This window comes from Apodemus sylvaticus, chromosome 1 (genome assembly GCF_947179515.1).
Source record: "Apodemus sylvaticus chromosome 1, mApoSyl1.1, whole genome shotgun sequence".
In the NCBI taxonomy this organism is placed as follows: Eukaryota; Metazoa; Chordata; class Mammalia; order Rodentia; family Muridae; genus Apodemus; species Apodemus sylvaticus.
Genome location: NC_067472.1, coordinates 166,917,050 through 166,989,138, shown reverse-complemented (window position 1 = coordinate 166,989,138; position 72,089 = coordinate 166,917,050). Strand labels below are relative to the sequence as shown.

The 72,089-nt window shown below is 38.5% G+C and overlaps 1 protein-coding gene and 1 pseudogene across 1 annotated transcript; both read right to left on the bottom strand.

Moving 5' to 3' along the window:
• Positions 1-38,655: 38,655 nt before the first annotated feature.
• LOC127691470 (mRNA turnover protein 4 homolog) lies at positions 38,656-39,372 on the bottom strand (annotated as a pseudogene).
• Positions 39,373-66,403: 27,031 nt separating this feature from the next.
• On the bottom strand, positions 66,404-67,432 carry LOC127691410 (mas-related G-protein coupled receptor member B4-like). The gene has a single exon (XM_052191247.1). It carries the CDS (start codon positions 67,379-67,381, stop codon positions 66,404-66,406), a length of 978 nt encoding a protein of 325 aa, XP_052047207.1. The 5' UTR covers positions 67,382-67,432.
• Between the last annotated feature and the right edge of the window lie 4,657 nt (positions 67,433-72,089).

Below are 72,089 nucleotides of genomic sequence, written 5' to 3'. Positions count from 1 at the left end.
AATACTCAACTCAATGATACCTTGGTCAAGGAAGAAATAAAGAAAGAAATTAAAGACTTTTTAGAACACAATGAAAATGAAAACACAACATACCCAAATCTATGGGACACAAGGAAAGCAGTGCTAAGAGAAAAACTCATAGCCCTGAGTGCCTCCAAAAAGAAAATGGAGAGAGCATACATTACCAGCTTAATGACACACCTGAAAGCCCTAGAACAAAAAGAAGCTATTTCGCCCAGGAGGAGTAGAAGGCAGGAAATCATCAAACTCAGGGCCGAAATCAATCAAGTAGAAACAAAGAGAACCATACAAAAAATCAACAAAACCAGGAGCTGATTCTTTGAGAAAATCAACAAGATAGATGAACCCTTAGCCATACTGACCAAAGGGCACAGAGAAAGTATCCAAATTAACAAACTTAGAAATGAAAAGGGAGATATAACAACGGAAACTGAGGAAATCCAAAAAATCATCAGAGCCTACTACAGGAGCCTGTACTCAACACAACTGGAGAATCTGGAGGAAATGGACAATTTCCTTGACAGATACCAAATACCAAAATTAAATCAGGACCAACTAGACCATCTAAACAGTCCCATAATGCCTAAAGAAATAGAAGGAGTCATAGAAAGTCTTCCAACCAAAAAAAGCACAGGACCAGATGGCTTCAGTGCAGAATTCTACCAGACCTTCAAAGAAGAGTTAACACCAATACTCTTCAAACTATTCCACAAAATAGAAACAGAAGGGACACTACCCAATTCCTTCTACTAAGCCACAATTACGCTGATACCAAAGCCACAAAAAGATCCAACAAAGAAAGAGAACTTCAGACCAATTTCCCTTATGAACATCGATGCAAAAATACTCAATAAAATTCTTGCCAACCGAATCCAAGAACACATCAAAACGATCATCCACCGTGATCAAGTAGGCTTTATCCCGGGAATGCAGGGTTGGTTCAATATACAGAAATCCATCAATACAATCCACTACATAAACAAACTCAAAGAACAAAACCACATGGTCATTTCATTGGATGCTGAAAAAGCATTTGACAAAATTCAGCATCCCTTCATGCTTAAAGTCTTGGAGAGAACAGGAATTCAAGGCCCATACCTAAACATAGTAAAAGCAATATACAGCAAACCGGTAGCCAGCATCAAACTAAATGGAGAGAAACTTGAAGCAATCCCACTGAAATCAGGGACCAGACAAGGCTGCCCCCTTTCTCCTTATCTTTTCAATATTGTACTTGAGGTACTAGCTCGGGCAATTCGACAACATAAGGAGGCCAAAGGGATACAAATTGGAAAGGAAGAAGTCAAACTATCATTATTTGCAGACGACATGATCGTCTACCTAAGTAACCCAAAGAACTCCACTAGGAGCTCCTACAGCTGATAAACAACTTCAGCAAAGTGGCAGGTTATAAAATCAACTCCAGCAAATCAGTGGCCTTCCTATACTCAAAGGATAAGCAGGCTGAGAAAGAAATTAGGGAAATGACCCCCTTCACAATAGCCACAAACAGTATAAAGTATCTTGGGGTGACTCTTACCAAACATGTGAAAGATCTGTATGACAAGAACTACAAGACTCTAAAGAAAGAAATGGAAGAAGACCTCAAAAAATGGGAAAACCTCCCATGCTCATGGATCGGTAGAATCAATATAGTTAAAATGGCCATTTTGCCTAAAGCACTATACAGATTCAATGCAATACCCATCAAAATCCCAACTCAATTCTTCACAGAGTTAGAAAGAGCAATTATCAAATTCATCTGGAACAACAAAAAACCCAGGATAGCTAAAACTATTCTCAGCAACAAAAGAAAATCTGGGGGAATCAGTATCCCTGACCTCAAGCAATACTACAGAGCAATAGTGTTAAAAACTGCGTGGTATTGGTACAGTGACAGGCAGGAGGATCAATGGAACAGGATTGAAGATCCAGAAATGAACCCACACACCTATGGGCACTTGATCCTCGACAAAGAGGCAGAAAACATCCAATGGAAAAAAGATAGCCTTTTCAACAAATGGTGCTGGTTCAACTGGAGGTCAGCATGCAGAAGAATGCGAATTGATCAATCCTTGTCTCCTTGTACTAAGCTCAAATCCAAATGGATCAAGGACCTCCACATAAAGCCAGACACGCTGAAGCTAATAGAAAAGAAACTGGGGAAGACCCTTGAGGACATCGGTACAGGGAGAAAGTTTCTGAACAGAACACCAATAGCATATGCTCTAAGAGCAAGAATTGACAAATGGGACCTCATAAAATTACAAAGTTTCTGTAAGGCAAAGGACACCATCAAGAGGACAAATCGGCAACCAACAAATTGGGAAAAGATCTTCACCAATCCTACATCAGATAGAGGGCTAATATCCAATATATATAAAGAACTCAAGAAGTTAGACTCCAGAAAACCAATCAACCCTATTAAAAAATGGGGTACAGAGTTAAACAAAGAATTCTCACCTGAAGAACTTCGGATGGCAGAGAAGCATCTTAAAAAATGCTCAACTTCATTTGTCATTAGGGAAATGCAAATCAAAACAACCCTAAGATTTCATCTTACACCAGTCAGAATGGCTAAGATTAAAAATTCAGGAGACAGCAGGTGTTGGAGAGGGTGTGGAGAAAGAGGAACACTCCTCCACTGCTGGTGGGGTTGCAAATTGGTACAACCACTCTGGAAATCAGTCTGGCGGTTCCTCCGAAAACTGGGCACCTCACTTCCAGAAGATCCTGCTATACCACTCCTGGGCATATACCCAGAAGACTCCCCACCATGTAATAAGGATACATGTTCTACTATGTTCATAGCAGCCCTATTTATAATTGCCAGATGATGGAAAGAACCCAGGTATCCCTCAACAGAAGAGTGGATGCAAAAAATGTGGTATATGTACACAATGGAGTACTATTCAGCCATTAGAAACAATGAATTCATGAAATTCTTAGGCAAATGGATGGAGCCAGAGAATATCATACTAAGTGAGGTAACGCAGACTCAAAAGGTGAATCATGGTATGCACTCACTAATAAGTGGATATTAACCTAGAAATCTGGAATACCCAAAACATAATCCACACATCAAATGAGGTACAAGAAGAAAGGAGGAGTGGCCCCTGGTTCTGGAAAGACTCAGTGAAACAGTATTCAGCAAAACCAGAACGGGGAAGTGGGAAGGGGTGGGTGGGAGGACAGAGAAAGAGAAGGGGGCTTACAGGACTTTCGGGGAGTGGGGGGGCTAGAAAAGGGGAAATCATTTGAAATGTAAATAAATTATATCGAATAAAAAAATAAATAAAAAAATGTCAATATGTGGAGACAGACTACATGTATGATATGATATGTTGATGTTTACTAAATCTTTGAGGTAAGAGAAAATGGGAAAATATTAAAAATGTGAAATGTATGTAAGATGAGATAATAGCAATTTACAACACAAGCTCTCTATGTGGTAATAGCACATTATATTCATAAATTTTCCACTTGATTATAACAACAGTGTGATAGAGGTTTGAACAAAAGACCATGTGAGGAAGATGGACGAGTTTCCTTACTTTACAACCAGATAAAATGTTCTGTTTGAACTTTCTGATCCATGTTCACATTTTTCACATCTCTCTAGAATAAAGGCACCACAAAAAGCGGTAGTCTCAGTTTATATAAGAGAAAATGCAATCTTTTATAGAGAAGAGGAAGAAAAACATCCAAAGTCATGAGACCTTAGGAAACAAGTAAATGTTGCAAGAGGACTAGAGAAATGGTAGTATAAATGAATCCAGCATTTTAAAATTCAATAAAAGAAAATCCCCTAAAATGAATAAAGAATAAAGTGCAGAGTCAATCTTCAATTCAACCAAAACCTGCCCAATTCACAGGAATTAACACATCTATATCAATAGTAACCTTAAATGTAAATGGTCTCCACTCATCATTGTAAAGACAAGAATTCTTGATGGGGTGACAAAAGAATATCCAACTTTATTTATCTGTAAGAAATCTACTTCACTAGCAAAGACACATAACAACAACAACACAAAAAAAATAGAAAGAGACAATGCAAATTATGGAATATGAAAGATAGGGTATCTATGCTCATATTTAATACAATGGATTTCAAGAGAAACTTAGAACCAAATAGGATACCTAAATGGAACTGTTCTTCAAAAGGTAACGTGTGTTTCTGTATGTAGGTAATGTATCTGCACCTATTTCATAGAATAAACACTACAAATACTAGGAACCAATAAATGTAGAGACATGATGGTGATTTAATACCTATATCCCATTAATTTATGTTATTTAGATAATAATTTGACACAAAAACTTCAAAGAAAAATTGTACTACAGTTCAAGGGGTTTTAGCATATTACTCTATAATAGTTCATACAAGACCAATAGAACATATATCCTTGTCATCAACCCATAGAAAAATTTCTACATATTTCTTTATGTCATATTTCATGCCATAAAACATTCTTCACTTCACAAATGAGAAATTGAATTGTTTTGTATAATATCAGTTCACAATAGGACAACAATAGAAGGGATAGATAAATGAATCAATAGGAAACATACAATGACATAAAGATGAAATAATCAGTGGATCATGGAAAGATGGCATTAAAGTAGAAAACAGACTCATTGGGAGCAAGAAGGTCAACAAAATTAAGTTAGGGAGAGAGAGAGAAAGAGAGAGAGAGAGAGAGAGAGAGAGAGAGAGAGAGAGAGAGAGAGAGAGAGAGAGAGAGAGAGAGACAGAGACAGAGACAGAGAGAGACAGAGAAATAGTGGGTGAATATGATCACAATGAATTGTGCACATGCATGAAGCTGAAAAAGTGAGGATAACATAGATAAATTGTTTTCACAATGTTCTAGTCAATACTATTCCAAGATGCATGGATAGATCATCTTGGAAAAAGAAATAAACAAATGTAATAAAGAACATAAATATCAATGAAAAACTAGATCATTTCAAAAGATGTAGCAAGTAAAGTCACAAGATTGAATGGCACCTGGGATGATAATCTGTGAAGAAACTTGAAAAAGAGATAGGGTAGTCTAACATGGTAAAAGCAATATCACAAAAAGATACACAACAATTCTCTGAAGCAGGACAACAGAAAATTGTTTAACAAATATGTAAGAAGTATGCCCTTTTGTCTTGTAATATCCAAAATTGTGCTTAAAATGTTCATGAAAGCAATAAATCAAGAGAAAGAAAAATGATCCAAACCTTAAATTTTAAGGATAAAAATTTACCTTATCCTTTACTTAAAAAATTATATAGCCTCAGTGTGACAGACAGTGAAGGTGAAATATTTTTATAACCACATGCTCAGTTTTTGTGAGACCCTGACATTGTTTATTTATGAATGGCTGCATATATGTAAATCTTGATGGCAGTTGGTGGTGGGCCATATATAAATTACCAAGTTAAGTGAATCAAAAGTCATTGACCAGAACTGATAATTCTACCTTACACCAATCAGAATGGCTGAGATCAAAACCTCACATGTTGGAGAAGATGTGGAGAAAGAGGAACACGCTTCCGTTGCAAATTGGTACAACCACACAGGAAATCAATCTGGAGGTTCCTCAGAAAATTGGAAATATATTTACCTGAACACCTAGCAATAATCTTTGGGAATATACCCAAAAGGTGCCCCACCATGCCACAGAAGCTTGTGTTCCACTATATATATATATAATAGACTTATTTGTGATAACCAGAAGCCAGAAATAACCCAACTGTTCCCTGACAGAAGAATGGATCCAGAAAATGTGGTTCATTTAATGATGGAATACTACTCAGCTATTAAGAATGAGGACATCCTGAGATTTGCAGGCAAATGGATGGAATTAAAAAATATCACTGAGTGAGGTTTCTCACACCCAAAATGTCATGCATGGTATGTACTCACTAATAAGTAGATATTGGCGTAAAGAAAGTATAGAATACTTAAGACACAGTTCACATAACCCAAAAAGATGAAGAAACTTAATGGCCCAAGTGAGGATACCTCAATCCAACTTGGGATGAAGAAGAAAGCAGCTACAAGGGGTGTGAGGGGCCAGGGAGAGAAAGGGGACAGTGTGGGGTGAGAGAGGACAATGATATGGTACTGGTTGGGGACAGGACTGACATCCTGATAGCCAGCAGAAAGAATGGAAACAGGAAACCTCCGGAGGTAGGAGGTTGGGTGGTACCCTCTAGATTGTACTAGAGACCTAGGAGGAGAGAGACTCCAAGGACTTAAAGGAAAGGATCCTAAAAGAAATTCCCTACAGTGGGGAGAGGATATTGTGGAGCCCACCTCCTGCAAAAAGACAGGGCATCAATGAGGGATGCGGTTGCTATCCCATGGTCAAAACTCTGACCAGGAATTATTCCTGTCTGAAACAACTGCAGGGATGGAAATGGAGAAGAACCTGAGGAAAAGAAGGTCCAGTGACAGGACCAAAGTGCCACCCAGCTCAAGAGGAGGCCCCAAGGCCTGAGACAATTACTGTGGCTATGGAGCACTTACAAAATGGGCCCTATCATGTCTGCCCTCCAAAAAACTCAATGAGCAGTGGAGAGAGTCAGATGCAGATATTTGCACTCAATCAATGGACCTAAGCTGATGGGCCATGTGGCTGAATTAGTTAAGGCTGAAAGAAGCTGAGGAGGAAGACCACCATGGGGGGAGGATCAGTTGTCTCAATTAACCTGGACCCCCAAGTTCTCTCAGATTCTGGATAAAAAACTAGGCAGTATACACCAGCTGATTTGAGGCTCCCAACATATATTCAGCAGAGGATTGCTGGGGCTTTGCTCAGAGAAGATGCACCTAAACCTCAAGAGACTGGAGGCCCAAGGGCATTTAGGGGTCTGGTGTGGTCGGGTGGCATGGAGGTAGGGCTGGGGTAGAGTTGGGATGTCCTTGTAGAGACAGGGGGTCAGGAAGGCAGTATGAAATGTGGAAAAGCTGGAGGGTGGGCCAGGAGGGGAATAAAAAGAAAAAGAAAATGCCTACCTACCTACCTGCCTGCCTACCTACCTACCTACCTACCTACCTAACTAACTAACTAACTAACTAAACTAACTTCTCAATATTCTTTAAATTTTGTTGATGGACCTGAGCATTTTCAGAATTATACATATAGGGACAAATCACTGATGCTGATCCTGGGCAGGACAATGAGTTAAGGACCCAGTTCAACTTTGTTGAGTAGCAGGATGTACTTAGGTTTATAGCCTGAGGCTGTATATGGCTCTGAGAATTATTGCTCAGCAGAGGAAGAGAGGGAAGTTGAGGTCTGAGTGCTGCAGCAGAGAAGGACCTGAAAGATGGGCGTGTCTAAGGAAGGATAGTTAAGTGGAGAGCAGAGAAAAGACAGACAAACCAAACATATGAGCCTTCTTCATAGTCTAGTCTAGAGGATGGGACATTTTCTTCTGATGGTGAGCTTTGTGTGAAGAGTGAAAAGAGGCAAGAATGTGCAGCATTTGAAATATGAATAGTGATTTATAGACTAGTCAGGGTTGCTGACAAGACTACACTAGTATACTAGACTATACTAGAGCCTAGTCACTAAAGGAATAGGACAAAGTCCCATGTGGCTTAAATGACTTCATTCTTTAAATGCTTACATATATTGTCATTTGGAATCCTCCCTAGAGCCTATGGTGTACAGAATGTCTGCTTTTGCCAATTTTCTGATGATAGAATTATTGCACAAAAGGATGAGTAATTGTGTTTGGTGTTAATTTCAGGGTATGAATAACAATGTAGAAAACCTGCCTCAATACCAGTGCAATGTGTGTGCATGTGCATGTGTGCATTGGTGAATGGGTGTGTGCATGCATGTGTGAGTGTATGTATATATCTGTGTGTACAGTATCCACACAGCCATTTGTAGGAGCTGCAGGGTAATATAAAATTTTCTTCAATAGATGACTACCTTATTGTTTGACTTAGGGCTTTTTGCTGAACATTGAGCTCAAAGACTCAACAGGAGACCATCACAGAGAAGGATCCTGTTGTCTCTGTATTCTCAGCACTGAAGTGATGGGCATGCCTTTTCAGGCCTGGATTATTCTGGAAGCTGGAATACATGTACTCCTGCTTGTACTGCAATTATTTATACATTAAGCCACCTAACCTGGAAAGTATTAATCCATTTACAAATTCTTCATATGCTACAACACTGTGTGGATTGGACAGTATTGAAGAAAAAGCACAGGACACTTACCCACACTATAAAAAGAAGGCAATCACAATTGTGGATGAATGAAAACCTGTGAAGCAGCAGTGAAAAGCATAAAATGGGGCTAAGAATGGAGGCAATGGACATCAGCTGCAGCCAGCAGAAATGTGGTTAAGGTAGTGTTCACCTGTAACCCTAGTACTTGGTAGGTGAGTCAGGAAGATCAGAAATTTATGGTTTGTCTCCATTGCCTAGGGAATCTGAGGCCAACATGGAATCAGAGTAACCTCTCTCCCATTTCTCACGAACCTGTCCTCCAAAGTTAATCTTCTTCTTCTTTATATATATATATATATTTTCTATATTATTTGTTTACATTCCAAATGATTTCCCCTTTCCCAGTTCCCCCTCCCCATATGTCCCATAAACCTTCTTCTCTCCACCCATTCTCCAATCACCTCTCTCCTTATTCTCTGTCCTGATACTCCCATCCAATGTTAGATAAAGATTTCCAGGATCAGGACCCTCTCCTTAACTTCTTCATGAGAGTCATTTTTTATGCTAATTGTGCCTTGGGTATTCAGAGCTTCTGGGCTAATTAATATCCACTTATCAGAGATTGCATTCCATGTGTATTCTTTTGTGATTGGGTTACCTCACTTAGGATGATATTTTCCAGATCCAACCATTTGCCTAAAAATTTCATGACTTCATTGTTTTTAATTGCTGAGTAGTATTCCATTGTGTAAATATACCACGTTTTCTGTATCCTTTCCTCCATTGAGGGACATCTGGGTTCTTTCCAGCTTCTGGCTATAATAAATAAGGCTGCTATGAACATAGTGGAACATGTGTCCTTATCAGATGGAGGGGAATCCTCTGGGCATATGCCCAGGAGTGGTATAGCAGGGTCCTCTGGAATTGTCATGTTCAGTTTTCTGAGGAACTGCTACCTGATTTCCATAGTGGTTGTACCGTCTTACAACCCCACCAGCAGTGGAGGAGTGTTCCTCTTTCTTCACATCCTCTCCAACACCTGCTGTCTCCTGAGTTTTTAACCTTAGCCATTCTGACTGGTGTGAGGTGAAATCTCAGGGTTGTTTGGATTTGCATTTTCCTTATGACTAATGATGTTGAACATTTCTTAAGGTGCTTCTCAGCCATTCAAATTTCCTCAGGTGAAAATTCTATGTTTAGATCTGTACCCCATTTTTAATAGAGTTATTTGATTCCCTGGGGTCTAACTTCCTGAGTTCTTTGTATATATTGCATATAAGCCCTCTATCAGATGTAGCATTGGTGAAGATCTTTTCCCAATTTGTTGGTTGCCATTTTGTCCTTTTGTCAGTGTCCTTTGCCTTACAGAAACTTTGTACTTTTATGAGGTCCCAATTGTCAATTCTTGATCTTAGAGCATAAGCTATTGGTGTTCTGTTCAGGAACTTTTCTCCTGTGCCCATGTCCTCAAGGGACTTCCCCAGTTTTTTTTTAATTTATTGATATGTTTATTTACATTTCAAATGATTTCCCCTTTTCTGGACCTTGACTCCCCGAAAGTCCCATCAGTCCCCTTCCCTCCCCCTGTTTTCCCACACAACCCTTCCCACTTCACTATTCTGATTTTGCTAAATACTGCTTCACTGAGTATTTCCAGAACAAGGGGCCACTCCTCCGTTCTTTGTGTACCTAATTTGATGTGTGGATTATTTTTTGGGTATTCCAGTTTTCTAGGTTAATATCCACATATTAGTGAGTGCATACCATGATTCATTTTTTGAGTCTGGGTTACCTCACTTAGTATGATGTTCTCCAACTCCATCCAATTGCCTAAGAATTTCATGAATTCATTGTTTCTAATGGCTGAATAGTACTCCATTGGGTACATATACCACATTTTTTGCATCCACTCTTCTGTTGAGGGATACCTGGGTTCTTTCCAACTTCTGGCAATTATAAATAGGGCTGCTATGAACATAGTGGAACATGTATCCTTATTACATGCTGGGGAATCTTTTGGGTATATGCCCAGAAGTGGTATAGCAGGATCTTCTGGAAGTGAGGCACCCAGTTTTCAGAGGAACCGCCAGACTGATTTCCAGAGTGGTTGTACCAATTTGCAACCCCACCAGCAGTGGAGGAGTGTTCCTCTTTCTCCACACCCTCTCCAACACCTGCTGTCTCCTGAATTTTTAATCTTAGCCATTCTGACTGGTGTAAGGTGAAATCTCAGGGTTGTTTTGATTTGCATTTCTCTAATGACTAATGAAGTTGAGCATTTTTTAAGATGTTTCTCCACCATCCGAAGTTCTTCAGGTCAGAATTCTTTGTTTAACTCTGTACCCCATTTTTTAATAGGGTTGTTTGGTTTTCTGGAGTCTAACTTCTTCTTCTTCTTTTTTTTGATGCTTCTTTTTTTTTATTCGATATAATTTATTTACATTTCAAATGATTTCCCCTTTTCTATCCCCCCACTCCCCGATAGTCCCGTAAGCCCCCTTCTCTTCCCCTGTCCTCCCACCCACCCCTTCCCACTTCCCCGTTCTGGTTTTGCCGAATACTGCTTCACTGAGTCTTTCCAGAACCAGGGGCCACTCCTCCTTTCTTCTTGTACCTCATTTGATGTGTGGATTATGTTTTGGGTATTCCAGTTTTCTAGGTTAATATCCACTTATTAGTGAGTGCATACCATGATTCACCTTTTGAGTCTGGGTTACCTCACTTAGTATGATGTTCTCTAGCTCCATCCATTTGCCTAAGAATTTCATGAATTCATTGTTTCTAATGGCTGAATAGTACTCCATTGTGTAGATATACCACATTTTTTGCATCTGCTCTTCTGTTGAGGGATACCTGGGTTCTTTCCAGCATCTGGCAATTATAAATAGGGTTGCTATGAACATAGTAGAGCATGTATCCTTATTACAGAGTGGGGAATCCTCTGGGTATATGCCCAGGAGTGGTATAGCAAGATCTTCTGGAAGTGAGGTGCCCAGTTTTCGGAGGAACCGCCAGACTGATTTCCAGAGTGGTTGTACCAATTTGCAACCCCACCAGCAGTGGAGGAGTGTTCCTCTTTCTCCACACCCTCTCCAACACCTGCTGTCTCCTGAATTTTTAATCTTAGCCATTCTGACTGGTGTAAGATGAAATCTCAGGATTGTTTTGATTTGCATTTCCCTAATGACTAATGAAGTTGAGCATTTTTTAAGATGCTTCTCCACCTTCCGAAGTTCTTCAGGTGAGAATTCTTTGTTTAACTCTGTACCCCATTTTTTAATAGGGTTGTTCGGTTTTCTGGAGTCTAACTTCTTGAGTTCTTTATATATATTGGATATTAGCCCTCTATCTGATGTAGGGTTGGTGAAGATCTTTTCCAATTTGTTGGTTGCCGATTTGTCCTTTTGATGGTGTTTTGCCTTTCAGAAACTTTGTAATTTTATGAGATCCCATTTGTCAATTCTTGATCTTAGAGCATACGCTATTGGTGTTCTGTTAAGAAACTTTCTCCCTATACCGATGTCCTCAAGGATCTTCCCCAGTTTCTTTTCTATTAGCTTCAGAGTGTCTGGCTTTATGTGGAGGTCCTTGATTCATTTGGATTTGAGCTTAGTACAAGGAGACAAGGATGGATCAATTTGCATTCTTCTGCATGCTGACCTCCAGTTGAACCAGCACCATTTGTTGAAAAGGCTATCTTTTTTCCATTGGATGTTTTCAGCCCCTTTGTCGAGGATCAAGTGCCCATAGGTGTGTGGGTTCATTTCGGGATCTTCAACCCTGTTCCATTGATCTGCCTGCCTGTCACTGTACCAATACCATGCAGTTTTTCACACTACTGCTCTGTAGTATTGCTTGAGGTCAGAGATACTGATTCTCCCAGAATTTCTTTTCTTGCTGAGAATAGTTTTAGCTATCCTGGGTTTTTTATTATTCCAGATGAATTTGAGAATTGCTCTTTCTAACTCTGTGAAGAATTGAGTTGGGATTTTGATGGGTATTGCACTGAATCTGTATATTGCTTTTGGCAAAATGGCCATTTTAACTATATTGATCCTGCTGATCCATGAGCATGGGAGGTTTTCCCATTTTTTGAGGTCTTCTTCAATTTCCTTCTTCAGAGTCTTGAAGTTCTTGTCATACAGATCTTTCACATGTTTGGTAAGAGTCACCCCAAGGTACTTTATACTGTTTGTGGCTATTGTGAAGGGGGTCATTTCCTTAATTTCTTTCTCAGCCTGCTTATCCTTTGAGTATAGGAAGGCCACTGATTTGCTTGAGTTGATTTTATAACCTGCCACTTTGCTAAAGTTGTTTATAAGTTGTAGGAGTTTTCTAGTGGAATTTATGTAGTGGATTGCATTGATGGACTTCCATATATTGAACCAACTCTGCATCCCTGGGATAAAGCCTACTTGATCATGGTGGATGATCATTTTGATGTGTTCTTGGATTCGGTTGGCAAGAATTTTATTGAGTATTTTTACATCGATGTTCATAAGGGAGTTTGGTCTGAAGCTTTCTTTCTTTGTTGGATCTTTGTGTAGTTTTGGTATCAGCGTAGTTGTGGCTTCATAGAAGGAATTGGGTAGGGTTCCTTCTGTTTCTATTTTGTGGAATAGTTTGAAGAGTATTGGTGTTAGGTCTTCTTTGAAGGTCTGATAGAATTCTGCACTGAAGCCATCTGGTCCTGTGCTTTTTTTGGTTGGAAGACTTTCTATGACCCCTTCTCTTTCTTTAGGGGTTATGGGACTGCTTAGATGATCTATTTGGTCCTGATTTAATTTTGGTGTTTGGTATCTGTCTAGGAAATTGTCCATTTCCTCCAGATTCTCCAGTTGTGTTGAGTATAGGCTTTTGAAGTAGGATCTGATTATTTTTTGGATTTCCTCAGTTTCTGTTGTAATATCTCCCTTTTCATTTCTAATTTTGTTAATTTGGATACTTTCTCTGTGCCCTTTGGTCAGTCTGGCTAAGGGTTTATCTATCTTGATTTTCTCAAAGATCCAGCGCCTGGACTCGTTGATTCTTTGTATGGTTCTCTTTGTTTCCACTTGGTTGATTTCAGCCCTGAGTTTGATGATTTCCTGTCTTCTACTCCTCCTGGGTGAAATAGCTTCTTTTTGTTCCAGGGCATTCAGGTGTGTCATTAAGCTGCTAGTATATGCTCTCTCCATTTTCTTTTTGGAGGCACTCAGGGCTATGAGTTTTCCTCTTAGCACTGCTTGCATTGTGTCCCAAAGATTTGGGTATGTTGTGCCTTCATTTTCATTAAATTCTAAAAAGTCTCTGATTTCTTTCTTTATTTCTTCTTTGGCCAAGGTGTCATTGAGTAGAGTATTCTTCAGCCTCCATGTGTATGTGGGCTTTCTGTTGTTTTTATTGCTATTGAAAACCACTCTTACACCATAGTGATCTGATAGGAGGCATGGGATTATTTCGATCTTCTTGTATTTGTTGAGGTCTGTCTTGTGACCAATTATATGGTCAATTTTGGAGAAGGTACCATGGGGTGCTGAGAAAAAGGTATATTCTTTTGCTTTAGGGTGAAATGTTCTATAAATATCAGTCAAATCCAATTGGTCCAAAGCATCAATTACTTTCACTGTGTCCCTGTTTAGTTTCTGTTTTCCTGATCGGTCCATTGAGGAGAGTGGAGTGTTGAAGTCCCCCACAATTATTGTGTTAAGTGCAATGTGTGCTTTGAGCTTTAGTAAAGTTTCTTTTACGAATGAGGGTTCCCTTGCATTTGGCCCATAGATGTTCAGAATTGAAAGTTCTTCTTGGTCGATTTTTCCTTTGACCAGCAAGAAGTGTCCCTCAGTGTCTCTTTTGATGACTTTCGGTTGAAAGTCAGTTTTATCTGATATTAGAATAGCTACTCCGGCTCATTTCCCAAGACCATTGGCTTGTAAAATTGTCTTCCAGCCTTTTACTCTAAGGTAATTTTTGTCTTTGACATTTAGGTGTGTTTCCTGCATGCAGCAAAATGTAGGGTCCTGTTTCCTTATCCAGTCTGTTAGTCTATGTCTTTTTATTGGGGAATTGAGTCCATTGATGTTAATAGATATTAAACAATAGAGATTATTAATTCCTGACATTTTTGATGTTATTTTTATATTTGAGTGATTATCTTCTTTTGGGTTTGATGAAGGAAGGTTACTATCTTACTTTTTCCAGGGTGTAGTTTCCCTCCTTGTACTGGAGTTTTCCTGCTATTATTCTTTTTAGAGCTGGGTTTGTTGAAAGATATTGTTTAAATTTGGTTTTGTCGTGGAATGTCTTGGTTTCTCCATCTATTGTGATTGAGAGTTTTGCTGGGTATAGTAGTCTTGGCTGACATTTGTGTTCTCTTAGAGTCTTCATGAGATCTGCCCAGGATCTTCTAGCTTTCATGGTCTCTGATGAGAAGTCTGGTGTGATTTTGATAGGTCTTCATTTATATGTTACTTGGCCTTTTTCTCTTACTGCCTTTAATATTCTTTCTTTGTTTAGTGCATTTGGGGTTTCAATTATTATGTGGAGAGAGGTATTTCTGCTCAGATCCAGTCTGTTTGGAGTTCTGTAGGCTTCTTGTATATTCATACGCATCTCTCTCTCTTTAAGTTGGGAAAGTTTTCTTCCATAATTTTGTTGAAGATATTTGCTGGCCCTTTCAGTTGTAAATCTTCACTCTCATCTATACCTATAATCCTTAGGTTTGGTCTTCTCATTGTATCCTGGATTTCCTGGATGTTCTGGGATACAAGTTTTTGCATTTTGCATTTTCTTTGACTGTTGAGTCAATGGTTTCTATGGTATCTTCGGCATCTGAAATTCTTTCTTCCATCTCTTGTATTCTGTTGTTTATATTTGCATCTATGGCCCCTGATTTCTTCTCAAGGTTTTCTATCTCCAAAGTTGTCTCCCTTTGTGAATTCTTAGTTGTTTCTACTTCTGTTTTTAGATCCAGGATGGTTTTGCTCAGTTCTATCATTTGTTTGTTTGTGTTTTCCTGTAATTCTTTAAGAGATTTTTGTGTTTCCTCTTTCATGACTTCTGCCTCTTGACTCAAGTTCTCCTGCATTTCTTTAAGTTTTTTTTTTTTGTTGTTGTTGTTGTTGCGTTTCTTCTTTATTGGCTTCTATCTCTTGAGCCTTATTCTCCTGCATTTCTTTAAGTGATTTTTGTGTTTCCATTATTCGGGTTTCTGGCTTATTCATGTTCTCCTGTATTTCTTTAAGAGATTCATTTATGTCCTTTTTGTGTTCTTCTAGCAGCATCATGATTAGTGATTTTAAATCCAAATCTTGTTTCTCTGGTGTGTTAGCATAACCAGGACTTGCTGATGTTGGAGACTTTGGTTCAGATGCTGCCATATTGCCTAGATTTCTGTTAGTAGCGTTCTTGCATTTGCCCTTTGCCATCTTGTTCTCTGGAGCTAGTTGGTCTTGTCCCTGGCTGGTGTTTGGGCCTCCTGAGGGGCTCTGGGGCTATTACTGAAACACTTTTTGGCTGGGTTTCCCCTGTAGCAGATTGCTGATGTGCTGTCCTCATCTTGGGTGCCCTTGTGGCTCTAGTGTGCTTTGCCCCAGATTGTGTCTATGAACCAGATGGAGCCTGCTTGCACCTTCAGGGAGTGCTGAGGGTATTTGCTGCTGGGACCTTTTCAGCGTGCTGATCTCTTTGCTGGGCAGCTGATCTCCCAACCGGGTTGGTTCACACAAGGCTAGCCTGGCTGCTCAGGCCCTGGGTCCAGGTAAAAGCCTGGGAGGCCAAGGTCTGAGCAAAGTTCCCCTCGGGCTATGACAGTTAATTGGGTCTATCAGGTGGCCAGGATGGCGGGCGTGTGCACTCGTGCTCCCTGAAAGTGCCAGGAGAGTCTGCTGGGTTAACAACCTCCTGCGTTGGTTGACACACAGATGGCCCACCAAACTGCCCAGTTCTTGGGATCAGTCTAGGTCCTGTTGGGGCCTAGACCCCCACTTTGTTAGCCTCAGGATATGCCTGTTAGCCGGCTTTGCCTGCTAGAGCTCTCTGGCATCCTGTGGGTAAAATGGTGGCACGCGCGTGCGGCCCGGGCAAAGAAACCTCCTGGCTGGGTTGGCACCCCGATGTCCTCCCTTGGTGCAGGCCAACGCCCGTCGTGCTTAGACCCCCATGATGTTGGCCTCAGTTTATGTTTGTGTAGCTCAGTCTGTCCGAAATCAAGATGGAGGTGAGTCTCTCCTGACTGGCAGGAGGCAGAGTTTTGAAGTGGCTTCTGTGCAGTGAAAGGCACAGTAAATCCACAGCTGCTTGCAGCCTGGCTGGCCAGCGAAGGTCAGTAGTCATGGGCGCAGGGCCTAACTGGACCCTGTTTCACCTTGGTTCCACTGCTGATGGCCCTTCAGCTGGACCAGCAACTGCTGCACTGCTGCCACCGCCGCAGCTGCCTCGTTTTTTTTTTTTTTTTTTTCTATTAGTTTCAGTGTGATTGGTTTTACATGGAGGTCCTTGATCCACTTGGAGTTGAGTTTAGTACAAGGAGATAAGAATGGATCAATTAGCGTTCTTACACATGCTGACCTCCAGTTGAATCAGCACCCTTTGTTGAAAAGGCTATCTTTTTTCCACTGGATGTTTTCTGCTCCTTGGTTGAAGATCAATTGACCACAAGTGTGTGGATTCATTTCTGGGTCTTCAATTCTATTGCATTGGTCCACTTGCCTGTCACTGTGCCAATACCATGCAGCTTTTAACACTATTGCTCTGTAGTATTGCATGAGGTCTGGAATACTGATTCCCCTAGATGTTCTTTTTAATGTTGAGTATAGTTTTAGATATCCTGGGTTTTTTGTTATTCCAGATGAATTTGAGAATTTCTTTTTCTAACTCTGTGAAGAACTAAGTTGGGATTTTGATGGGGATTGCATTGAATCTGTGGATCACTTTTGCCAAGATATTAATTTTAACTATATTAATCTTGCCAATCCATGAACACGGGTGGTTTTTCCATTTTCTGAGGTCTTCGATTTCCTTCTTCAGAGACCTGAAGTTCTTGTCATACAGATCTTTGACTTGTTTGGTTAGAGTCACACCAAGATACTTTATATTATTTGTGTCTATTGTTAAGGGTTTCATTTCCCCAACTTCTTTCACAGCCTGCTTATCCTTTGAGTATATGAAGGCAACTGATTTGCTTGAGTTGATTTTATAACCAGCCAATTTGCTGAAGTTGTTTATCAGCTGTAGGAGTTCTCTGGTGGATGGTTTTGTGTCACTTAAGTAGACTATCATGTCATCTGCAAATAGTGATAGTTTGACTTCTTCCTTTCCAATTTGTGTCCCTTTGACCTCCTTATGTTGTCTAATTGCTCTAGCTAGAACTTCAAGTACTATATTGAAAAAATATGGGGAGAGAGGACAGCCTTGTCTAGTCCCTGATTTTAGTGGGATTGCTTCAAGTTTCTCTCCATTTAGTTTCATGTTGGCTATCGGTTTGTTGTATATTGCTTTAACTATGCTTAATTATAGGCCTTGAATTCCTGTTCTTTCCAATACTTTTAGCATGAAGGGATGCTGATTTTGTCAAATGCTTTTTCAGCATCCATGAAATGATCATATGGTTTTTTTCATTGAGTTTGTTTATGTAGTGAATTGCATTGATGGAATTTCTTATATTGAATCATCCCTGCATTCCTGGGATGAAGCCTACTTGATTATGGTGGATGATCATTTTGATGTGTTCTTGGGTTAGGTTGGCAAGAATTTTATTAAGTATTTTTGCATCCATATTCATAAGGGAAATTGGCCTGAAGTACTGGTATATGTAGACTATGTAGTTGAGGTCAATGAAGGGATCATTGATGGCAGTAATATCCACTTTGGTTGACATGAAGGAAAACCTGGTAGCTAGGGACCCAACACTGTCAAATCTAGTCTCAGGCACAAGGCTGGCACTGCAGGGGAAGATAAAGCTGTCTCTGGAATGAGGAAGAGCAGAGAGTCAAACTTTAACTTTTTTATGTATATCTGATAATTTCTGAAGCTAGATATGAACATTTTCAACTTTTCTAAGTACCATCAAATCAAATACCTTGAAAACCATTTAAAACAACTATCACAGTAGCAATTTCTAGTACCACATGAAGATTTTGAGATTGGCTTATTTTTTTACATCTGTGTTGAAAATATTTTCCACTTAATTTTCTGTTACTCTGATGAGAGTAAAATCATAACTGTAATAAATACTTTTCATTTACACATTAAAAATAAAAAAATAGAATGCCCAAATCCCAATGTTACCATGTCCTAATTATTTTTATCATTAGTATCTCTAAATACAAACTTATATTTTTTGTTAATATTTCTACATAAAATGGATCTTCAGACTTTCCAGAGGAAAGACAAAATTTCACAGGTGGAACACATGTTGTAGGGGTAGGGGTAAAGGTAGGTATAAGGGCAAAGTTGAAGTTAAAATAAGTTTAAACAAGCGGGTAAGTGAATTGTAAGGATTAGGTTTTGGGTAAAAGTAATGGTTAGGTTTCGGGCTAGGGTATGGTTATGGGTATGGTATGGAATTGGGGTAGGGATAGGAATAAGGTTAATGTTGAGATAAGGGTAAGGGGTAAGGTAGGGTTAAGGATTTAGATATGGATAGCACAGGGGTAAGTATAGGGCTAGCTGTTTCAGCCTCTTATAAAATCTGTTCTTTATGTTCTTATAATGTAAATGTTCACATCACCTATTTAGTTTCATTTTGTATTATTTCCATCTTTGATCTTTGTACAATCCTGGACAGTATGAAATCAAACAGTCCTCTGAGAGGGGAGTTGGGATGATTACAGGAAAGATAGAAAAAATATGCTAAAGATAGATATGGGATGGCTGTAGGTAAATACCACACCAGCAGCAACTGTATTTCTCATAGCCTATTTATATTAAAGCACCATGGGAAGCAATGCCACAAAGTAACAGAAACAATTTGTTAAAATATAAACAAGACATTTGTTCTCCCACCCAAATTTTCCTGTTCCTTCCACCAAGGTTAATAGAAACTTCAGTACCTAGCTTTAAGCCTCAAGTGTACTTCCTCTTATCATTCCATGCCTCAGCAGGCTGGGAAATATGCCAACAGATCCTACCCTGTCCTGACTCTACCTGGCAGGTAGATGTTTTCTTTTTTCTCCCTCTGTTCCAGAGAAGTGACAAATGGCTCCCAGAAGATCTTACAGCAATGATCACTTTATGCTACCTATCACTTTAAAAATAAGGTGTTGGAATCTGATGAGTCATCAGTGTTTGGATTTGTAGGTAGAATGCTATGGCTTGAATGTGGTTAAAGAATAAGTCTCCTTCTCACTCAGTTTTTGTGTATGGTACGTGCTTCTCAGAATAGTGACTTTGAAGGATTTTATTTTAATTTTATCAGGAAAAGTTTAGGGGATGCTCCTTAGCAGTTTGGAGAGGTGGTTCAATGTTTAAAGCTTGTACTGCTCTTGAGAAGTAACTTCATTTCCAAATGTGGGAAGCAATTCACAACTACCTGAAAAAGCTCTAGCTTGAGGGAATGTAATGCTTCTTCCTTCCTCCTCAGGCACCTGCACTCAACTGCACATTCCTGCACACACACACACACACACACACACACACACACACACACACAGAGAGAGAGAGAGAGAGAGAGAGAGAGAGAGAGAGAGAGAGAGAGAGAAAGAGACACCACCACCACCACCACTACCACCGCCACCACACAGAAACAGATGTATACACACACAACCTTTCATTTTTTTTTGAAAGAAGATACATGTTCCTGGTCACCATCTGTACCTTGGAGCTGGGGCTGCACCACAGCCCTCTGTGCATGGGTCTCTCCAGGTTAGAACTAGTCTCTCAGGAGTGCTTTTACTTCTGGTCTCAGGGTGAGACCTCTACTTTCTCTTTAATAATTGTCCAGAGTGGACTATCTAGGACCTTACAGGGCCCAGGAACAAAGGAGTAGCTGGGATAGGATCCTCCTGGTCTCCATCTGCACCCTGGATCTGGGGATGTTCTACAGTCCTCTATGCACAGGTCCCAGCAGGAGAAAGCTGTGCTCCCAGGAGTGCTGACACAGGCTTACAGGTCCATAGGAAGGACAAGGTCCAGCAAGAAGAACAAATAACACCAGAAATAACTGGATGGCAAAAGGCAAGCAAAGAACACTAGTAACAGAAATCAAGGCTACTTGGCATCATCAGAACCCAGTTCTTCCACCACAGCATGTCCTGGATACCCCAACACACTGGAAAAGCAAGATTTGCATTTAAAATCGCATTACATAATACTTATAAATGACTTTAAGAAGGAGAAATATAACTCACTTAAAGAAATACAGGAGAACACAGGTAAGCAGGTAGATGCCCTTAAAGAGGAAACACATAAATCCTTTAATAAATTACAGGAAAGCATGACCAAACAGGTGAAAGAATTGAACAAAACCATTCAGGATCTAACAATGGATATTGAAACAATAAAGAATTCACAAAGGGAGACAACACTGGAGATAAAAAAAATTAGGAAGGAGATCAGGAGTCATAGATGCAAATATTCCTAACAGAATACCAGAGACAGAAGAGAGAATCTCAGGTGCTAAAGATACCATAGTGAACATTGACATACCAAATCTCCTGCCACAAAATATCTAGGAAATCCAGAGCACAATGAGAAGACCAAACCTAATGATAATAGGTACAGAAAAGAGCGAAGACTCTCAAAGGGTCAGTAAATATCTTCAACAATATTGTAAAAGAGAGAGATACCCATGGACATGCAAGAAACCTACAGAACTCCAAATGATTGAAGCAGAAAAGAAATACCTCCTGTCACATAATAATCAAAACATCAAATGCACAAAACGAAGAAAGAATACTAAAAGCAGTAAGGTGAAGTATCATATAAAGGCAGACCTATTTGAATTATACCAGATTTCTCACCAGAAAGTGTTAAAGCCAGAAGATCCCGGGCAGATGTCATATAGATACTAAGAGCACACAAATTCCAGCCTAGGTACTATACCAGCAAAACTTAATCAACATAGATTGAGAAACCAAGATATTCCATGACAAAACCAAATTTATACAATATCTTTCCAGACATGCAGACCTTCAAAGGATAATAAATGAAAAATTTCAACACAAGGAGGGAAACTACACCCTAGAAAAAGCAAGAAAATAATCTTTTATTAGCAAATGAAAAAAGATAGACACATAAACATAATTCCACCAATAACCACAAAAATAACAGGAAACAACACTCCTTTTCATTAATATCCCTTAATATCAATGGACTCTTCTCCAATAAAAAGACACAGACTAAAAGACTGGACATGTACAGGACCCAAACATTTGGTGCATACAGGAAACCCACCTCAGTGACAAAGACAGACTCTTCCTCAAAGTAAAAGGCTGGAAAACAATTTTCCAAGCAAATGGTTCCAAGAATCAAGGTGGAGTAGCCATTCTACTATGGAAGAAAATTGACCATCAACCTAAAGTTATCAAAAAAGATAAGTAAATACACTTCATAGTCATCAAAGAAAAAAATCTACAAGGAAGAACTCTCAAATCTGAACATCTGGGGTTGGAGATTTAGCTCAGTGGTAGAGCGCTTGCCTAGCAAGCACAAGGCCCTGGGTTTGGTCCTCAGCTCTGTGAGAAAAAAAAAAACCTGAACATCTATGCTCCAAATGCAACGGCAAGCACATTCACAAAACAAATTTTACTAAAGCTCAAAAGCACACATTTCACATCACATAATAATAGTGGGAGACTTCAACACCCCACTCTCTTCAATGGACAGATAATGGAAACACAAACTAAACAGGGATACCATAAAACTGACAGAAGTTATGAATTAAATGATTTCACAGATATCTATATCACATTTTATCCTAAAACAAATGAATATACCTTCTTCTCAGCACTTCATCGTACATTCTCCAAAACTGACCATATAATTTGTCATACAACAGGCCTCAACAAATACAAGAAAATGGAAATAACCCCAGTCATCCTAGTAGATTATCACAAATAAGGCAGATATTCAATAACAACAAAAAGAATAGAAAGACCACATACGTGGGGAAGCCGAACAATACTCTATTCATTGATAACTTGATCAAAGAAGAAATAAAGAAATTAAAGATGATTTAGAATTTAAGAAAAATGAAAGCAGAATATACCCAAACTTAGGGGACACAATGAAATCCAAGAAATAGGAAAATTTATAGTTCTGAGTGCCTCCAAAAAGAAACTGGATAGATTGAACACTTGCAGCTTGACTGCACATCTGAAAGCTCTAGAACAGAATGATACAAGTACACCAAAGAGGAGTAAATGACAGGAAATACTCAAACTCAGTGCTGAAATCAACTAAGTAGAAACAAAAAGAACTATACAGCGAATCAACCTATCCAGGAACTGGTTCTTTGATAAAATAAACAAGATTTATAAATCCTTAGCAAGACTAATCAGAGGTCCCAGACAAGGTATCCAAATTAAGAAAATCAGAAATGAAAAGGGAGAGATAACAACAGATGCTGAGGAAATGCAAAAAACATCAGATCCTACTACAAAAGCCATTACTCATCAAAACTGGAAAATCTGGATGAAATGGACAATCTTCTAGACAGATAACAGGACCAAAATTAAATCAGGATCAGATAAATGATCTAAGCAGTCATATAACCCCTTAAAAAATAGAAGTAGTCATCAATAGTCTCCCAAACAATAAAGTCCAGGATCAATGGGTTTAGTGTAGAGTTCTATCAGACCTTTAAAGATCTCCAAACTATTCTACAAAAGAGAAACAGAAGGATCCAATACTCTCCAAAACTATTCTACAAAAGAGAACCAGAAGGAACACTACCCAATTCACTCTACGAAGCCACAATAACACTGATATCTAAACCACACAAAGACCCTACATATAAGGAGGACTTCAGACTAATTTCCCTTATGAATATCGAGGCAAAAATACTCAATAAAATTCTCATAACCAAATCCAAGAACACATCAAAATGATCACAATGTGGTTTAGGTAGCCATCTCTCAATCCTCCATAGCCAAATGATGGTAATGTACCTGAATAGGCTTGGCTGCCAGGTCATCTACTTGCTTCTTAATTAGGGCAGTGAGGTGTTTAAAAGCCCATGGTCCAAAAGAAAATAGCAATAACAGACCTACAAAGTGTCCTAGGATACTGGGTAAAAGTGTAGTGAGACATGGAGAGGTGGAAAACAAATTTTCATACCAACTTGCTTTCTGTTCTCTTTCTCTCTTACATTTTTTCTCGTCCTTGTCTGACCATTTTCATGCTGTCTTTTACAACTCCTGTCTTACTAGCATAAAAACCACACTCTTCTTTTAAAGCTGCACAAAGTCCACCCTGTTGGAGGAACAGGAGATCAAGTCCTCGCCTATTTTGGAGGACAATCTCAGCTAGGGAGTCAGTGGAGTTGGAGAGATCAATTATCCCCTGCTGAAGGCGTTGGAATCTTGATTGATGGTAGCACTTAGCTCCGTGTACCTAGAGGTGGAAAGAACAAGAGAAGAAATACCTGTCCCCACTCCCACAGCTCCAAGGCCAACTAGGACAGAGAGACTAACAGCAGAGATAGGTTCTCTGCGAGGGCGGCTCAAAGAAGTGGAGCCTCCAGTGGATGTGGATTGAACCCACAAGTGAAAAAATTCTTCAGAGTGATAATAAACTAAACGAGCGAACATTTTAATAAGGATGCAAAACTCAGGGTTCTCCTCCTTCTTTCTATTTTGAAAAACTGAGGCAGAGAGGCAATGTGTAAGGCCATCAAGACACGCCCACCAGGTTCCCTCTGTGGGGAGAATAAGATAATTGCGAGGAGGGGGAAAATATGTTTCATTACACAAATGAGCATAAAGTGAGGGGACATTTGTTCCACTAGAGATCACACAAAGTCCCAGGACATATATTTGGGTTAATGAAAGACCTGGCCAAGCGCCCTTTTTCCAATGGCAGCGCTGTGGATTGTCAGCATGGGGGGGGGGGGGGAAATCACAATTCCTTCATAAAGGGTGGTTGGGAAGGATAGCACATCCAGAAATCTTCAACAAGTTCAGGGGAAGTTTCATTTAATGTTAAAAAAGTCTGATTAACTAAAGAAAGTACAAGATTTTTAGTGGGAGCTGTCTGTACAGGCAGTGTAGTAGCTGATGGCTTAGCTGGTGGTAGAAGGGGAAATACAGAAGGTAGGGAAGTGCCTTTAAGAGAATGAGCACAGGTGGTGTCATGATCAGTTCCTTTAGGAGGAACAGGATGAGGTACCAGCACAGAATTAGGTCCCATTGGGACTGTCTGGGCATGATATAAAGGCTCTTTAAGGAGCTTAATGGAGAAAATAATACCTGAATCAAAGCCAAGTACATAGAGGCAAAGACTCCATTCATAGCCTATTTGCAAATGTAGATTGAAAGATTTTGCATAGGTGGTAAACTTAATTTGTAAATGTGTGTACCATCCCTTTGTAAAAGTATTAGAGGCCTTGTAGGACTCATCATCTGTTAGAAAACTATCTGAGGGTGTAATGTTGTGTTTTACTTGGATGTAATGCCATGAGGAGGAGTCAAGAGCCTCTTCCAAGGGTCCCAAACAACCAAAGTAAATCCTGTAGATGTCTTAAAGAAAATAAATGGCAGGCCACGTTCTATCTGTACTACACTTGAAATCTGTAAGATTTAAATATATGGCCTTTTGACACCTTGAAGGGGGGCAATCAGCAGTAGCCCATATCTCCCCTTTAATCTGTTTATAATTTGTCCAATTTTTAGCTAAATAAAATCACCATGCAAAGAGGAATGTTGAGTCCGTAGATATCCGTGGTGTCAGCATTTGTAAGAGGCATCCAAAGGTGTTGAGGACTGTGGCCATTGTCAATGATTATAATCAGCATTATTCTTTGTCTCAGCATTAGCATACTTTGGCAGCTAGCATGTTCCTTCAGCATCCTGCAGAAAAAACACAAACATGCCCTCTCTCTACACTCAGAGAGTTCCCTGGCACTAAAATTTTAAAAAATTGTGGTATATAGAGATGTGATTCTCTTGTTTTATTTACAAAAAATATTGTTGTAAAGTTCTATGGGCCTGTTCTATATTTTGTCTTGAGAATTATGAGGAATCTCAGTAAAATGACTAATATCAAATTGTTAATAAAACATCTCAAATGACTCACTATAATAATTAGTTATAATATTTGTCCTAATCTCGTTTGGAACATTCAGTATAGAAAAATAACATATGTAATGACTAATTTTATTTTTGTTTTTGTTTTTGTTTCTTCTGTTAAAACATTTATAACTAGAAAGCTCGAGAAGCTGTTAATAATCATATGCATATTTTTAATTAACTTTTAAAATTGTATTTGTGTAAATAATTGTAAAATTTAAGAAGTAGTAGAATTTAGAAAAGAAACAATATCAAGCAATTGTAAGCCATGAGCTATATATATTATTAATATATAAATAAAACGTTTGATTTTTAACATTTTAAAAAGAGCAGCTACAGCACCCAATTCAATTATCTGTGCTGAAGCAATGGGAAACTCAAAAGAATAAACATGTGATCTAATTATATGAGCTTTACTCCCATAGTAAAGATGGGGGAAAAAAGATGTATTTTTATAGGATACATGTATAAATCTATAAAAATATAAAAGCATGTATGGAGGCAAATTTTTAAAAATTTATCTTTTGAATAAAAATTATTAATTTTGTCAAAAAAAGGCTTGCCATGTAATACATTAGCAATTAATAATAATCAATTTGCTGTTTAAAATAAGGAACAAACATTTCATCATGCTCTTAAAACATTCCTTTTAAAAATATTTCTATGATTTTATTTTGCAACACATTGTTATTACACCAAATCTTCATTGGAGGATGTCAAAACCTTATTTGGAGAGATTTTACATTAATGTTCTCTTTGTCAAGGAATGGAAGGGAACATATATCATAAACTGTTAACAAACACAGTAGATTTCTCCAAGTTATGTCTGTCAATATTTATTTTGCATCTACCTTGAGAACATCAGAGGCGTAAATTCTCTTATGGCAAACTTAAAGCAGTGTCTTAGCCAAATAATTTATCTTAACATTTTTTGAAAATTATTTACTTAAAAACTTTTATAAGCCCATTGTTAAGAGGAAGCCATTTCTTGGTGAAGAACTTTCTAATGAAATTTTTTATTGTTTTTTTTTTTAAAGTTAGCTTATGCTTTTTTAAAGTTAGAAGTAAATCCTTTTATAATTATCAGTATCTAAAAAGTAAAAAAACCATTCAAATCTATAATAATTTTGTATGTAGTAGGCAGGCCAAATTTTAATGCCTTTATAATTTCTACATAGCCTTATTAACCTTTCATAGATCTAAATTTGAACTTTATTTTGAACCACATCTGTATGAATCTGTTTAAAATGTTCTTTTGGCCAGAAACTCTCTAGGTGAGACCTGCAAGATAAGGCCAGACCTACACCTGTCAGTCCTCCAAGGAGTAGCCTGTAACCAGACCCCATTGTATGAAGGTCAAATAACAAAAGGAACCTGTAATATCAAGGCATAACTACAATTTTTGAAAGCAAAACCCAGTTTTAAACAATCTCTTATCCTTTAAAATAATGGCAAACACATTACTTTTATATTGCAAAATTTGTCCATTATCTTGTATGTTTGAATGTATGACAGTGAAACTTATTGAAGAGACATTATTTTAAATCATATTTTTTATAAGTCTGAGTTCTAGGATAACAATCACATAAAACATTATGTCAATTTAGAAATATCTTAGAAGCCTGTTTTTCTTGGATTGTGTCATGCCATGTGTTGCTTAAGATAACTTTAACTCTAAATTGTCAGCTTTAAACTTACCTTTTGTTACCATCATTATATTTTTTAAATCATGTCCAATAACTTATGAGCCAATACTCTATAGTCAAGGCATGTAAAACATTTATACCTTTAAGACCAATTAGAAATAAAGATGAAGCAATCACACAAATCTCATAAATTTAAACCAAATACATTTTTTTCTTTTCAACATAAAACATAAACACAATCATTCAGGCAATCAAAACAATAGACAAACGAATTAATATACATATGGACAGGTTTTGGTGCACCAAAAACAGACAACAGACAGAGAAGGAACTTGATGTCCCAAAGAGATCCAAATATCTTAACCAGAACTAAGGATATCTCCAGTAGGATTCAAGGAGGAAACAGGATGTCTCCCATTTTCCTCTCCTCCCCAGGAGCGTTTTGAAATAGCTTTTAACCATTTTTTCTTTTTTTTTTTTTTTGATACCACATCCTGCACATGGAAAAACTGCTTTTCTGAAACCTGCTTTTTCTCTTGTTTAAGAGTTAACTCCTTATCTTCTTTTTCTTCTGGGAATTCTACCAGAGAAGGGAGGTTAGGCACAGTGGCATCCACTGATAGATACTCTGTAGTGGCCTGCTATTTTAACCCCTATTGGGTTCATAAAAAGAGAAAGAGGTTCAGAGAATGTGATATACAGCAGAATAGAGAAGCGGTTGCCTAGGCAAACACACACAGATATGGTATAGAATAAAGTTTACTCAGGACAGAGGATGAAAGTTAATGGGGTAGTGGAGACAGAGAAAGGCAGAGGGAGAGTGTGTGTAGATAAGTACAGACTGACCATGACCATGTGGAGAGAGGTGGGAGGGGAGGAGAGCCCAGGAATTTCTTTGCAGTCCAGGACTTACATTCTGCCTGTGATCAGTTTTTACTTTCGATTTCTCCAGGTGTTTCAGCTGCCTCTGACTTCCAAAGAATAAATTCTCCCCCAGAGAACTCAGGTCGGGCAAGCTGGATAAATTTCTCAGGTGTGAGCCAGCTCTCAGTGGAAGATTTTAAGTGCCAAAGTGAAGGGAGCAGTCTGCCCATAGGCTGTGACTTCGGACTTTATTTTTTCTAAAATTTTCTTGACCTTAGAGTGACAATTTGTCCCTTTAAGTCTCGTAGCTCCTTTAAGAGGGCTATTCTTAAAGCAAGCTATCGTTCCCTGCGTCTCTCTACCATTTGGTGGAAAGACAATTTTTTTTCAGTGGCTCTCCTGCTGGAAGCTTTCTCCTCCAAGTTGGCTTCCTCCCTGGGAGATATAGTGTCAGCACCTGAATTATGACTAGATTTCAGAGTTTGTAGAGAAAGATAGACTTTGATCTTTTTGAGAAATTAGGGAAAAGAGCAGACATAGACAGAAACCATTTTAAATGTCCCCTCTCCATATCTATCAGAGGTAGGAGGGATAAGAGAGCACAGAGACAGTGTCCCGACGAGCGATTTCTTAGAGAACTAGATCCTGGAAGCAGAAAGAATTTTGAATAATGTCATTAATCAGAGACCAGTAGTTACAGGCAATAACCAGAACTTTTTTTTTTCCCTGACCAAAAGTTGCATAGTAATTTCTTACTGTAGCCCATGCTTTCTTATCTATGGTTCCTTCCTCTGGGAACCAGGGACAATTTGTCCAACATAACACTTAAGACCCTAAGTATTCTCAAAGAAGTACCTAAGATCTCCCTTTCTTAACCCAGCACCATGTCTTGAGAGATTCCATTAGCCCTGAAATAAACAGGGATTGCTAAGTAAAAGCTTGCCCCATGGAGTCTAACCTTCTGAGATGAAGTTGTCATGGAGATGTTCCTCTGGCTGAGCGCTGGTGGGTCAACCATGCTTCTACCAAATCCGCTCCTCTCAGGGAGCTGTATGCGGAGGGCCTTCCTCCTTTAATCCATGACCTCCTTTCTCTAGATCATTCCACAGGTACCTCACTGTTGGGAGACAGAGTGTCCCGACCCGCAGGGCAGTCAACAGGGTTCCTTAAGCCACCTAGAAGAAAGGCAATGGGACTACAAGACAATAGAGAGAGGCTGGACAGCAAGTCTAATTCAGATCAAGCTGTCAAACTTTAATTTTTACACAAGTCAATATAAAGGGAAGCATACAAGGTTTGGGAGGGGTAAAGGGGGAACAATCTCAGGGGATTGGCATCATTTCTAAGAAACAGTTTCTCATAATTTTTGGTAAAGCTAGTTATTGCTGCTGGAATTCTGGCATGAAAAAAAGGGGGTCATGAGGTGGTGAAGTGGAAAGGGGTTGCTATGGTAACCTATTTACAGATGAACTTCAAAAGGAGAGGTTTTTGAGATTTATGTAGGAATAGTTCCTGGCATGGAGATCTAAGTGAGAATGACTCCTGGTATCAAGGTTTCCTGGCATTGAGAGCCAGGTGGGGATGGCTCCTGGTATGGAGAGTTCTTGGCATTGAGTGCTAAGTGAGGATGGCTCCTGGCAGGCTTCTGGTAAGAGCCTCCTGGTCTCTGCGTCTGGATCGGGAACAGCCTCGGCCAAATCATGCCATCTCCAAGCAGTGCAGGAAGCCAGCTACACATTCAGCAGCCAGGGAGGAGACAGCCAACACAGCCTGCATCCAGAGCTGATTAAGGCCACAGAGGTACATACCCAAATACAACTACAAGACAGTGGGTTTTGGCTGTCATCTTTGCTTCTGTAACTGTGCAACTGATTTATAGGCAGGTTTCATCAGAGTAGAGGATCATTTGGAACACACCGCACCAGGACTCCACCTGTACCCAGGAGCTCTGCAGCACCACAGCAATTTGTGCCAGGAGAAATCAGCTCACCCAAGATTGCTGAGATAGGCCTACAGGCACACACACAGGAGGGGCAAGCTCCAGCCAGTGACAGCAGGCCCAACTAACACCAGAGATAACCTGATGGCAAAAGGCAAATGTGGGAACGTTGCTAACAGAAATCAAGGCAATATGGCACCAACCGAACCCAATTCTCCCACAACAGCAAGTCCTAGATACCCCAACATGCCAGGAAAGCAAGATTTGGATTTAAAATCACAGGTTATGATACTTATGGAGGGTTTCATGGAGGGCTTCAAAAAGGACATAAATAACTACCTAAAAGAAATACAAGAGAATACAAGTAAACAGGGAGAAGCCCTCGAAGAACTAAAGGAAAACAAAACAGGTAAAGGAATTAAACAAAGCCATCCAGGTTCTAAAGAAGGAGGCAGAAACAATAACAAAATCACAAAGAGAGACAACTTGGGACATAGAAAACCTAGGAAAGAAGTCAGGAGTCATGGATCCAAGCATCAACAACAGAATACAAGAAATGGGAGAGAGAATCTGAGATGCAGACGATACCATAGAAAGCATTGATACAATAGTCAAAGAAAATGAAAAATACAAAAAGCTCTTGACCCAAAATATCCAGGAAATCCAAGACAAAATGAAAAGTCCAAACGTAATGATTATAGGCATAGAATAGAGTGAAGATCTCCAATTGAACAGGCCAGTGAATATCTTCAACAAAATTATAGAAGAAAACTTCCCTAACCTAAAGAAAGAGATGCCCATGAACATACAAAAGGACTACAGAACTCCAAATAGAGTTTCAACCAGAAAAGAAATTAATCCCATCATACAATAATTAAAACACCAAATGTACTAAACAAAGAACAAATATTAAAAGCAGTAAGGGGAAAAGGTCAAGTAACATATAAGGGTAGACCTATCAGAATTACACTGGATTTCTCACCAGAGACTATGGAAGCCAGAAGAGCCTGGGCAGACATCATGCAGACCCTAGGGAACACAAATGCCAACCCAAACTGCTATATCCAGCAAATCTCTCAATTACCATAAATGGAGAAACAAAGGTTTTTCATGACAAAAACAAATTTACACATTATCTTTCCACAAATCGAGCCCTTCAAAGGATAATGAATGGAAAACACCAACAAAGTGAGGGAAACTACACACAAGAAAATGTAAGAAAGTAATCTCCTTTCAACAAAACCAAAAGAAGATAACTACACAAGCATAAAAATTACATCTAAAACAGCAGGGAGCAACAATAACTATTCCTTAATATCTTAACATCAATGGACTCAATTCCCCAATAAAAAGACACAGGCTAACAGACTGGATTCATAAAGAAGACCCAACATTTTGCTGCATACAGGAAACACATCTCAGTGTCAAAGACAAACACTACCTAATAGTAAAAGGCTGTAAAACAGTTCTCCAAGCAAATGGTCCCAGGAAACAAGCTGGAGTAGCCATTCTAATATCAGATAAAATACACTTTCAATCAAAAGACATCAAAAAAGATACAGAAGGCCAATTTATACTCATCAAAGGAAAAAATCTACCAGGAGAACTCTCAATTTTGAACATCTATGTCTCAAATACAAGGGCACCTGCATTCATAAAGGAAAGCTTACTAAAGCTTAAAGCATACATCGCACCCCACACAGTAATTGTGGGGGACTTAAACACCTCACTCTCTTCAATGGACAGATCAGGGAAACACAAACTAAACATAGTGACAGTGAAACTAACAAAAAATTTGGACCAAATGGACTTAATAGATATCTATAGAACATTTCATCCTAAATCAAAAGGATATACCTTCTTCTCAGCACCTCATGGTACCTTCTCCAAAACTGACCACATAAATGGTCACAAAACAGACCTCAACAGATATAAGATGATTGAACTAATTCCATGCCTCCTATCAGATCAGTATGGAATAAGGGACATCTTCAATAGCAACAAAAAATCCACATGCACATGGAAGCCTAACAATTCTGTACTCAATGATACCTTGGTCAAGGAAGAAATAAGGAAAGAAATCAAAGACTTTTTAGACATTAATGAAAATGAAGGCAAAACATACCCAAATTTATGAGACACAATGAAAGCAGTGCTAAGAGGAAAACTCATTGTCTGAGTGCCTTCAAAAAGAAGCTGGAGAGAGCATACACTAGCAGTTAAACAGAATACCTGAAAGCTTTAGAACAAAGAAAGCTAATACACACCCAAGAAGAGTAGAAGGCTGGAAATCATGAAACTCAGGGATGAAATCAACCAAGTTGAAACAAAAAGAACTAAACAAAGAATCAACAAAAGTAGGAGCTGGTTCTTTGAGAAAATCAGCAAGATATATAAACCTTAAGCCAGACTAACCAGAGGGCACAGAGACATTACCCAAAATAACAAAATCAGAAATGAAAAGGGTGATATAAAAACAGAAACTGAGGAAATCCAAAGAAATATCATATTCTACTATAAAAGCCTATACTCAAACCAACTGGAAAATCTGGATGAAATGGACAATTTCCTTGACAGATACCAATTACCAAAATTTAATCAGGATTAGATAAACCATCTAAATGGACCCATAACCCTTAAAGAAATAGAAGTGGTCACTGACAGTCTCCCAACCAATAAAACACAGGACCAGATGGCTTTAGTGCAGAATTCTGTCAGACATTCAAAGGAGACCTAATGCCAATACTCTTCAAACTATTCCACAAAATAGAAACAGAAGAAACATTACCCAACTCGTTCTATGTAGCCACAATTTCACTGATACCAAAACCACACAAAGATCCAACAAAAAAGAGAACCTTAGAACGATTTCCCTTATGAATATCAATGCAAAAATACTCAATAAAATTCTTGCCAATCAAATCCAAGAACACATCGAAACAATCATTCACTATGATCAAGTAGGCTTCATCCAAGGGATACAGGGATGGTTCAATATATGGAAATCCATCCATGTAATCCAATACATAAACAAACTCAAACAAAAAAAAAAACCACATGGCCATTTCATTAGATGCTGAAAAGCATTTGACAAAATTCAGCATCCTTTCATGTTAAAGGTCTTGGAAAGATCAGCAATTCAAGGCCCATACCTAAATGTAATAAAAGCAATAAACAGCAAACTAGTAGCCAACATCAAACTATATGGAGAGAATTTTGAAGCAATCCCACTAAAATCAGGGACTAGACAATGCTACCCTCTGTCTCCATATTTATTCAATATAGTATTTGAAGTTCTAGCTAGAGCAATTAGACAACATAAGGAGGTCAAAGAGATACAAATTAGAAAGGAAGGATTCAAAAGATCACTATTTACAGATATGATAGTATACTCATGTGACCCAAAAACCTCCACCAGAGAACTCCCACAGCTGACAAACAACTTCAGCAAGGTGGCTGGTTATAAAATTACCTCAAGGAAATCAGCAGCCTTCCTATACTCAAAGGATAAGCAAGTTGAGAAAGAAATTAGCGAAATGACACCCTTCACAATAGCTACAAGCAATATAAAGTATCTTGGTGTGACTCTAACCAAACAAGTGAAAGATCTGTATGACAGGAACTTCAAGTCTTTGAAGAAAGAAATCGAAGGAGATGTCAGAAGATGGAAAAATCTTTCTTGTTCTTGGATTGGCAGGATTAATATAGTAAAAATAGCCATCTTGCCAAATGAAATCTACACATTCAATGCAATCCCCATCAAAATCCCAACTCAATTCTTCATAGTCTTAGAAAGAGCAATTCTCAAATTCATCCGGAATAACAAAAAACCTAGGATAGCTAAAACTATTCTCAACAGTAAAAGAACTTCTGGGGGAAATCAGTATTCTGTATCTCAAGCAGTACTACAGAGCAATTGTGTTAAAAACTGCATGGTATTGGCACAGTGACAGACAAGTGGACCAATGGAATAGAACTGAAGACCCAGAAATGAATCCACACACCTGTGGTCACTTGATCTTCGACAAAGGAGCTGAAAGCATCCAGTGGAAAAAAGATGGCCTTTTCAACAAATGTTGATTCAACTGGAGGTCAGCATACAGAAGAATGTGAATTGATCCATTCTTATCTCCTTGTACTAAACTCAACTCCAAGTGAATCAAGGACCTCCATATAAAATCAGACACACTGAAACTAATAGTAAAGAAACTGGGGACATGGGAACAGGGGAAAATTTCCTCAACAGAACACCAATAGCTTATTCTCTAAGAAAAACAATTGACAAATGGGACCTCATAAAACTGCAAAGTTTCTGTAAGGCAAAGGATATTGTCAAAATGACAAAATGGCAACCAACAAATTGGGAAAAGATCTTTACCAACACTACATCCTACAGAGCACTTATATCAAAGATGTACAAAGAACTCAAGAAGGTAGACTCCAGAGAGCCAAATATCCCCCTTAAATGTGGGGTACACAGCTAAACAAAGAATTTTCACCTGAAGAATATCGAATGGCTGTGAAGCAACTAAAGAAATGTTCAACATCCTTAGTTGTCATGGAAATGCAAATAAAAACAACCCTGAGATTTTACCTCACACCAGTCAGAGTGGCTAAGATCACAGTCAGGAGAAAACAGGTGCTGGAGAGGATGTGGAGAAAGAAGAGCACTCCTTCACTGCTGGTGGGGTTGCAAGCTGGTACTACCACTCTGGAAGTCAGCCTGGCAGTTCCTCAGAAAACTGGGAATGATACTTCCAGAGGACACTGCTATACCACTCCTGGACATATACCCAGAGGATTCCTCAGCATGTAATAGGGATACATGCTCCACAATGTTCATAGAAGCCCTATTTATAATAGTCAGAAGCTGGAAAGAACCCAGATGTTCCTAAACAGAGGAATGGATACAGAAAATGTGGTATATATACACAATGGTGTACTATTCAGCCATTAGAATCAATGAATTCATGAAATTCTTAGAAAATGGATGGTACTGGAGAACATCATCCTAAGTACGGCAACCCCATCTCAAAATAACACTCATCATATGCACTCACTGATAAATGGATATTAGCCTAGAAGCTTGGAATACCCAAGACACAATGTACATATTAATTGATGCCCAAGAAGAAGGAAGGGGTGGCCCCCAGTGGAAAAGCTCAGTGCAGCTGTGTCGGGGAATACCAGGACAGGGAAATGGGAGGGGGTAGATTGGGGAACAGGGGGAGGGAAGAGGGCTTATGGGACTTTCGGTGAGGGGGGATCCAGGAAAGGGAAAATCACTTGAAATGTAAGTAAAGAATATATCGAATAAAAAATAAAAGAATTCAAGAAGTCAAAGAAAAAAGCAATATACTGCAAACTGGTAGCCAGTATCAAACTAAATGGAGAGAAACTTGAAGCAATCCCACTAAAATGAGGGACTAGACAAGGATGCCTACTCTCTCCCTACCTATTCAATATAGTACTTGAATTACTAGCCAGAGCAATGTGACAACAAAAAGAGGTCAAAGCGATACAAATTGTAAATGAAGAAGTCAAACTATCAGTATTTGCAGATGATATGATAGTTTACTTAAGTGACAGACAAAATATCACCAGAGAAGTCCTAAAGCTGGTAAACAGCTTCAGCAAATAAGCTGGTATATAAAATTAACTCAAACAAATCAATGGCCTCCCTCTATTCTCAAAATAAATAGGTTGAGAGAGATATTAGAGAAACAACTCCCTTTACAATAGTCACAAATAATATAAAATACCTTGATGTGACTCTAACAAAGCAATTGAAAGATCTGTATAACAAAAACTTCAAATCTCTAAAGAAAGAAATTGAAGATCTCAGATGATAGAAAGATCTCCCATGCTCATGGATTGGAAGGATTAATATAGTAAAAATCGCCATCTTGCTAAAAGGAATCTATAGATTCAGTGCATTCCTAGAAAAATTCTAATTTAATTCTTCATATAGTTAGAAAGAGCAATTTGTAAATTTATCTGAAATAACAAAAAATCCAGTATAGTGGAATTTTTTCTCAACAATAAAAAAACTTCTGGTGGAATCATCATCCCTGACCTTAAGCTGTACTTCAGAGTAATCAGGATAAGAACTGCATAGTTTTGTTACAGTGACAGGCAGGCAAATCAATGGAATATAATTGAAGACCCAGAAATGAACCCATTCACCTATGTTTACTTGATCTTTAATAAAGGTGGTAAAACTGTCCGGGGGGGGGGAGCCTTTTCAACAAATGGTGCTAGTTCAACTGGTGTTACCATATAGAATGCAAATCCATCCATTTTCATCCCCTGTACAAAGCTCAAGTCTGATTGGATCAAGGACATCCACATAAAACCAGATACACTGAAACTAATAGAAAAGTAAGTGGGGGAAGACCCTCAAGCACATGGGCACAATGGAAAAGTTCCTGAACAGAATACCAATAGCTTATGCTCTAAGACCAAGAAGTGACAAAATGTACCTCATAAAATTGCCAAGCGTCTGAAAGGTAAATGACACTGTCAATAGGACAAAGTGGCGACCTAGAGTTTGGGAAAAGGTCATTACCAATCCTACATCCAATAGAGGACTGATGTCCAATATAAACAAAGAACTCAAGAAGCTAGACTCCAGAGAACCAAATAACACTATTTAAAAATGGTCAATACCAACAGACATGAAGGAAGACTAAATGAAACCTGAATGAAATTAGTGGAATAGACTCACAAGCTAGATCAAAGCAATGAAACAAAGTGTTGGCAGACATAAATATACGGTGACAGAGAATAGTAATTACCAGGAGCAATGGCAGGAAATGAGAGTATGCAAGAAGCTTTAGAGCATCAACACATTTCTGCATGAGCTTATAGTGACATGAGATTACACAGAATGCCATTCTGCTTTTGTGAAAATTCATTGGAATCTATATTCCAGAGAGTGAAACTGTGCTTTCTTGCCAGGGGCTGCCAACTGCTCATTGCTTTTCCTCCCCACTGTGAGAATCCAGAGATCTTAAGCAGCTCTCTATGAGAGATTGTCCAATCACCACAAGTGGCAGGAGGTCCAGAACCCTCACTCATTGTGGGATCAGGAGACCCATGCCAGTAATATGATAGGGCCTTCTAGTTGTTCTATCAAGCTTTGAGAACCAGGACAGTGGAAATTATTTCCTAACTTCTTGACTAAGGCACTCTGGCCAACAAATTGTGGCCACAAATTGGCCAACAAGCATAATACCTATGATAGAGGTTATAACTTTAACTACCAAGAAGAGTAGACCCACATTTTAACCATCCTATGAATTATCTACTATCTTAGTGTTGCAGACATCTCTGTTGAAAGAAGGCTGACAAGTAAAAGAGAGAGAAAACAAACCCAGATACTCAACTGAAGCTTGCTTTTGCTACTTTATGGTTTCCTTTTTTTTTCTACCCTTTCCCACAGTTTTCCAAACTTTTATCCCCTAACCTTAGATATGAGAGAAAAAAAGATAGAGAGGAAAGGGGGTAATATTATTGTTAGACTACTTCCTGCTGATTAGAAGTACTGAGTTTCCTGGGACCAATTTTATTTTTGTCTTAAGAATACCTAGTTTTTTTTTTTTCTTCTTTACACAGGAGTACTTACCAAATTACAACCACCAACATCAAACAGTAAGTAATCAACAACCAACAGTCATCAACTAATAATCCACCAAGAAAAACAACACTGCTTTCCTGGGCCCTAGCATTTACATAGACTTTGAGAAGTACCCTGAATTCCAAACATCTTCAATTGCAGTAACTATATGCTTCTGGTAAAAAGTTACTCCCTGTTAAAGCATGAGGCAAATCACAGGCAGCTGCTGTAGACAGTCTGAAGCAGTCCCATATCACACATTGGGATTAAAATGAATACATATTCCCATAATTCTGCTTTTTTAAAAGAAACCAAAATTCTTACTACAATCATCCAACAAACCAATTGTTGGGGTGCAAATATCAAGTGCAGAAAGGAAACCATTTGGGAAAAATCAACAACAAAATAACAGGCCTTGAATGCCTCCTGAGTTGTAGAATTAATGGTGTGTGACACTAGGATAAGCAGAATACAGTTTTAAAGTATGTTGGTGTCATCCTCCGGATTTTCTTGGAGTCTGTTACAATGTCTCTCTTTACATCTCTAGTTTTATTCATTTGGAAATTCTTTTTCAGTCTTTTGTTTAGTTTGGCAAAGTATTGGTTAATCATGTAGAATTTCTTCTAAGGCCAACATTTTTTTCAGTGATTATTAGTATTTGTTTTTTCTTGTGGTATCTTGGCTTCTATTTTATTGATTTGAGCCAGGAATTTGATTGTTACTTGACATCTACATTTTAGGTATATTACTCATTCTTATTTTTTTGAGTGTTCATATTTGCTAAGTTAAATATGAGATTTCCAGAGTGGTTTTACCAGCTTGCAAGTCCACCAGCAATAGAGGAGTGTTCCTTTTTCTCCACATCCTTTCCAGCATCTGCTGTCACCTGAGTTTTTAATCATAGCAACTGCTATGGGGTAGCTGTGGACTGCTGTGGGTAGAATCTCAGGGTTGTTTTGATTTGCATTTCCCTGATGACTAAGGATGTTGACCATTTATTTTTTTTTTCCTGTTGTCTACAGAGAACACAACTTTATTCTTTATAGAAACCAAGTCATTCCCTAGAATCCTCCCTTGTCTTTTGCCATAGTAAAATAAGTAGCTGTTCCTCCCAGAGTGTTGACAGAAGTCCTGGGGGCAAGTCCAGCAGAGATGAAGAACTTGCTGGAAGGCCTTAGTCCTGGCTCTTAGAGTCAGGGGTATCCTCCTCCTCAGACTCTCCTTCAGACTCCTGCATGCTCTCAGGAATATCATCATCCATCTGCTTGAATCTTCCCAACTGGACATCCCACATGTATTTGATGGTCACTTTGAATTAAGCCATCTCATATGCAAGATGGCCTGGTCTGGGGTCACCTTCTTTGCATACTTCGTAGTCAGACAACAAGGTTACCACACCTTTCTTGAGGGCAGTGGGTAGGCCCAGCTGCCTCACCTGTGGCTCTATAGAATGAGGGAACTGCTTCAGGGGCCCTGCATCTAGGCTCACAGTTAAAGTTGCTTCTTTTCCTGCTTGAGCAAAATCCCTTTCTGTATACTGTCTGAACCACTCATTCACCTCCTCCGTTGTGCAGTTGTTAAAAAGAAGCCCAAACTTCCCCTCTCAACTTCTTGCTGACCTCATGTATGTTGCTTTTGTATTCCTCAGATGGGCTTCTCACAAGGCTGCCATCATCACCTTGTTTTTGCCAAAGAACATCTGACTGTGCTTCTAGGCATTCCAGACATCCTTCAGCTTGCTGTTCCTCATGTTGGCCACAGAGAGGATGAAGAGGTACCTGTAGGTGTCCACACATTTCTGAAGCTCTTAAATCGGGTTCTGCTTCAGTTCCAAGCATTTCTTGGCAGTTTTTGTTAAGGAAACTTTCTTGCCTCACTTGGATTTGGGCATCAGAACAAAGGCATGTGTGTGAACATTTCTTTAGGTGCTTTGTTGCCATCTAAGTTACCTCAGTTGAGAATTCTGTTTAGCTCTCTTCCCCATTTTAATAGGGTTATTTGGATCTCTGGAGTTTAGCTTCCTGAATTATTTACATGTATTAGATAATAGTCCTCTATCTAATATGGAATTGGTAAAGATCTTTTCCCAGTCTCCTGGTTGTGGTTTTTATCCTATTGACAGCATCCTTTGCCTTGCAGAAGCCTTGCAATTTTATGAGGTCCCATGTGTCGAGTCTTGATCTTAGAGCATAAGCCATTGGTGTTCTGTTCAGGAAAATTTCACCTGTGCTGATGTGTTTAAAGTTCTTCCCCACTTTCTCTTCTACAAGTTTCAGTGTATCTTGTTTTCTGTGGAGGTCCTTGATCAACTTGTACTTGACCGTTGTACAAGGAGTTATAAATGGATCAATTTACATTCTTCTACATGCAGACCACCAGTTGAACCAGCACCATTTGTTCAAAAAATGCTGTCATTTTTTCATCAGATGGTTTTAGTTCCTTTGTCAAAGATCAAGTGACGAATGGTGTGTGGGTTCATTTCTCGGTCTTCAATTCTATTCCACCGATACCTGACTGTCACTGTACCAATACCATGCAATTTTTTTTATCACTATTGCTTTTTAGTAAAGCTTGAGGTCATGGATAGTGATTCTGCCAGAAATTCTTTTATTGTTGAGAATAGATTTTGCTATCCTGTTTTTTTTTCTGTTGTTATTCCAAATGATTTTGAGAATTGCTCTTTCTAACTCTGAAGAATTGAGTTGGAGTTTTGATGGGGATTGCATTGAATCTGTAGATTGCTTTGGATAAGTTGGCCATTTTTCTTCTATTAATCCTGCCAATCCACAAGCATGGGAATTCTTTATGTCTTCTGAGGTCTTTGCTTTCTTTCTTCAGAGACTTGAAGTTCTTGTCATACAGACATTTCACTTGCTTCAAGTCACACCAAAATATTTTATACTGTTTGTGACTCTTGTGTATGGTGTTGTTTCCCTAATTTCTTGCTCAGCCTGTTTATCCTTTGAGTAGAGCAAAGCCACTGATTAGTTTGAGTTGATTTAATATCCAGCCATTTTGCTGAAGTTGTTTATCAGCTATAGGAGTTCTTTAGTGTAGTTTTTGGGATCACTTAAATATACTATGATATCATCTTCAAATAGTGATATTTTGACTTCTTCCTTTCTAATTTGTATCCATTTGGCCTTCTTTTGTTGTCTAATTTCTCTAGGTAGAACTTCAAGTACTGTATTGAATAGATAGGGAGAGATTGCACAGCCTTGTCTAGTCCCTGATTTTTGTGGTATTGCTTCAAGTTTCTCTCCAATTAGTTTTATGTTGCCTACTGGTTTGCTGTATATTGCTTTCACTATGTTCATGTGTGGGCCTTGAATTCCTTCTCTTTCCAAGACTTTTTACTTGAAAGAATGATGAATTTTGTCAGATGCTTTTCAGCACCTAATGAAATGTTCATGTGTTTTTTCTTTGAGTTTGTTTATGTAGTTGATTACATAGATGGATTTCCATATATTGAACTATCCCTGCATTCTTGGGATGAAGCCTACTTGATTATGGAGAATGATTATTTTTATTTACTCTTAGATTTGATTGGGGGGAATTTTATTGGGTACTTTTGCATGGATATTCATAAGGGAAAATGGTCTTCAGACCTATTTCTTGCTTGGGTCTTTGTGTGGTTCTGGTGTGTATTTTGTGTGAATGACTGTTTGTTTCATGTTAAAAAGAAAAATTGGTAAGGATTTCATCTGCTGGCAACCTCTTGAGCCAGCTGCAGTTTGTGGGGGGACCGATTTAAAGCCATGCCACAGTGCAGCTCACTCACCCAGGAGGCAAACATGGCTGGGGAAAAAGCCGCTTTTAAAAGCCCAGAAGCCTCAAGTTTGGGAAAATTTTGGTTTAACTTATGAAATTTGTGTAATCGCTTTATACTTGTTTCTAATCGGTTTTAATGGTATAAGGTTTTACATATCTTGACTAAAGAGTTATAAATTAATTGGTTATGATTTAAAAGGTATGGCATTATTAAGAAAAGGTTAGTTTAAAACTGGTGATTCAGTGTTGGGGCCATCTTAACTAGCTACATGTGGCCTAACCAACTCATGCCTTGTTCTTGTTTATAATTGGTCTTAAAGTTATGAGTATATTTTGCATGTCTTGACTATATAGAGTATTTGCTTATAAGTCATTGGACATGATTTAAAAGGTATATGTTATTAACAAAAAGTTAGATTAAAGCTGGTAGTTTAGGGTAGTCACCATTTTTAAACAACACGTGGCATGACACAACCCAGGAAATACAGTCCTTTAAGATGCTTCTAAATTGGCATGGTATTTTGTGTGAATCTTGGCCTGTAGATTGGACTTAATAAAGATTAAGATTTAAAATAATGTCTCTTTAATAAGTTACACTGTCATACACTTGAACATAAGACCTGGCAGACAAACCTTGTGCTGTAAAGTAATGTGTTTGCCATTGATTTTAAAGAAAATAGATTGTTTAAAATTGGGATTTCCTTTCAAAATTGCATTTGTCCTCAAATATTGCAAGGAAAAATTGAGTTACAATAAACATCGCCAGTGTGTCATTGGCTGCAGTATTCAGTTTGCAGGCTCACATGGATGGAAGGATTGCATGTATGTTAAAGACACTTGCAGACCCCCTGGCTTCAAAACTTACACAAGTGGACCTCCAAAAGGGAGCCACATAGAACTCAGATCTATGTGTGTTTGTTTATGAACAAGCATGGGTACCAGTGAGACGTGCGAGGCAAGGTACCACATGGGGAGGTGAACTTCTGCTTCTGAGTCCCCAGGAAGTACACCTAATTGCATTGGGGTTAACAACGAGAAGCTATCCTTAAAATAATAAGGGAGCCTATTACCCCTCTTCTGAAAAAGAGGTTATACAATATTTAAGAGGAATTATGGTCAATGCTTCCCCTCCTGGTTAAGGCCCGCCTTCTTATGAAGGATATTTATCTACTTGTTTTCTACCTCCTCGTTTTCAAATTAATAAAAAAGGAAGGAAATGTACAGAACCATATTGTGGCAGTCATGCACATGGTTTGAGTTTGACATTAGTCAAGGACAATCCCTGGCTTTGGGCAGGAATCTGCCCTTAGGACATAATAGGGAAGTAGGTTAAAGCAGGAATTTTTATCCTAGGGTGGAGAAGCTCAGTGAAGGTTAAGCTCATTTTTTCTCCAGGTCTAGGAATTCCTGAATTAAGCAGGTGACCCACCCAGCTGCTGGAGCAGTCGAGACAAGGACCTCCAAGAGAAGCTAGACAACTTCCACCAGAACTCAGCCCGGAGTCTAGGGTGAAGGGTTTGCCCAAACTGTTAAAAGGTCCAACTGCCACTAAAGTTTCTGGCCTTGATCAGTGAAATATTGTCTTGGCCCTCCTTCTTTTCACCCCTTCCCCATCCATCCCTCAGCTTCTGTTCCAGCAACCCAATTCTTAATAGCTGCAGGCAGCTATGGAATACAGCTTCTGGTATCAACAAACTGTGGCTTCATAGAACTAATTTGGTAGTATTCCTTCTGTTTCTATTTTGTGGAATATTTTGAAGAGTATTGGTGTTAGATCTTCTCTGAAGGTCTCATAGAATTCTGCACTAAACCCATCTGCTCCTGATCTTTTATTGGTTGGGAGAATATTGATGACTGATTCTATTTCTTTAGGGGTTATGGGAATTTTTAAATTGTTTATCTGATCCTGATTTAACTTTGGTATTTGTTATCTGTCTAGAAAATTGTCCATTTCATTCAGATTTTTCCAGTTTTGTTAAATATAGGTTTTTGTAGTAGGATCTGATGTTTTTTATTTTCTTGAAAAGTAGACAAATGGATGGAGCTGGAGAACATCATACTAAGTAAGGTAACACAGTCTCAAAAGATCAATCATGGTATGCACTCACTGATAAGTGGATATTAGCCTAGAAACTTTGAATACACAAGACATAATCCACAAATTAAATGATGTCCAAAAAGAATGGAGGAGTGGCCCCTGGTTCTGGAAAGACTCAGTGCAAGAGTATAGGGGAATTACAGAACAGGGAAGTGGGAAGTGGTAGGTGGAGGAACAGGGGGAGGGAAGAGGGATTATGGGACTTGCGGGGAGTGAGGACCCAGAAAAGGGGAAATCATTTGAAATGTAAATAAAAATATATTAATAAAAAAAAGAAAAAAGAAAAGTATGTTCTTTTATTGAAAAGGAAGTAAAAACATTTTATGATAAAATTGAAGATGTACATAGAAAATATTTCTGATAAAATGGAAGAGATATGTAATATATAGAAAAATATTAAAATTGACAATTCCATGGAAAATTAAAGAGTAAAATGGTAGGCATAAAAACATTGCTAAATTAAATGAAAAAGGAAGTAGAAACATTTTATGATAGAATTGAAGATTTATGTGCAAAGTACTTCTGATAAAATTGTAGAAAAATGTAGAAAAACATGTTAAAATTGAAGATTATCTTAGAAAATTTTATATAGATATAATAATGGTAGGCACAAATGTATTCCTAAGTTGATTGAAAGGGGAATTATAAGCCTTTTCTGATAAAGTTGAAGATTTACATGGAAAATATTTCTCATAAATCTGAAAAAATATATAGAAAAATATGTGAAAATTGAAGATTATAATAGAAAATTTTACACAGAAAATGGTAGGCATAAAAATAATTATAAGTTGATTGAAAGTGGAATTATAAACATTAATAGGTGAAATTGAAGATTTACATGGAAAATATTTCTGAGTACATTTAAGAAATATATAGAAAAACTGGTTAAAATAGACTATTTCATGGAAAATTTTATAGATAAAGTGTTAGACATATAAACTTCTCTACATTACTTGAAGGTGGAATTAAAAACACTTTGTGATAAAATCAGAGATTTACATGGAAAATATTTGTGATAAAGTAGAAGAAATATATGGAAAAGCATGTTAAAATTAAAGATTATCATGAAAAATAATGTAGATAAAATGGTAGACACAAAAAACATTACTAAAGAAGTACTAATATTTTCTGATAAAATTGAAGATTAACATGAAAAATATTTCTGTTAGCCTATGTCTTTTTATTGGGGAATTGAGTTTATTGATGTTAAGAGATCGTAAGGAATAGTCATTGTTGCTTCCTGTTATTTTTGATGTTATGTTTATGTTTGTGTGGTTATCTTCTTTTGGGTTTATAGGAAGATTAATTTCTTGCTTTTTTAGGGTATAGTTTCCCTCCTTGTTTTGGAGTTTTCCATCTATTATCATTTGTAGGGCTGGATTTGTGGGAAGATATTGTGCAAATTTAGTTTTCTCATGGAATATCTTGATTTCTCCATATATGGTGATCGGGAGTTTTGCTGGGTTAGTCTGGGCTGACATTTGTGTTCTCTTAGGGTATCTATGAGATCTGCCCAGGATCTTATAGCTTTCATCATCTCTGGTGAGAAATCTTGTGTAATTCTGATAGGTCTGTCTTAATAAGTTACTTGCCCCTTTCTCCTTACTGCTTTTAATGTTCTTTCTTTGTTTAGTGCATTTGGTGTTTTGATTATTATGTGCCAGGAGGACTTTCTGTTTTGGTCTAGTTGGGTATTTTTCTTCTATAATTTTGTCGAAGATATTTCCTGGCCCTATAAGTTGGGAATCTTTACTCTCTTGTTTACCTATAATCCTTAGGTTTGGTCTTATTGTGTCTTGGATTTCCTGGATGTTTCAGGTTATAAGATTTTTGCATTTTGCATTTTCTTAGACTGTTGAGACAATGTTTTCTATGGTATCTATAGTACCTGGGATTCTTTCTTCTATCTCTTGTATTTTGTTATTGATGCTTGCATATATGACTTATGATTTCTTTTCAAGCTTTTCTATCTCCAGAGTTGTCTCCCTTTGTGATTTATTCATTGTTTCTACTTCCACTGTTAGATCGTGGATGGTTTTGTTCAGTTCCTTCACTTGATTGTGTTTTCCTGTAATTCTCTAAGGAATTTTTGTGTTTTCTATTTAAGGGCTTCTGCCTGTTGACCCATGTTCTCCTGTATTTCTTTAAGGGAATTATTTAAGTCCATCTTGAAGCCCTCTATCAGCATCATGAGATACTATTTTAAATCTAACTCTTACTTTTCTGATGTGTTGGGGTGTCCGGGACTTACTGTGCTGGGAGATTTGGGTTCTGATTTTGCCAAATAGCCTTGGTTTCTCTTGGTAGGGTTCTTGTGCTTGACTTTCATTATCTGGTTATCTCTGGAGTTAGTTGGTCTTGCTGTCTCTGGCTGGAACTTTTCCCTCCTGTGGACCTGTAAGCCTGTGTCTGTACTCTTGGGAGACAAACTCTCTTCTGGCAGGGTCACCTCTGTACTGAGAAGTGAAAGAACTGCTGGGAGATCACAATCTCCTGGCGGGGCCTTGCACAGAAGGCTGTGGATCTGGCTGGCTACCTGGTGCAAATGGTGGCAGGAAGACTTCCGTCCCAGCTGCTCCACTGATTGTATGCCCCATTTGCTCCTAGCTGTTCCCCTCCAGAGATAATGTGGAGACCTCACCTCCATGCTCAGAAGTTGAGTTTTTAAAATTTCCTCAGTTTCTATTGTTGTATCTCCTTTTACCTTTCTGACATTTTTAATATAGATACTGTCTCTGTGCCCTTTAGTTAGTTTGGCTAAGTGTTTTATTTATTTTATTTTCTATATTCTTTGTTTACATTCCAAATGATTTCCCCTTTCCCAGTTCCCCCTCCCCATAAGTCCCAAAAGACCTCTTCCCTCTACCCATTCCTCAATCACCCTCCTCCTATTTCTCTGTGCTGGTACTCCCCTAGAATTCTGAATCAAGCCTTTCCAGGACCAGGACCCTCTCCTTCCTTCCTTTTTGGGAATCATTTGACATGTTAATTGTGTCTTGAGTATTCAGAGCTTCTGGGCTTATTAATATCCACTTATCAGTGACTGCATTCCATGTGTATTCGTTTGTGATTGAGTTACCTAACTTAGGCTACCTTTTTTCCACTGGATGGTTTTAGCTTCTTTGTCGAAGATTAAGTGACCATAGGTGTGTGGGTTCATTTCTGGGTCTTCAGTTCTATTCCATTGATCGACCTGCCTGTCAGTGTACCAATACCATGCAGTTTTTTAACACTATTGCTTTGTAGTACTGCTTGAGGTCCCAGATATTGATTCCCCCAGAAATTCTTTTACTGTTGAGAATAGTTTGGGCTATCCTGGGTTTTTTGTTATTCAAGATGAATTTGAGAATTGCTCTTTCTAACTCTAGGAAGAATTGAGTTGGGATTTTGATAGGGATTGCCCTGAATCAGTATATTGCTTTCGACAAGATGGCCATTTTTTTTAAAATATTTTTTTCCTATATTCTTTGTGTACATTCCAAATGATTTCCCCTTTCTCAAATCCCCCTCCCCATATGTCCCACAAACCTTCTTCACTCTATCCATTCTCTAATCACCTCCCCCCTTTTTCTCTGTCCTTATCATCCCCTCCAATGCTATATCAATACTTTCCAGGATCAGGACCCTCTCCATACTTCTTCATGTGAGTCATTTGTTATGCGATTTGTTCCTTGGGTATTCAGAGCTTCTGGGCTAATTAATAGCCACTTATCATAGATTTCATTCCACGTGTATTCTTTTGTGATTGGGTTATATCACTTAGGATAATATTTTCCAGATCAAACCATTTGCCTAAAAATTTTGTGAATTCATTGTTTCTAATTGCTGAGTAGTATTCCATCGTGTAAATATACCACATTTTCTGTATCCATTCCTCCTTTGAGGGACATCTGGGTTCTTTCCAGCTTCTGGCTATAATAAATAAGGCTGCTACGAACATAATGAAGCATGTGTCTTTATTGCATGCTGGGGAATCCTTAGGGTATATGCCCAGGAGAGGTATAGCAGGGTCCTCCAGAAGTGTCATGTCCAGTTTTCTGAGGAACCGCCAGAGTGATTTCCAAAGTGGTTGTACCATCGTACAGCCCCACCAGCAGTGGAGGAATGTTCCTCTTTCTCTACATCCTCGCCAAGACCTGTTGTTTCCTGAGTTTTTGACCTTAGCCATTCTGACTGGTGTAAGGTGAAATTTCAGGGTTTTTGTTTTAATATTTTTATTTTCTATATTCTTTGTTTGCATTCCAAATGATTTCCCCTTTCCCGGATCCCCCCTCCCCACATGTCCCATAAACCTTCTTCTCCTCATCCCTTCTCCAATTACCTCCCTCCTTTTTCTCTGTCCTTATATTCCCTTCGCATGCTAGATCAATCCTTTCCAGGATCAGGACCCTCCCCATACTTCTTCATGGGCGTCATTTGTTATGCAATTTGTGCCTTGGGTATTCAGGGCTCCTGGGCTAATTAATATCCACTTATCAGAGATTGAGTTCTTTGTATATATTGGATATTAGCCCTCTATCAGATGTAGGGTTGGTGAATATCCTTTCCCAATTTGATGGTTGCCATTTTGTCCTTTTAACAGTGTTCTTTGCCTTACAGAAACTTTGTAAAAGCATTTGACAATATTCAACATCCTTTCTTGCTAAAAGTCTTGGAAAGAACAGGAATTCAAGGCCCATACCTAAACATAGTTAAAACAATATATAGCAAACCGGTAGCCAACATCAAACTAAACGGAGAGAAACTTGAAGCAATCCCACTAAAATCAGGGACTAGACAAGGCTGTCTTCTCTCTCCATATCTTTTCAATATAGTACTTGAAGTTCTAGCTAGAGCAATTAGACAATATAAGGAGGTCAAGGGGATACAAATTGGAAAGGAAGAAGTCAAATTATCACTATTTGCAGATGACATGATAGTCTACTTAAGTGACCCTAAAATCTCCACCAGAGAATTCCTACAGCGGATAAACAACTTCAGCAAAGTGGCTGGTTATAAAATCAACTCAAGCAAATCAGTTGCCTTCATATACTCAAAGGATAAGCAGACTGAGAAAGAAGTTAGGGAAATGACACCCTTCACAATAGCCACAAACAATATAAAGTATCTTGGTGTGACTCTAACCAAACACGTGAAAGATCTATATGACAAGACCTTCAGGTCTCTGAAGAAGGAAATTGAAGAAGACCTCAGAAAATGGAAAAATCTGCCATGCTTGTGGATCAGCAGGATTAATATAGTTAAAATGGCCATCTTGCCAAAAGCGATCTACAGATTCAGTGCAATCCCCATCAAAATCCCAACTCAGTTCTTCACAGAGTTAGAAAATGAAATTCTCAATTTCATCTGGAATAACAAAAAACCCAGGATAGCTAAAACTATTCTCAACAAGAAAAGAAATTCTGGGGGAATCAGTATCCCTGACTTCAAGCAATACTACAGAGCAATAATGTTAAAAACTGCATGGTATTGGCACAGTGACAGACAAGTGGACCAATGGAATAGAATTGAAGATTCAGAAATGAATCCACATACCTATGGTCACTTGATCTTCGACAAAGGAGCTGAAAACATCCAGTGGAAAAAAGATAGCCTTTTCAACAAATGGTGCTGGTTCAATTGGAGGTCAGCATTCAGAAGAATGTGAATTGATCCATTCTTATCTCCATGTACTAAACTTCACTCCATGTGGATCAAGGACCTCCATGTAAAACCAGACACACTGAAATTAATAGAAAAGAAACTGGGGAAGACCCTTGAGGACATGGGCACAGGGGAAAAGTTCCTGAACAGATGACCAATAACTTATGCTCTAAGATCAAGAATTGACAAATGGGACCTCATAAAATTACAAAGTTTCGGTAAGATGGCCATTTTTACTATATTAATCCTGCCAATCCAAGTGCATGGAAGATTTTTCCATCTTCTGAGGTCTTCTTTGATTTCTTTCTTTAAATACTTGAAGTTCCTGACATCCAGATCTTTCACTTGTTTGGTTGGAGGCACACTAAGATACTTTATATTGTTTGTGGCTATTGTGAAAGGTGTCATTTTTCTAATTTCTTTCTCAGCCTGCTTATCCTTTAAGTATAGGAAGGCTTGAGTTGGTTTTATAACCATCCACTTTGCTGAAGTTGGTTATCAGCTGAAGGAGGTCTCTGGTGGAGTTTTTTGGGGTCCCTTAAGGATACTATCATATCATTTTTGAATAGTTATAGTTTGACATCTTCCTTTCTAATTTGTATCCCTTTGACCTCCTTATGTTGTCTAATTGCTCTAGCTAGAGCTTCAAGTAGTATATTGAAAGATATGGAGGGAGGGGCAGCCTTGTCTAGTCCATGATTTTAGTGGGATTGCTTCAAGTTTATCTATCTTGCTGATATTCTCAAAGAACCACTTTCTGTTTTCTTTTTGATTCTTTTTATAGTTCTCTTTTCTAATTGGTTGATTTCAGCTCTGAATTTGATTATTTCCTGTACACTAGTCCTTTTGGGTGTATTTGCTTCTTTTTGTTCTAGAGCTTTCAGATGTGTTTTCAAGCTGCAAGTGCTCTCTCAGTTTCTTTTTGGAGGCACTCAGCGTTATGCTTTCTTTTAGCACTGCTTTCATTTTGTTTCATAAGCATGGGTATGATGTGCCTCATTTTCCATTGAATTCTGAAATGTCTTTAACTTCTTTCTTTATTTCTTCCTTTAACAAGTTACCATTGAGTTGGGTGTTGTTTAGATTCCATGCGGATGTGGGCTTTCTATTGTTTTGGTGTTATTGAAGACCAGCCTTGGTCTGTGGTGATCTGATAGGATGGATACATGGGATTATTTCAATCTTCTTATAGTTGCTAAGGCCTGTTTTGTGGCATATTATATGGTCAGTTTTGTAGAAGGTACCATGAGGTGCTGAGAAGGTATATTCTTTTGTTTAGGATAAAATGTACAATTGATATCTGTTAAATCCATTTGGTCCATAACTTCTGTTTCACTGTGTCTCCATATAGTTTGTGTTTCCATGATCTATCCATTGATGAAAGTGGGGTGTTGAATTCTCTTGCTATTAGTGTGTGATGTTTAAGGTGTGCTTTGAGCTTTAGTAAAGTTTTTTTTATGAATATTTGCACCCTTGCATTTGGAGTGTAGATATTCAGAATACAGAGTTCATCTTGGTAGATTTTTCCTTTCATGAGTATAAAGTATCCTTCCTTTTCTTTTTTTAACAACTTTAGGTTGAAAGTCAATTTTATTCGATATAAGAATGGCTACTCCATCTTGTTTCTTGGGAGTATTTGCTTCAAACATTGTTTTCCAGCCTTTTACTCTGAAGTAGTGTCTGTTGTGACTGAGGTGGGTTTCCTGTATGCAGCAAAATGTTGGGTCTAGGTTTTGTAGTCAGTCTTTTAGTCTATGTCTTTTTATTGGAGAATTGAGTCCATTGATGTTAAGAGATATTAAGGAATAGTGATTGTTGCTTCCTTTTCTTTTTGTTGTTATAGGTAGAATTATATTGCTGTGGCTATCTTCTTTTGGATTTGTTGAAAGAAGATTATTTTCTTGCTTCTTCTTAGGTTAGTTTCCCTCCTTGTGTTTGAGATTTCCATCTATCATCCTTTGTATAGCTGAATTTGTGTAAAGATTTTGTGTAAATTTGGTTTTGTCATGTAGTATATTGGTTTATCTATGGCAATTGAGAGTTTTTCTGGGTGTAATAGCCTGGGTTGGCATTTGTGATCTCTCAGAGTCTGTATGACATCTGCCCACGATCTTGTAGCTTTCATAGTCTCTGTTGAGAAGTCTGGTTAATTCTCATAGGTCTTCCTTCATATGCTACTTGACCTATTTCTCTTAGGTGCTATTAATATTCTTTCTGTTTCATTCATTTGCTGTTTTGACAATTATGTGACTGGAGGAATTTCTTTCCTGGTTCAATCTATTTGAAATTCTATAAGGTTCTTGTATGTTTATGTGCATCTCTTTTTTTCAGGTTAGGGAGGTTTTCTTCTATAATTTGGTTGACGATATTTCTTGGCCCTTTAAGTTGGGAATCTTCACTCTATTCTATACCTATTATCCTTAGGTTTTGTCTTCTAATTGTGTTCTGGATTTCCCGGATGTTTTGTGTCAGGAGCATTTTGTATTTTGGATTTTCTTTGACTGATGTCTCAATATTTTCTATGGAACCTTCTGTACCTGAGATTCACTCTTTGATCTCTTGTATTTTTGGTGATGCTTGCATCTTTGACTTCTGATCTTTTTCCTAGGTTTTCTTTCGCCAGAATTGTATCCCTTTGCGATTTCTTTATTGTTTCTATTTCCATGTTTAGATCTTGGATGGTTTTGTTCAGTTCCTTTGCCTGTTTGATTGTGTTTTTATGTATTTTAAAAATTGATTTATGTTTTTCCTTTTTAATGGTTTCTGTTTTCCTCTGTTCTGTATTTCTTTGAGGGAGTTATTTATGTCCTTCTTAAAGTCCTCTACCATCATCATGAGGTGTGATTTTAAATCAGAGTCTTGCTTTTCTTTTATATTGCAGTACCCATGGCTTGCTGTGGTAGGAAAACTTGGTTCAGATGATGCCAAATAGCCTTGGTTTTTCTTGTTTATGTTCTTCTGATTGCCTCTGGCCATGTGGTTACATCAGGTGTTAACTGGCCTTTCTGTCTTTGACTGAAGCCTGTCCTGCTTGTCAGCCTGGTTTTGGCTAGCTTTCTTGGGTCAGGCTGTCTCTGGGTATGGGAAGAGGTCTTGCTAGCCTGATTTATGAGTCTAGCTGTGTCAGAATTCCTTGGGGTTAAGCTGTCTCTGGGTGTGAAAGGTGTGTGGAGGATGTCTGGAGCACAGGATGTGCTCCCTTGTGTAGATTGGAAAGAAAGGAAGGTGTGTTTTTGGCAGGGCAGGAGGTCCTCTGTCCTCAGGACCTATGTGGTCCCGGATAGGCTATGTATAGGAGCTGAGGTGTGGGACTCATCTGTGAGCCTGAGTGTTTCTGAACTCCTGGGAGTCAATCTGTGTCTGCGTGTGGGTAGGGTTAAGGGGGCTGGAGCACTATATCTGCTCTTGGACACAGATCAAAAGTGTTTTATTTTAATGTATATGTCTGGGCTTTCTCTTTCACAATTTTTGTCTTCCATGATGTGAGGGTTCCTCTCCTTCCATAAACCCATATCTCCATTACATTCTATATAGATGTATAGAGAGAGCCCTCAAGCCATAAGCCACAATCCTTTTCTTCTTGTGATAATCCATACTGTGACTTGTAATGCATTTCAAAAAAGAAAAAAGATAGAAAAAAGAAAAGCTGCCACCAACAAGACAACAACAACAAAAACCCCAAACCCAAAACTCAAAGACCCAAACGAAAAACCAAATCCAAACCAATCAAACCCAAAATTTGTATTGATAGCATATACCCACTATGGAAATAGTAGATTAAAATAAAATGCCAGAGTTCAATGAATACAGATGCAGATGCACACAGCCAATCATTGGATTGAGCATGGAGATCCCAATAGAAGCATTAGGGGGAAGGATTGAAGGAGCTGAAGGGGTTTTCAGCCCCATAGGAAGAACAAAATATCAACCAACCTGACTCTCCAAAGCACTCAGGGTCTAAACCACCAAAGAGTACACAGGGAGTGACCCATGGCTCCAGCTATTTGTGTAGCAGAAGACTGTCTTTTCTGGCATCAATGGGAGGGAGGCCTTTGGTCCTGTGGAGTCTGAATGACCCAAGTAAAGGAATACTATGAGGGTGCTGAGGTGGGAGTGTGTGGGGCAGCATCCTCATAAATGCATGGGGATGGGATGGTTTTGTGGAGGGGAAACTTGGAAGTGGTGTAGCATTTGGAATGTAAATAAATAAAAAATCAATACAAAATAATAATCCAAAAAAATAGACCAGCCAAAATACAAATAAAAACACCTCTACCTCAAATAAAAAGACAGTGTTGTATGTTTATTGAAGGATTAGTTACAGCATTCAGTATTTAGAAGACCTAGGCATTCAACAGTGGAGAAATGGAGTTTGACATTGTGGTAATCACACACAACATGTTATCCCTCAACTGTTAAAAGAGGAATTCTTGTCTTTGTTTACAATATGGGTGACCTTAGGCCCTAATATTTGTATAATATCTCAAAATAGAATAACTAGCTTCACAATAAGCATTTAAAACACGATCCTAGGAAGATTTTTGATACTCAGACTGTGTCCTCCCCACATCCCTCAGCTTTGAGTAGGAATTCCAGACCTCAGTACAACCTGCTCCACTTAGGAAGGAGTGCTTGGACCAAGGTGAAGTCCATTGTTCTTCCAGATCTATAACTTCCTGAATCAAGCAGACAATCCTCGGAGCAGTGGAGCCAATACAAGCTGAACAGCCAAACTGGTTCTCCTGAACAGACTCTCAAACCCTGAGGAAATCAAAATTCTGAGTCAGCCATTAAAATTTGGGGTCTTGAGCAGAAACCATTGTCTTGGTATCATTCTTTTCTCACTGTTTTTGAATCCATCCCCTGCTCCCTTTCCAGGTAATCCTTTCAATGTAATTGTGGGCACTTACATTAGATCTTAACATTTTGTCCTTTATCCTAAATTGTCATGCATATTTCATAATGTAAAACTCATGTAGTCCATCTTCAAGAGTCACAAAATCCTTACATTTTTCAACATTGTTGTGAAGGCCAAGTTCAATAAGAGGGCTAGCTAGAGGGTGGAATTTGGGGAAGGACTAGGATAATACTATAGCCCTTTTGAAAATCTACATGAACTGCTACTATTTCCTATTATGTTATATTACTTCCATATATATGTATATTTATATGTATTAATGAAATTTAAAGGAAGTTACCATATAACTCAACTTGAAGTAAGAATAATGTAGGGAGAAAATATTGCATAACCTCATTTATGTATAGAATGTACATTAAAGCATCATTATATATAGACAGAATAAATGAAATCTCATTTTCATATGGAATATACTTTAATGTGTCAATATGTAGAGAGAGACTACATGATATGTTGGTAGTTACTAAATCTTTGTGGGAAGAGAAAATGGGTAAATAACAAAAATGTGAAGTATATGTAAGATGAGATAAAAATAATTTACAACACAAACTCTCTATGTGGTAACAGTATGTTATATTCAGGAATTTTTTCTAATGTTGCTTTTGCTAAATGTAGAAAAAATGGTAGATGACATACTCTTTAATTTTCACTTTCAATTTTACATTGAGGCACAAATATGCACAATACTGACTTCTAAGACAGAGTTATGACCAGAGGAACAGTGAGAATTCACAGAAGCAAGGAAGTATTTTACATCTTGATTGAGTTTGGAGTCAAGTAGTTCATTTATTAAAGCAAATTATCTGAAATATGAGTTTGTTTAATATGTACATATAATTTTTCTTAATTACACTTTAAATTATTAAACATAGCAGCATTTAAATTTGACATTATATTATAGAAAGCATTACCTTACTCACGATGTTTTCTAGACTTATCTGCAAATCTCCTGATTTCACTTTTTCTTTTTTGCTTTTTTATTCGATATATATTTTATTTACATTTCAAATGATTTCCCCTTTTCAAGCCCCCCCCCACTCCCTGAAAGTCACATAAGCCCCCTTCCCTCCCCCCTGTTCTCCCATCCACCCCTTCCCACTTCCCTGTTTTGGTTTTGGCCTATACTGCTACACTGAGTCTTTCCAGAACCAGGGGCCACTCCTCCGTTCTTCTTGTACCTCATTTGATGTGTGGATTATGTTTTGGGTATTCCAACTTTCTAGGCTAATATCCACTTATTAGTGAGTGCATACCATGATGGATATTTTGAGACTGGGTTACCTCACTTAGTATGATGTTCTCCAACTCCATCCATTTGTCTAAGAATTTCATAAATCCATTGTTTCTAATGGCTGAATAGTACTCCATTATGTATATATACATTATTTTGCATCAATTCTTCCATTGAGGGATATCTGGGTTCTTTCCAGCTTCTGGCTACTATAAATAGGGCTGCTATGAACATAGTGGAGCATGTATCCTTATTACATGCTGGGGAATCCTCTGGGTATATGCCCAGGAGTAACGTGCCCAGTTTTCTGAGGAACTAACAGACTGATTTCCAGAGTGGTTGTAACAATTAGCAACCCCACCAGCAGTGGAGGAGTGTGTCTCTTCCTCCACATCCTCTCCAGCACCTCGTGTCTTCTGAATTTTTAATCTTAGCCATTCTGACTGATGTAAGGTGAAATCTCAGGGTTGTTTTGATTTTCATTTCCCTAATGATTAATGAAGTTGAGCATTTTTTAAGATGCTTCTCCACCACCCGAAGTTCTTCAGTGAAAATTCTTTGTTTAACTCTGTAACCCACTTTGTAATAGGGTTATTTGGTTTTCTGGAGTCTAACTTCTTGAGTTCTTTGTATATATTGGATATTAACCCTTTATCTGATGTAGGGTTGGTGAAGATATTTTCCCAATTTGTTGGTTGCCAATTTGTACATTTGATAGTGTCCTTTGCCTTGCAGAAACTTTGTAATTTAATGAGGTCCCATTTGTCAATTCTTGATCTTAGAGCATAAGCTATTGGTGTTCTGTTCAGGAACTTTCCCCCTGTACCGATGTCCTCAAGGGTCTTCACCAGTTTCTTTTCTATTAGCTTCAGAGTGTCTGGCTTTATGTGGAGGTCCTTGGTCCATTTGTAGTTGAGCTTAGCACAAGGAGATAAGGATGGATCAATTCACATTCATTTGCATGCTGACCTCCAGTTGAACCAGCACCATTTGTTGAAAAGGCTATTTCTTTTCCATTGAGTGTTTTCAGCCCCTTTGTTGAGGATCAAGTGGCCATAGGTGTGTGGGTTCATTTCTGGATCTTCAATCCTGTTCCATTTATCCGCCTGCCTGTCCCTGTACCAATACCATGCAGTTTTTAACACTATTACTCTGTAGTATTGCTTGATGCTAGGGATACTGTTTCCCCCTGAATTTCTTTTGTTATTGAGAATAGTTTTAGATATCCTGAGTTTTTTGTTATTCCAGATGAATTTGACTTTCTATGACACCTTCTATTTCTTTAGTGATTATGGGACTGTTTAGATGATCTATTTGGTCCTAATTTAATTTTGGTATTTGGTATCTGTCTAGGAAATTGTCCATTTCCTCAAGATTCTCCAGTTGTGTTGAATATAGGCTTTTGTAGTAGGGTCTGATGATTCTTTGAATTTCCTCAGTTTCTGTCGTTATATCCCCCCTTTCATTTCTAATTTTGTTAATTTGAATACTTTCTCTGTGCCCTTTGGTCAGTCTGGCTAATGGTTTATTTATCTTGCTGATTTTCTCAAAATACCACTTCCTAGATTTGTTTATTCTTTGTATGGTTCTCTTTGCTTCCACTTGATTGATTTCAGCCCTGAGTTTAATGATTTCCTGTCTTGTTCTCCTGAGTGAAGTAGTTTCTTTTTTCCAGAGCTTTCACATGTATCATTAAGCTGCTAGTGTATGCTCTCTCCCATTTCTTTTTGGAGGCATTCTGGGCTATTAGTTTTCCTCTTAGTACTGCTTTCATTGTGTTCTAAAGATTTGGCTATGTTGTGCCTTCATTTTCATTACATTCTAAAAAGTCTCTGATTTCTTTCTTTATATCTTCTTTGGCTAAGGTGTCATTGAGTAGAATATTCTTCAGCCTCCGTGTGTATGTGAGCTTGCTGTTGTTTTTGTTGCTATTGAAGACCACTCTTTTTCCATGGTGATCTGATAGGAGGCATGGAATTAGTTCGATCTTCTTATATTTGTTGAGGTCTGTCTTGTGACCAATTATATGGTCGATTTTGGAGAAGATACCATGAGTTGCTGAGAAAAGGTATATTCTTTTGCTTTAGGGTGAAATGTTCTATAAATATCAATCAAATCCAATTGGTCCAAAAGTTCAATTAGTTTTACTGTGTCCCTGCTTAGTTTCTGTTTTCCTGATCGGTCCATTGAGGATAGTGGAGTGTTGAAGTCATCGACAATTATTGTTAGGTGCTATGTCTGATTTAAGTTTTAGTAAAGTTTCTTTTATGAATGAGGGTGCCCTTGCATTTGGAGCATATATGTTCAGAATTGAAAGTTCTTTTTTTTAAAATTTATTTTATTTTATTTTTAGAAATAAAAGTTCTTCATGGTGGATTTATCTTTTGACCAGCAAGAAGTGTCCTTCCATGTCTCCTTTGATAACTTTATGTTGAAAGTCAATTTTATCTGATATTAGAATGGCTACTCCGGCTTGTTTCCTGAGACCATTGGCTTGTAAAATTGTCTTCCAGCCTTTTACTCTAAGGTAGATTTTGTCTTTGACACTGAGGTGTGTTTGCTGTAGGTAGCAAAATGTAGGGTCCTGTTTCCTTATCCAGTCTGTTAGTCTATGACTTTTTATTGGAGAATTGAGTCCATTGATGTAAAGAGATATTAAGAAATAGTGATTATTACTTCCTGTCATCTTTGATGTTATTTTTATATTTGAGTGGTTATCTTCTTTTGGGTTTGATGAAAGAAGGTTACTGTCTTGATTTTTCCAGGGTGTAGTTTCTCTCTTTGTATTGGAGTTTTCCTCCTATTATTCTTTGTAGAGCTGTGTTTGGAAAGATAGTGTGTAAAATTGGTTTTGTCATGGAATATCTTGCTTTCTTCATCTATGGTGATTGAAAGTTTTGCTGGGTATAGTAGTCTTGGCTGACATTTGTATTCTCTTAGAGTCTGAATGATATCTGCCCAGGATCTTCTAGCTTGTGTGGTCTCTGGTGAGACATCTGGTGTGATTCTGATAGGTCTTCCTATATATGCTAATTGGCCTTTTTCTCTTACTGCCTTTAATATTCTTTCTTTGTTTAGTACATTTGGGGTTTTGATTATTATGTGACAGGATGTATTTCTGCTCAGGTCCAGTCTGTTTGGAGTTCTGTAGGCTTCCTGTATATTCCTGGGCATCTCTCTTTGAGTTGGGAAAGTTTTCTTCCATAATTTTGTTGAAGATATTTGCTGGCCCTTTCAGTTGTAAATCTTCACTCTCATCTATACCTATAATCCTTAGGTTTGGTCTTCTCATTGTATACTGGATTTCCTCGATGTTCTGGGATACAAGAATTTTGCATTTTGCATTTTCTTTGACTGTTGACTCAATGCTTTCTATGGTATCTTTGGCATCTGAGATTCTTTCTTCCATCTTTTTTATTCTGTTGTTGATATTTGCATCTATGACCCCTAATTACTTCCCAAGGTTTTCTATCTCCAAAGTTGTCTCCCTTTGTGATTTCTTAGTTGATTCTACTTCTGTTTTTAGATCCAGGATGGTTTTGCTCAGTTCCTTCATTTGTTTGTTTGTGTTTTCCTTTAATTCTTTAAGAGATGCTTGTGTTTCCTCTTTCATGACTTCTGCCATTTGACTCACTTTCTCTTGCATTTCTTTAAGTTTTGTGAGTGTGTGTGTGTGTATGTGTGTGTGTTTCTATCTCATGAGCGTTATTCTCCTGAATTTCTTTAAGTCATTTTTGTGTTTCTATTATACAGGTTTCTAGCTTATTCATGTTCCCCTGTATTTCTTTATGAGATTCATTTATGTCCTTTTTGTGTTCTTCTAGCAGCATCATGACCAGTGATTGTCAATCCAAATCTTGTTTTTCTGTAGTGTTGGCATATCCAGGACTTGCTGATGTTGAAGAGTTTGGTTCAGGTGCTGCCATATTGCCTAGATTTCTGTTAGTAGTATTTCTACATTTGCCCTTTGCCATCTTGTTATCTTTGAAGTTAGTTGGTCTTGTTTCTGGCTGATGTTTGAGCCTCCTGTGAAGCTGTAGGGCTATTTCCACAACACTGGATGGCTGGGTTTCCCCTCTCACAGATTGCTGATGTGCTGCCCTCCTCTTGGGTGCCCTTATAGCCCTAGTGTGCCTTGCCCCAGATTGTGTCTGTGAACCAGGTGGTGCCCGTTTGCTCCTTCAGGGAGTGCTGATGGTGTATGCTGCAGGTACCTTTTCTGCTGGAATCAGCAGAGTGCTGATCACTGCTGGGCAGCCACTCCCCCAATTGGGTTGGTGCACACAAGGCTAGCCTAACTGCTTAGGCCCTGAGTCTAGGCAAAAGCCTGGCAGGCTTAGGCCTGAGCAATGTTCGCCTCGGGCTATGACTGTTAACTGGTTCTGTCTGGTAGCCAAGATGGCGGAGTGCTTGTGCTCCCTGAAAGTGTTGGGAGAGTGTGCTTGGTTAACAACCTCCTGGCTGGGTTAGCACACAGATGGCCCACTGGACAACCCAGGGCCTGGGTGCAATCCAATGCCTGGCAGGCTTAGACCCCCCGCTATGTTAGCCTTGGGCTATGACTGTTAGCCGGCTTTGCCTGCTAGAACTCTCTAGCATCCTGTAGTCAAAATGGTGGCACCCGCGCCAGTACAGACTGCTGGGCAAAGAACCTCCTGGCCTGGTTGGCACATCGATGGTCCCCCCAGAATAGCCCAGGGCCTGGATGCAGGCCAATGCCTGTCGGGCTTAGACCCCTACAATGTTGGCCTTGGGCTAAGTCTGCATACCTCGGGGCTGTCAGTTCTCTCAGGCGCCCAAGAGCCAAGAAGATGGAGAGTCTCTTAACTGACTGGCGGGAGGCAGAGTTCTGATGTGGCTTCAGAGCAGTGAAAGGCACTGTAAATCTGATGCCGCTTGCAGCCCGGCTGGCCAGCGATGGTCAGTGGTAGTGGGCATATGGCCTGCCAGGACCCTGTTGCCTTGGTTCCACTGCTGATGGCCCTTCCGCTGGACTAGCTGCTGCTGCTTCACTTCTCTTTCCAGCTGAATGATATACTATTGTATATATACCACATATTCATTTTCCAGTTATCAGTTGAAATCATTTGGATTTTTCTCAGTTCCCTGCTATTGTAAAAAAGGTGGTAATGATCAATGTTGAACAAGTATCTGTGGAATAGAATGTTCAGTTCTTTGGTCATATGCCAGTGAGTAGTATAACTGAGTCATATGACAGATATAGATTTAGTCCTCTGAAGATATTCCATCCTGATTTTCAGAGTTGCTACCTACCAAGAGTGAGGGGGGAATCTGCTTTCTTCACAATCTTGACAGAATTTATTGTCAGTTATTTTATTGATTTTGGGCATGTTGTCTGGGATGACATGAAATATCAAAATTGTTTTAATTTGTGTTTTTCCAATTGCTAAGGATGATAAAAGATTTTTCAATATTGTATTAGCAACTTATTTATTCTCCTGAAATCTCCCTGTTTATGTCCCAGGCCCATTTTTAAGTGGTAGTTTTGTTCTTGGACTCTTTGATTTTGTGATTCTTCCTATAATCTGAGTACTAATCCTCTGTCAGATTTATGACTGCTAGCAATGATCTCCCATTCTGTTTGTTTCTTCTTTACTTGGCTGATTGTTTCTTACCCACGAAGAAGTCTTTTGGTTTTATGGAGTCCTGTCCAGAAAGACAAATGCTACATGGTCTCTTTTATCTGTAGCTCCCAGTATTAAATCCTCAGCTGTACATATGCAACATGTAACAAAACCAGAAAAATATAAAGGAACCACATGTTCGGGACTTGGGGAGGAATAGCAGGATATAAATAATACGAAGTAGGAAAGAGACTATTACACACACACACACACACACACACACACACACACACACATTCATATAAATGTAACTTAAAAGAAGTTAAGCACTTGGTCTGACAACAGTCCTCACAAGAACCGGTTCCAGTCATCAGAAATCTCTCTTTGAATGATCATCACAGGCACTACTTGTGATTACCAAAGCAATATAGATTGTAGATGTAATCCTCAGTTGAAGGTGGATCCCATTCATGAAGACACTTCATGTTTAGGACAAAGGACTTAGATGATTCAAGCTCGATCTGATCTCTTTCATGGTGGGGCTTTCATGGTTCCAGAAAATACTATGCAAGCTGCCAAAGGAAGGAAGAAAGAAAACCATCCTATCAAGTTTTAATACCCATGAATAATTACTAGAATGGCAAGATACCCATAAAAATATAAACACTGTCACGTGTCAGTGACACCCAATATCTCTCTAATTGGATTTAAAGCTCAGTCAACTAGAGGGCAATGGTATCTACTACTATAAATCTAGACAGCTTCCTGGGGATAGTGATGTCATGGACTGTTGAAAAACATCTACTAGTTCACTTTATCTGAACAGCATAATTCCTTACTACACTCTAAAACTTATTCTTATACCTTAGCTAAATGCAGCTATGACTGCTTATAAAAGTTCCTCTTTGTAGCTAATGGGGATCATCACACAAGAAACCACAACTGGACACAATACAGAGATTAACAGATTTTTGGTATCCCAGCCCAAATAGCATTCTCCATCACAGCTTCTGCATCTATGCCTCAAAAACATCATAGAAGGAGGTTCCAAAAAGGTTGTAAGAGCTAGAATACCAGGAAGTCTGCTTTGAAACTGTCTGTCATAGGAATGGATGTGTAAACAAGATGGAGACAACGGCACTATCAATAGACATGTCAATGTGAAAAGGAGGAAATTTTTACAGTATCTCACCCCTAGACAAAGAACTATAGAGAAACAATGACTACTGGGAAATGGAGAATTAACATCTCCCAGGGGTGAGCTACTTTAATGGTTGTCAATGCAGAATGGTCAACCTTGAAATGTAAATAAGCAACAAAAATAGACTCAGCAGGTTAATTTACATATGTATATATACATATATAGTAAAGATGTGTGTGTGTATGTGTGTATATATAACACTAATAATGAAAAATGAAGAAGCCATTTGTTTAGGAGGAGAGACACAGTAATGCTTTAAGGGATGGAAGCTGGAAGAACTAGAGGGAGAAAATGGAAAGGAGACAGTGATGTTATTCTATTTCAAACAAAATATTTCAAAAATGTATATAAATATGTAGAATTCAAGTTATGGTTGCTATGTACTCCCGGGAATAGTTAATATTTTACAGTGCTTCAATTCTAGAGAAAATAAGTTCAATGACACTAATCAATTTTTTTCATGAGGTATTAGGCAGTCATGAGAGAGAATCAGGACAAAGCCAAGGGAAGAAGAGGGAAGATATGACCATGGAATATTAACCGAGGTACTTTGAAAGAGAGAAACTGGAAACAGTCTCTCTCTACATTTCAGTGAGACTGGATTTGATGTATAAAACCTGTCCCTATTCTTTGGATGAAAATGGCAGATACTTGAAGTTAAAGACTCTAGTGGCACTAGCATCTTCAACATACCACAGTTACTGTCAAAAAGACAGATTGAAGAATCTCGAAAAGACAAGGCAAATCCACAATTTTTTTTCTAGCAAGGTAAGGTAACATGTTAGTGTGGTGAGGAACAAAAAAATCAGTGACAGTGTTATACTGATGCTTTTGAAGTCATGTGTGTGTGTGTATATATGTGTGTGTGTGAGAGAGAGAGGGAGAGAAAGAGAGACAGAGAAAGACAGAGAGACAGAGAGAGACAGAGAGAGAATGTATCTGTGTGCATCTGATATTCTTTATCTACATTAATTGATAAATATCAGTATTTATAGCAATTATGTGATAAAGAGCTTTTTATTGGTCTGTCATTCGTTTTGGAATCAGTTACTATTTATATAATGCCCCTTTAAAAGTTAATATGTCAACTTTTTACATGACAGGAGAGCTGGCTCAACAGTAAAGAGTGTGTCCCAGCCTTGCAGAGTGCCTAAGTTCTGATTCCAGTTCCCATATTAGGCAGAGCCGAGGATCACTTCTGTTCCAGGAGAATCTGATGCTTCTGGTCTCTATGGTTGCCTGTACTCGCATGATCATCCCCCACAACAGATACAAACAACTACATATAGCTGCAACTAATAAAAATAAAGCTTCATAAATTAGAATACTAGAAAAATAATTCTAAGATTCATGAAAACTTAGGAGACTCTAGGTAGGCAAAACAGACCTGAAGAAATAAGGATACTCTTGAAGGTGTCACCATACCTAATTTCAAGTTTTATAGCAGAGTCATAGTAACAAGGCAGGGTGAATTGACCCAAAAGTACAGGAGAACAGAGGACTCTCAGGTATCTTTTGAAAAGAACCATGAAATTCATGGAATGGACACATGAGCATGGGTCACAGAAGAGGACATAAAGATAATTATTTCTCTGGTTTTAGCTCTGTCACTGATATTTTAGTTTGGGGTGAGACAGGCCACATGAGCAAGCACATGTACGTGGGATAGGTAAGGGTTTTACAGCGTAATTGATAGCAAAATTCAAAATCAGGGTGTGAGGCTCCACGGCTTTAGAATTGCTGTTCTCCCCCCCCATAGAGATTCGCTGCCATATGTAAATGTCAGTGACCAGTGTCAGTGTTTCTTATTTGAAATTTCTTCATAATAAAATTGTAATTAAAAATTAAAAAAGACTCTAGTGAGTGAATGGAGATTAGAATTATGTACTTTATTTTATTTGATTTGTTTTTTCTTTTTTTTAATTCTATATATATTTTATTTACATTTCAAATGATTTCCCCTTTTCCAGCCTCCCACTCCCCGAAAGTCTCATAAGCCCCCTTCCTTCCCCCTGTTCTCCCACCCACCCCTTCCCACTTCCCTGTTATGGTTTTGCCCTATACTGCCACACTGAGTCTTTCCAGAAGAAGGGGCCACTCCTCCTTTCTTGTACCTCATTTGATGTGTGGATTATGTTTTGGGTATTCCAGTTTTCTAGGTTAATATCCACTTATTAGTGAGTGCATACCATGATTCATCTTTTGAGTCTGGGTTACCTCACTTAGTATGATGTTCTCCAGCTCCATCCATTTGCCTAAGAATTTCATGAATTCATTGTTTCTAATGGCTGAATAGTACTCCATTGTGTAGATATACCACATTTTTTGTATCCACTCTTCTGTGGAGGGATATCTGACTTCTTTCCAGCTTCTGACAATTATAAACAGGGCTGCTATGAACATAGTGGAGCATGTATCCTTATTACATGGTGGGGAATCCTCTGGGTATATGCCCAGGAGTGGCATAGCAGGATCTTCTGGAAGTGAGGTGCCCAGTATTCTGAGGAACCACCAGACTGATTTCCAGAGTGGTTGTAAAAATTTGCAACCCCATCATCAGTGGAGGAGTGTTCCTCTTTCTCCACATCCTCACAAACACCTGCTGTCTCCTGAATTTTTAATCTTAGCCATTCTGACTGGTGTAAAGTGAAATCTCAGGGTTGTTTTGATTTGCATTTCCCTAATGACTAATGAAGTTGAGCATTTTTTTAAGATGCTTCTCCACCATCTGAAGTTCTTCAGGTGAAAATTCTTTGTTTAACTCTATACCCCATTTTTAATAGGGTTATTTGGTTTCCTGGAGTCTAACTTCTTGAGTTCATTATATATATTGGATATTAGCCCTCTATCTGATGTAGGGTTGGTGAAGCTCTTTTCCCAATTTGTTGGTTGCCGATTTGTCCTTTTGATGGTGTCTTTTCCTTGCAGAAACTTTGTAATTTCATGAGGTCCCATTTGTCAATTCTTGATCTTAGAGCATACACTATTGGTGATCTGTTCAGAAACTTTCCCCCTGTACCGATGTCCTCAAGTGCCTTCCCCAATTTCTTTTCTATTAGCTTCAGAGTGTCTGGCAAGATCCATATTTGTTTTCCTCAGCAATTTACAAGAGAAACATTTTAAAATTATGCACATATTCTAAGGTATGAGGATATTGAAGGAACCAGAATTGTGGAAGTTACTGTTACTTTCTTTTAATATTTAGAAAACAACTTGTAAAAAATACACAAGTTGCAACCCCATAGGAAGAACACCAATATCAACCAACCAGACCCACAAGCGCTTCCACAGACTAAGCCATTAACTAAGGAGTACACATGCCTCAAGCTGCATATGTAGTAGAGGATTGTGTTGTCAGGCATTGATGGTAGGAGAGGTCTTTGGTCCTATGAAGGGTAGATAGATGCCCCAGTATAGGGGAATAGAGGGAAGGAAGGTGGGAGTGGGTAGGTGGGTGTTGGAACACTTTCATGGAAACAGGGGGTGGTACTGATTCCCCTAGAAATTCTTTTTGCTGTTGAGAATCGTTTTAGCTATCCTGGGGTTTTTGTTATTCCAGGTGAATTTGAGAATTGCTCTTTCTAACTCTATGAAGAATTGAGTTGAAATTTTGATGGGGATTGCATTGAATCTGTATAATGCTTTTGGCAAGATGGCCATTTTTACTATATTTATCTTGCCAATCCAAGAGCATGGAAGATTTTTCCATCTTCTGAGGTGTTCTTCAATTTCTTTCTTTAAAGACTTGAGGTTCCTGACATACAGAATTTTCACTTGCTTGGTTAGAGTCATACCAAGATACTTCATATTATTTATGGCGATTGTGAAGGGTGTCATTTCCCTAATTTCTTTCTCAGCCTGCTTATCCTGTTTAACAGGCAGAGTGAAGAGGGTTTTTGAGACTTTCGGGGAGGCAGATCCAGGAAAGAGGAAATCATTTGAAATGTAAATTAAGAATATATCATATAAAAAAATGTAAAAATAAAAAGAAGAAGCAGGGTGTGGGAGGACGTGATAGGGGGCTCTGGGGGGTGGGGAAGACCGGGAAAGGGGATAACATTTGAAATATAAATAAAGAAAATATCTAGTAAAAAAAGGTCAAAAATGAAGAAAAAAAGAAAGCAACTTGTAAGAAATAGAGACACCTCTTTAAACTATAATATTCATTTAATCTTTATCAAATTTAATGACAAAAGAAATTCGAACCTCTGTTGCACTACATTGATCCTTATTCTGAGGGAGGCATCTGTTCAGAGTGGGAGCTGTTCAGGTCCTAAGTGATTACAAGGGTTATATCACAATGGGATACAGTGAGGCCCACACAAGGCAGCTTTAAGATGCTGCAGTCAGTTTCTGTGTAACACGGTCATTTCTCCAAATTTCTGTAAAATGACTATTTTCTCTAAATAAGATTGTGAAAATTGCCAATATAAATGCAAAATTGACTCTCAGAGAAACTGTGTCTGATCAAGGACTCACTCAACTACTGCACCAACTATTTCCAGTTCCCCAGACCTTTGTGAAGGACCCCTCTCTCCACCCTCTTCCTCAGGGGTATCCTGCATGGCTCTCTGAAGAACTTGCTTCAGAGTCTGAGATTGCAACTTGCAGTGCCTAATGGAGCCAACGAGGAAGTAAATGATGGGGTTGGCACAGCTATTAACACAAGACAGGAACATTATCACTTCATTGTAAGAGGAAATATTTTGAATATCCACAATCCATAGCAAGAGGAACCAAGAGATCCCATAGGGTAGACCAAACAATGTGAAGACTACCACTGTAAGAGTAATGGTCACATAGAACCTGGTCACAGGAATCCTGTGTGAGCCACAGATGATCTTTACCAACAGGGCTAGGCTGGACACAGAAGGAACCACAGAAAATACAATTACGAATGCAGTAATGATAAAGCGAGAATTAATACAGAAATAATATTCATAATGACTGAACAGAAAGCCACACCCTTCCCCAAACAGGAGGCTCAGCAGTAGAGAGAAAGCCCAGAGAAGAGCACACATGATGGCTGATGTGTGTCTTGGTCTTTGACAGTGATACCAGATGGGCCACATAACAGATAGGCAGCGCTCAGAACTGATGGCTGCAATCATACATAAACCTGCAAGGTAAGCAAATATGAATACAATGATGAGAAACATAAAGATTCTGTCATTTACCTGAAGGACACAATGCAGAGAAAACACAATCTGAGTGCAAAGTTGCAAAAAATCAGCACCAGCCAGGTTGAGGACATAGGTGGAGAAGGCATTCCTATGCATGTGGAAGGTTAGAAGCCACAGCACTATGGCATTTCCTGCCAGTCCAACCACAGAAATGATGGCAGTAAGAAATTCCAGGGTATTGAACCTGATAATACAGGAGAAATTTTCGGTGTAGTAACTTTCATTCACTACTGTGTTGTTAATGTTCCAGGCTGGGGTTGTTGAACCCATGCTTATGAATTTTCCACTGGCATCCCTGCAAAGAAATGGAGATATGAATCCATGATATCTTTGTCAGAACTGTGTGACTATGTAAGACTGTTTGGCACAGATCCATAAGGACAAGGAAACAGGATCACAGAGATTAAATAATTTACCAACTTTCCAGAATTGTTAGAAAGTTCTTTTAAATCCAGTTTGTACTATTTAGTCTATCTGCAGACCAATGATATGGGGTAGTTGAAAGTCCCAGTACAGTGGCTAAGCATTTCAGGTTATGTTAGGAAGATACAGAACTCAGAAACAAAGGTTCTTTCTGTTCTAGGGATGTGATATCTTCTCAGGTGTAGGAAAATTGAAGCTGTTGTTGCAAGCCATATCTTTCCTCAGTCACTGGAAGGGATCTAACAAATTGGCAAAATGGAATCGTGAATGAGAGTCACGATGGGAATGAAACTTTTTGAACGTCCATGGTTCTTTTTCTTCTTTTTGTTTTTCATGATAGGGATTCTCTTTCTAGCCCTGGAACTCACTCTATAGACCAGGCTGGCCTCAAACTCAGAAATCTGCCTGCCTCTGTCTCCTAAGTGCTGGGATTAAAGACATGTGCCTCCATTGCACAGTCAGTAATGCTTCTTATACTAGAAAGGCTGGTTGTTCATTTATAATTTTGAAAACTAGAAATCACAGAAGCCTGGAGGGACATCAAGCACTTTTCTGTTTGCTATTAGGACACCAATGTCCTGTTCTCTGCAAGGGAACATTGAGAAATAAGAACTGTAACAAGGGAGCCAGACATTCAAGAATAGCTGAAAATTGGAATAAATGTTGTTCTGGTTGTGACTTGTACCTACATGCAAATGCATATGTCTCTGGCATGAGAAGTGTGGGCTATATTGCAGACAAAAACAGAGCACCTCCATTAGAGAACAGTGTCACAATTCTCAGGAAGAACTGTGAGAGCTCTAAATGGATGCAAAGAGTCTGGAAAAGGGAGCAACATAGCTTGCCTGCCAGTTAGCATTATCTAGAGCTTTCTCTCCACTTCACTCCCACATATAAAGATCTTTGATAGGCTTCTATTTCTCACCTAGAAAGCCACAATAATGTTTGGAGAAAAGACAAACTACATTGATATCCCCCTTTTATTCCTACAACACAAACGGTGCAGAATGAAGGCAGTTCCTGTGATTGCAGTAACTTAGTCTTAATAGTATCCCATATAGAGAGATTTGCTTCACAGGATGCTTCTGCCTAAGTTCTTATCCAAGACAGAGGCCTTATTGAAGGAGAAATCATCTGAGGATGTCCAGACAGAGCTCAGAGAAAGCACCTACCCAGAAGACCTTGCAAACTTATCTCATACAAGAGCTTTGAAGGGTATCACCCAATAAACTCAGTTGCATTCACCAATATCACCCCATTCCTTTTCTAGCCTTGATCACCACAAAGGAGTACATGGTTTTCCTTCAGTGAATCATCTGTGCATCAACAGCTTAAAATACGCAGAGTGGTACGAGATAAAGAGCTGATGAGTTTGATGGTGATGGTAGCACCACAATCATCTGAACAATTGTTTGCCAAGGGATTGTTCAGTTTCATGAAACAGAAGCAGGAGCCAATATAGGATCATCTCATCCACAGCTCCCATTGGAGCTAGTTTTCCTTGTCTCTGCTCACCAATCTAAACAAAATAGCCACCCCTGCCCTTGATCATAGCAACCATGTGATAGGGGTTTGGACCAAAGACCATTTGAAACAGTTGGTCTGGAATTGCCACTCTTCTTTTTTTTCAATGACCAGTTTCCTTAGTTTCCAACCAGCTAAAGTGTTCTGTTTGAATTTTCTGATCCATATTCATATTTTTGACATCCGAATAGAATAAAGATGCCACAGAAGAGCTGTGGGCTCTGCTTATAGAAAAGAAAATACAATATTTCACAGAGGAGAGGAAGGAAAAGATTCAGTCATGAGACCTTAGGAAAGAAATAAATGTTACAAGAGGACTAGAGAAATTGTACTAAAAATGAATCAATCAATTGAGTTTTAAAACTCAATAAAATATCCATTGTGAGGAATAAAGAATAAAGTGCAGAGTCAATCTTCAATTCAACCAATACCTCCCCAAATCACTCTAATTAGCACATGTATATCAATAGTAATCTTAAGTTTAAATCGTTTTAACTCATCATTGTAAAGAGAAAAATGCTTGACTGGGTGACAAAAGACTATCCAAAATTCTTTAACTGTAAGAAATGCATTTCACGGGCAATGACAAGCATGTAAGAAAAAAAAATGAAAAGAGACAATTCAAATTAATGGAAAAAGAAAGAAGGATAGGTAGGGTGGCTATGCTCATATTTAATACAACAGATTTCAAGTGAAAATTAGAAGCAAATAGGATACATATTGAACTGTACATGCATGAAGTTGAAAATGGAACTGTTCCTTTAAAAGGAAATGTGTGCATCTGTATGCGAGTAACTTTGTGTGTATCGGCACCCATTTCATAGACTAAACACTACTGGGAACCAATAAATGTAGATATATGATGGTGATTTAATACCCATATCCAATTAATATGTTATTTAGAGAATAATTTGACACAGAAACTTCAAAGATAGCCTGTACTATACATCAAAGTGTTTTCATATACTAGTACAAGAACTGTGGAATATGTATTCTTGTTAGCAAGCCACAGAAAAAGTTCTACATATCTCTTTATGTCATATTTCATGTCATAAGGCATTCTTTATAAGCATAAGAGAAATTGCAATGGTTTGTATAATATTAGTTCACATTAGGATAATATTAGAAGTGACAGAGCAATGAATCAATAGGAAAACTACAATGAGATGGAATAATCAGTGAATCATGAAAAGATGACATGAAAGTATAAAATAGATAGCTAGGAAGAAGTTGGTCAACATGATTCACTCAGGGCTTGAGAGAGGGTAAAAGTGGGTGAATATGATCACAATGAATTGTGTACATGCATGAAGCTGAAAAGACTGACGATAACATAGATAAGTTGTACTCACAACATTCTAGTTAGCATTATTCCAAGACGCAAGGATAGGTGATCATTTAAAAAGAAATAAATATATGTAATAAAGAACATAAATAATGAGGAAAATATTACAAAAAGATGTATTTGAAAATATTACAAAAAGATTATTACAAAAGATGTCGCAAATGAAGTCATAAGATTGAATGGCACCCAGGATGATAATATCTGAAGAAACTTGGAAAAGAAATAGGATAGTCTAAAATGGTAGAAGCAACATCACAAAGAAATAAACAAAAGCTCTCTGAAGTGGGACAACAGAAAATTGATTAACAAATATGAAAGAAGTCTGTGGTCTTGACTTGTTATATCCAACATTGTGCTGAAAATCTTCATAAAAACAATAAGTCAATAGAAAGTAAAGGATCTAAATCTAAAACTTAAAGGATAAAAATTTACCATATCCTTTACTTAAAAATCCATATAGCCCAGAAATGTCTCAGTGTGTCAGACAGTGAAGATGGGACATTTTTATATCCTCATGCTTAGTTTTTGTGATACAGTGACATTGGTTATTCATGAATGGTTGCATATATGCAAATCTTGACAGCATTAGGTGGTGGGTCATGTATAATTTAGAAAGGCAAATGCAACTGACTAGCACAGATAATTCTGCCTTACTCCAATAAGAATGGCTAAGATCAAAACCTGAGGTGACAACACATGTTGGTGAGGATGTGGAGAAAGAGGAACACTCCTCCATTGCTGCTGGGATTGCACACTGTTACAAGCGCTCTGGAAATCAATGTGGAGAAGATTCCTCAGAAAATTGGAAATAGATCTATCTGAAGACCCAGCAATACCACTCTGGGGAATATACCCAAAAGATGACCTAACATGCCACAGGGGCACATGTTCTACCACGTTAATGCTAGACTTATTTGTGATAGCCAGAAGCTGGAAACAACCCAAATGTCCCATGACAGAAGAATGGATACAGAAAATGTGGTTCATTTCCACAATGAAATACTACTCAGCTTTTAAGAATGAGGACATTCTGAGTTTTGCAGGCAAATGGGTGGAACTAGAAAATATCATGCCAAGTGTGGTTACTCAAACCCAAAATGACATGCATAGCATGTACTCACTAATAAGTTGATAATAGCAAAATAAATGTACAGAATACCCAAGATACAGTACACAGAATTCAGAAAAGTCAACAAGCTTAAAGGCCCAAGTGAGGCTGCCTTAGTCCCACTTGGGAGAGAGAAGAAAGCAGCCACAATGGTCTGGGTGGTATCTGGGAGTGAAAGGGGACAGGGTGGGGTGAGAGGGGAACGTGATCTAGTATTGGGTGGGGGAAAAGAACTGAAACCCTGAGGGCCAGCTGAAAGAATGGAAACAGGCAACCTTGGGAGGTAGTAGGTTATAGGGTACCCTTCAGAATGTACCAGAGACCTGGGAGGTGAGAGACTCTCAGGACTCAATTCATCAAACCCAGATGAATTGCTGTACAGTGGGGAGATGAACTTCTGGAGCTTTCCTCCCACAGAAAGACAGGGGATTGAGTGAGGGATGGTTTTGCTATCCCACAGTCAAAAGTCTGACCAAGAATTATTCCTGTCTGAATGGTGGAAATGGAGAGGAGCCTGAGAAAAAGAAGGCTCAGTGACAGGCCCAAAGTATGTCTTAGCTCAAGTGGAGACTCTATGG

Bases quoted from the DNA above. Each gene is read 5' to 3' on its own strand.
- LOC127691410 (XM_052191247.1), bottom strand. From the start codon at position 67,381: ATGGGTTCAACAACCCCAGCCTGGAACATTAACAACACAGTAGTGAAT.